Source organism: Mauremys reevesii, linkage group 1, assembly GCF_016161935.1.
Source record: "Mauremys reevesii isolate NIE-2019 linkage group 1, ASM1616193v1, whole genome shotgun sequence".
Taxonomy (NCBI): domain Eukaryota; kingdom Metazoa; phylum Chordata; order Testudines; family Geoemydidae; genus Mauremys; species Mauremys reevesii.
The window spans coordinates 308,413,704-308,485,792 of NC_052623.1; the positions used below are offsets into that span (position 1 = coordinate 308,413,704).

At 40.7% G+C, this 72,089-nt stretch overlaps 1 long non-coding RNA gene across 1 annotated transcript; it reads left to right on the plus strand.

The window, feature by feature from the left end:
• The first annotated feature begins 7,870 nt into the window (after positions 1 to 7,870).
• On the plus strand, positions 7,871 to 54,642 carry LOC120398183. The gene is made up of 3 exons (XR_005594231.1): positions 7,871 to 7,956; positions 53,105 to 53,155; positions 54,263 to 54,642. It is a non-coding gene; the product is annotated as an uncharacterized LOC120398183 (long non-coding RNA).
• Positions 54,643 to 72,089: the final 17,447 nt, after the last annotated feature.

Consider the following 72,089-nt stretch of genomic DNA (forward strand, 5'->3'; position numbering starts at 1 on the left):
AGAGGTTATCTGAGTTATCAATCTGCTAGATAATCTCTTCAGAGTAATTTTCTTAGCAAAAAGAGCAAAGCAAATTGCTGCTAGAAAATATATAGTGTGCCATCAATTTTTAAGCAAAATTCTCTAAGGATTTTAATCGGGTTTATGGTGAGGATTTTTACAAGGAGAATCCATGCAATAAACAATTAAGAGTTCCTGGGGAAAAAACCCAGGAGGGCCCTATAATGACAAAGATGTCTTTTCTGCTTTGAAAAAAACATCATGGCATTCTATACACCTCCAGTTCCAATATAAAACATGTCCTTATAGTTTTATGGCCAGAAGATCATGAAAATTCATGTCGCCATTTTCATTATCTTCAGGGCTAATCTGTTTGTAATTTCAGATTAGTCCTGAATTTTTTTTATCAAATTTCATAATTTTCAGGAAAAGACACATCAGTTTTGTAGTTTCTTGAGGGAAAAAGCCAGGCTGAGGCTTTCTGGAAAAGAAATGTCCAAGTCAGACATTATCTAGCGTCAGGATAGAAGTAACAGATGAGCTGAATGTATCTTTATATATATATATATATATGGCTTATCTAAGAGGTATAATCCATGTATGCGTTGATCTTTCAGTAATGCTTTGTGAATGGTGTTATGAGGAAATTGAGCATCTCCCTCACAGTTAGTTTATAACAAAGATATACTCTTTCATGACCGTAGTTGATGGTTTTTGAGAGCCATGCTATGGTGACAATAAGTTTCAGTACCCAAGAAGATGGAGAACAAGGTTCTCTCTCCCACTCTGCTCCTTTTGCATTACTCTGGCAATTCAAAGGAAATGGAAACTGTGGAACTCCCCAGTGGCCATAGAGTAGGCAGATGTCACCCAGTCTCCTGTGCCATTCCCCATCCGGGCCCTGAGGTCAGGGACTTGTCACGAGTGGAGTGGGGTGGGGGGAGAAAAGGTGGGATCTTAGTGGCAATGTGCTGCACTCTGTCAATTCCTGGCTGGTGTACACCCTTGAAGAGCTTTGCCAACTAGTGTAGGTTAAAGCAGCTGTAGTAGGTGATTGTTCCTCTTGTGTTATCTCATAGCACAAGAACTAGAGGTCATCAAAGTATTTCTTCACACAACTCATAGTCAGCCTGTGGAACACTTTGGCAGAGGATGTTGTGAAGACCAAGACTATAACAGGGTTCCCAAAAAACTAGAGAAGTTCATGGAGGAAAGGTCCACCAGTGGCTATTAGCCAAGATGGGTAGGGATGATGTCCCTAGTCTCTGTTTGCCAGAAGCTGGGAATAGGGGATGGATCACTTGATTACCTGTTCTGTTCATTCCCTCTGGGGCAACTGTCATTGGCCACTGTCAGAAGACAGTATACTGGGCTAGATGGACCTTTGGTCTGATGCAGTATGGCCATTCTTATGTTCTATGACGGTTAAGGGAGTGCTATAGCCAGATCACAATGGAGGTGTGGTGCAAAGCAGCCACACTGCCTTAGCAGATCTTTCTCCAAAATCTATTATTCTTGTAATAAAGCTAGTTACTGGAAACAACACCACCTTGTTTGCTAGTGATCTGTTGTTTAACAAGTCCATCATGGCTTGATATATTTGAAGAGAAGGCTTGATAGGTAAAGTAGATCTTGAGGATGCTGTAGGATTTGTATCCTAAGCCTGGATATGAAAGTAAGATCTCTAAAACCTGAGAGAGACCTGTGCTAGCCATATTAGCAGAGGAAGGATGACAGAACATCTATAATTGTGTGTCTGGCAAATAATGGAAAATGCCTGTTTGTGTTTTTTTTTTGTTTTTGTTTTGGTGAGACAGTGGTGTCAGAAGTTAGTTGATTTAGAAAAGTACAAATATATTCTCCTCTTTATTTATGGAGAGTTAGGTCAAGGAAGATATTCATGTCTGGAGATATGTATGTATCAAAGTGAGAACAATGCTACATTTTAGATATAGAACTATTGGGCATATAAACCAGCTAATTAAGCGGTCCTCCACTCTCCCCACAAAAATCTTTGATGGTTTGAACAAAATGGAACCTGGATCTAAGATCAGGTTTTGCAGAACTAAAATCAGGCCATTTGATTGACCACAGAAGTGGGACAAATCCAAAAATCTTACTACTGAACTGACTCTGCCCCCAGTCCCCAAACTCAATACTCAAACCTGGTTCCAAACCATACCTTCTTTTGGATTTATAAAATCAAAACTTAGCTGGTAAGGTTTTGCAAAACTAAATTCCAACGTCAGTGGCCTGGTTCTAATCCTACTATTTAGGCAGACAAATTGCTAATAAAATACTGTAACATAAAATATGAATGGAAAAATCTATAAAATAGAAAATTAAAAAAGTATCAATACTTGTAAATTTCAGCTGTGCACAAAGATGCTTGATAAAGGGACATTTTCCAGACATGGTCTGGAAATTCTATCTCTGTGTGTCAAAAGACAAAACTTTTTTTTTCTTTTCTGCTGAAGGCCCATGGGCAGTCTAATGGGCCAAAGCAAACCAAAAAAGAACCACAAGTTATAGGTACCAGTCGTAAAACACCAAGTTTCCTACAACTCAGACACTTGCTGCCACCATCAAGCTTCTCCCTTGAAAATTCTACCTTGGGGCACCCTTTCCTTGTTACAGTGCTGTCCCTGGGAGTGAGGTATGGGAGATGTTTCTTAGCTATTGCTGCAGAAACCCTCATTTCATCCCTAGTTCAGGCTTTCTTTTCATAAGCCAGAGTCAGATGTTCTCCCAGTCTGGTCTCACTGTCATCCTCTCAGCAGACTGGACCTCTGTCATCCCTAATGGACCAGTCACTGGAGAGACCTTTATTGGCAACTTCAGCCAGCCCAGATCAAAGTACCTCACCACTGGCAAATCTCCACCTTCACTTTGCCAGTGGTCCTCCTCCCACTACTGACTTTCTAATAAACATTCCAGAGTGGTTTCTAGCAAGCGAGTGGGCCCTTAGGTTTCAAACCACTATCAGACTTCCACCCATATATTTTACCTCACATATACCTCAGACCTCAAATTATATCAACACAACACATACCCTAACATTCTTATTTTATAGGTGGTGGTGTAATCACAAAAGCAGGAACTCCGTTCTAGCATTCATTAAATCTATGCCAGATGTTTCCCAATGAAATAATCTTAAACTGTTTAATCAATCAGGTAAAAAAAACTTTTGTAGCAAATTTAAATTGTCCAGATCAGTAATATTCTAGCAGAGCAAAAGTTCTGCTTAGTTAAGGTTGATAGTTACTACAGTTTAAAAGACCATTATTCTAAATGTTCTAAAATTTACATGTTGACTGATTATCTTGAAACTTGCTTTGCCTCATGGGGGTGCAGGTTAAGGCTAGATGTCCAAATGTGGGGCCATTTGAGCATGGGGTTCCTGAGATACAGCCCTATAAAATCATGTTTTTAAAAAAATCACCTGGTTCTTTTAACTTCTTTTGCACACTCTTGGCTCTAATCTTCCTTAAATTAAATCCCCAGTGGCTGAAATCAGTTTATCTCAGCTAGTGTATAGAATCCACTGCTCCTTTGGGGAAGCTATATTGAAAAAGGTTTTTTAGGGTTAAGTTTAGAACTCAAGGTCAGCATGAACTAAACTAATGCTCCAAAGAAAGTGACATGCACATGTGCAGAAAGACTAGGGCTCTTTTGAAGGCAGAACTTTGAAGGCAGTCTACAAAGCTGGGTCATCCATGCACAGTGAGTCTGAGCCCTCCCCTTGACAGCTTTCAGAGAATGTTTGAAATGGAGAATGGAGTAGTGTTAGGGCTCTATTCTAGGACTTGGGAGATGTGGGTTGACGTCCCTGATCCACCACAGACTTCCTGAATAACCCTGGGCAAGTCACAGCCTCTATGCCTCAGTTTCCTATCTTTATGGTCATAATAGACTGCCCTACCTCAAAGGGTTGTTGGTAAGATAAATACATTAAAAAGTGTGTGAGGTGCTCAGATACTATGGTAATGGGGGCCATATGTGTACCTACAATAGATAAGTAGAAGTAGTGTGCATGTTCATTGCTCTTGGCCTGCATTTTGCAGGCATTCCTTTTGGAAGTTTTGTTTTGTCTTGCTTATGAGCAAGATCTTAAAGTGCTCTACAATTCACATGCAGATTCTGATTATACTTTAGAAATACTGTCAAGGAAATTTAGCACTAATTAAATACAGGGAAGATGAAAGACTCTAATCAGTTTAGGTAATGTAATGTTCCTCAATCATTTACTGAACAATGCGACTGAGTGGGCTCAAAGGAGAGCAAGGGGAAAGGAAGGGGACCATGTACATTGGGAAGGAACAGAACGGATTTCAAATTTTAAAGTACATAAAATTAGACGGGTATAAAATCTGTTCACATATAGGATGAGTGCAACTTGTTCAAGGATTATTAAGTAGTTAAATATAGCTTGCCAGCCATTGCTGAACTGTTCTGTGATGAGCACTCAAACCCAAGAAATATGCAAATGCATTGTTTAAGCATACTTTGTTCTTTGGGTGCAATAGAAATGTACCGCATTTTATTTTAGAATTATAAAATTAAATACAGTATATATTACAGCTGATCAGAAAAATGTTGACAGAACCATTTTCCACTGGAAAAAGCAGTTCTGTTAAAAGTGAAATGCTTTGTGAAATTGTGTTGATTTTGTCAAAATTTGGTTTGGTGAAAAAGGGAAGAAAAGTTCTGGCAATGTTGAAATGTCCCATTTCAACCTTTTCTAAATGAAATGCTGTTTTTTTGGCTTTAAAATTACTTTTCATTTCCAATTTTTGTTATTTTATAACATATTATAAATGTTTCATTCCATCTAAACCTAATTTCTTTCAAAATTTTCCTTCCCAGAGAATTTGACATGTTCAGATTCAGAACAAAGCCAGATTTTGAAAAAATTAAAATCCTTTGTGAAACAGAATTTCTATCATCTGCCTAGCTCTATTATACGTTTATACCTGTGATCTCTGTGTCTATAATTAATACTGCTACTTTCCACTTAATAGTGCCTTAAATGCAAAGATTTCAAATTTTTTACAGAATTTAATCTCACAATGTTAGTAGTAGGCTCAAAGTCAAGCACCTCTCTGATTTCTCTCATGCCTCCCCTTCTGCATGTAAAATCACTCTTAAATCTCTCCATTAAAACCTCCCTCAATTGTGATGCCTACAAATCACTCCAATCTGGCACTGGGGAGGCAAGTGCTGAGCTGTGCTGCTCTTCTTCTGCTAAACTCAATTTCTCCCCAGCTCCATTGTAGATGTTGTCACCTATTGTATCTTATCTGTCATGGAGATTGTGACTTCTCAGGGGCAGGGGTTGCCTTTTGTGTTACACATCTGCACAGTTATCAGCGCAGCTTGGCCGTGGTCAGTGAGTGGGGTTCCTTGGTGCTACCATAAAATAACTAATTATAATAACCAGAGTACTAAACTGTATTGTTCCAAAACATAGTTCTCTTTTGCTTTAGTTAAAGAAAAACCTCCTTTTAGCAGCTTAAAGCAGTAGCATCAAGAAAGCAATCCACATCATTATGTTACACCATCCCTGTGCAATTGTTATTAGTTTTATTAGACAGGTATGTAATCTGAGGCACACAGATTGGTGATTTAGCCAGAATCTCTGCTGTTCTAAAGTAGACTCAGAGTAGAACCCTGGCTCCCAGTCACCTGCACTAGCCACTGGACACACTGTTCCCTCATGCACACATCCTCCTGAGCATTCAAGCAACATGGAAAATGCCATTGTTTTAATTGGCCCAATGAGGGTGGGGTTTTCTAAAAGGGCTAAAGTAGTTAGGTTTCCAACCCTCACTGAAAGTAACTTAGGGCCCAATGCCCATCGATCTTGTGTGCTTTTATAATATCCCATCCAGCATCTTTTCTGAACAAATATATTACAACTCTTTATGAAGCTGAACTATTCATTTTCAAATTTTGGTGTGAACTTAATTCCGTAAAGTGGCTTATCAGTGAGACTCCAGGCTGAGCCAATTCAGTGTGGAAGGATTCATTTCAGTTTCAGCTACACAGAGGGTAGTTTAAAGTACCATGAGGCAGGTGCACTGTGTATGCACTTGCCATCAGTAGTCAGAGCTAGAGTTGTTGATTCAGCATCTTAAACAGAGAGAAAGACAGAAGTAACTGATCATTACTTGAAGAACTTGTCATTAGCAGCAACGCTCAGCAAGGCAGAGTATAAGTTCAATTTTGTAGAGAGAAAGAAATGTTTCACAGCAGGGAGTGGTTCCCATGCTTCTATCCATATGAGGAAATGTAGCTCTGCCAAGTCTAGTGCATAACACACCAACAAGCCCTAGATTGCTCCACAGATGCTTTGTTACCTTCTCCCAGCTTTAAAAATGTCTGATTACTATAGTGTATAAAGAATGATAATGTAATTTTTTTGGTCAGTCTAAATCTTGTCCTTTTCCTGTAGAAACTTCTGCTCCTGATTGGATATTATCATAGATACTGATGTGGTTGGCAGTTGGTATGTCTTGGCATATCCTTTTCTTTGTAGATGCAGTTTAGTGTCAGAAAATATTCCTGTCTCATTAGTGCAGTTCACAGAAGAATCATGAGGAAAGGATGAGTTTTTAGGTATCTCCTTCATCTGAAATAGTCCTGAAGGTTTCACTTGGGTCAATTGTACATTGTGCATATACCTGACATCCCTGTAGACTTGTAACAATTCTTGCTGACACCACCTTCCACTCTTGAAGTGATAAAGTCGCTGTTACTTTGAGAGGCTTTCTGGGAGAGACTGCTGTGTTATTTCAATGGAGGGTGTAATCACAGAGGACAGGCTTCTGCTGGAATGATGCCATTAGAACAAAAGAATAGCCATACTGGGTCAGACCAATGGTCCATATAGTCCAGTATGCTGTCTTTCAATAGTGGCCACTGCCAGATGCTTCAGAGGAAGTGAACAGAACAGGGCAACTGAGTGCTCCATTCTCTATGGTCCATTCCCCAGCTTCGAGCAGTCAGAGTTTTAGGCACACCTAGAGGATGGGGTTGCATCCCAGATGACCTATCCTCCATGAACTTATCTTATACTTTGTTGAACCTCATTATACTTTTGTCCTTCACATCATCCCCCGGCAACGAGTTCCACTGGATGACTGGGCATTGTGTGAAGAAGTACTCCCTTTTGTTTATTTTAAACCTGTGGCTTATTAATTTCATTGGGTGATCCCTGGTTCTTGTAATTATATGAAGGGGTAAATAACACATTCGCTTTCTCTGCACTTTTCATGATTTTATAGACCTCTATATCATATCCCCTTTCAGTCATCTCTTTTCTAAGCTGAACAGCCCCAGTCTTTTTAATCCCTCCTGAGATGGAAGCCGCTCTATATCCTTAATAATTTCTGTTGTCCTTCTCTGTACTTTTTCCAATTCTAATATATCTTTTTTGAGATAGGTGACCAGAACTGTATGCAGTATACAAGGTCTGAATGTACATGGATACATTGTGGCATTATGATATTTTCTATCTTATTATCTATCCCTTTCCTAAGTTTTCCGAACATTATGTTAGCTTTTTTGACTGCCGCTACACATTGAGCAGAGGTTTTCAGAGAACTATCCAGGATTTCAAGATCTCTTTGAATAGTAACAGCTAATTTAGAACTCATCATTTTGTATTTATAGTTGGGATTATGATTCCCAATATGCATTACTTTCCATTTATCAACACTGAATTTTATCTGCCATTTTCTTGCCTGGTCACCCTTAACTTCTTTTGCTTAGAAAAAATGTTGCTGATTCTTCACTGCCTTGCATCCCATACTGTCATTTACATTTTGATTTGGCAGCACTTCAAACCATCTTTGCATTTATTTCACACAGGTGTCAATGACTGCACAAGTAGGGCAATGGCAAATCAGACACAATCATGCTGGCACTTGGAAAGAGGCAGATAAGAGGAAAGAGGTTAGTGGCTCTCCCAATTTTATACTATTGAGTAGAGCTGTTGGAAAATGTCGCCCCCTCCCCAGAAATTTTTACTTTTTGGTGAAAAATTGCAGACTAAAAATTTTCAGCTGAAAACTGATTTGGAAATGCTGCTACAGTGCCTCACAAGGAGTTGTAGTTCAGATACCTTGTGCCCCCATTCTCCTTGCAATCTCTCTGCCACATCTCCCATGATGCACCTCAGTCTCCTGTCTTGCTGGGCTGCTGTACAACATCATGGGAGTTCTATAACCATGGTTCATCATGGGAGATGTATTCTAGCTGGGGACTGGGAAAAAAACAACCAAACAAAAAATAAACCTTTGTTTTTCAGGTATTTTTTCCCCCAGAAGTTGAGATTGTATGCAGAAGACAGACACTTTAGAAACAAGTTTCATTTAGTCAAAACCCGATTTTTCCATCAAAACCACTGTTGATAGAATTTTTTTGACCAGCCTTACTAATGCTGAATAACAACTTACTTTTCTCTTTACATTTTATCAATTATAACCAACTGATCTTTCTTGCTAGCTTGCTAAACAGCATTGAGTTTAACCATAGGACTATCCAGTGAATCGTAAAGTATATAACTGAAAAGATCAAAGCAGTGTAGCTTAGCTGTCATGATGGGGACATGGGCAGTGTTAGTGGTAAAAACAGGAGTCATGCTGGGTCAGATACCTGGAGGTCAGAGTCTCAGACAGGCCAGAGGGCAGGCTGAGAATCAGGCATCTGGAGGCAGGCAAGTTCAGGTTACCAGGAGTTCAGGGTTGGGCGCCAGGTTATAGATAGCAGTCAAATAGAAAAGTCAAGGATGAACCAGGGTCAGAAGGCAAAGTCTAGGGTCTATGGCAAGCAGGGTCTGGAGCAGAAGCTGGCAAGCAGTCTGTGTTGTTGCTCAGACAGCTCCTCATCGTGGCTTCCTGGTTTATAAACTGGTATTGGCCAATCAGTGGGCTGTGAGGGGCTGCCACTCAGATCCTGCGGGCAGTACTTCCTGCTGAACCTAGCTTCACAGGGTTCTCCTGTAGATGTCCAGTCTAAGCCTCTAGTGGCAATGTGGAGGTATCAGCAACCCAAATTCCACCATGGTACTAAGTTCTAGCTTTGCAAGTTCTTAAAATACCACTGTTAAATCATAGAAGAAGCATTTATGACTATTATCCTATGAAGGATTAATATGATGATCATCTGACATCTTATTTCTCCTAACAGTTTGATTTTAATCCATTTAATATGGGATAGATTGATTTTGTATAGTTCTTTTTTATCAGAATGTCTTGTGGGATTAAGTCAAATGCTTTACAGAAAACTATGTATATTTATCCACAGCTTTACCTTTATCAACCAAACTTGTGATTTCAAATAAATAAAAATATACATTGTTTAACAAGATCTATTTTCCATAAAATTATGTTGATCGATATTAATTATGATACCAATCTTTACTGATTGCATCCCATAACAACTTTTCCATGATTTTTGCCCTGGATCAATGTGATGCTAACTGACTTGAAGTTTCCTCAGTTGTTCCATTTATTCTTTTTAAAAATTAGCAGAAGATTAGCTTTTTTCAGTCCTCTGGAACTTCCTCTATGTTCAAAAATTGGTTAAAAATCAGTATTAATAGTTCAGAGAGCTATTTGGCCAATTCTCTTAATACTTTTGGGTTCAAGTTATCCATTCCTACAGATTTATAAAATGTTTTAGTTGCTGTTTAACATTCTGCCTAACTACTACTGAATAGAAAGTATTTCATTATCACTGCAACATAGGGATACATTATCCTGCTTTTTTTCTCAATACAGAATAGAAATATGTATTGAATACTTCTGCCTTTTCTACATCATGTGTCATAATTTCACCATCCTTATCTTATCTTGGACCTATACGATTGCTAAGATTTTGTTTAAAGAATTCCTCCTTATTGTGCTTCACACTATTGGCCACAGGCTGAACCTCACCCGCAGGTTAAATTAAGACAGTAACATCCCATGAGTTTCTTTTTGGATTTCTGGGCTGAAATAAACCTGAAACTCAATGCAAAACTCCAAGTGACGTTTAATCAAAACTTGCCAGTATCCTCATCCCTCTCAAAGTGATTTGTGATAGAGGGATGGACCATTAATGAAGGACAAGATAGGCCAGACCAGTTAGGAATGCCCTGACAATACTGAGGGTATGTCTTCACTACCAGCCAGATCGGCGGGCAGTGATCGATGCAGTGGGGATCGATTTATCGCGTCTAGTCTAGACGTGATAAATCGATCCCCGAGCACTCTCCCAATGACTCCTGTACTCCAGCTCGGTGAGAGGCGCAGGCAGAGTCGACAGGAGAGCGGCAGCAGTTGACTCACTGTAGTGAAGACACCGTGGTAAGTAGATCTAAGTACGTCGACTTCAGCTATGTTATTCATGTAGCTGAAGTTGCATAACTTAGATTGATCCCCTCCCCCCCCCCACACACACAGTGTAGACCAGGCCTGAGTGATTGCAAGCACTTTTTTGCCCCTGGAAAACAGTTATAACTAAACTCAGAGGGACGCCTTGGATTGGTTGGAGGAAGAAGGAACAATACCAGAAGGTGGGGAAACCTAGCCTGACTGGACCCAGACAAAACCAGGCAAAATTCTCTTGATTTCAAATCTATTGCAAACCTGAAATTAAATGAAAGGTTTATTGACTTACCAGTTTATTGCTGTTCCCAGCCCACCCACCTTCACATTCTAAAACTCTCCAACAGTCAAACTATTGGTATGGATTAAGCTTCTTTTGTATGAAATGATAGAAAAAAATACTTATCCTCTCTGTGAATGATGAGTACTGTAAAGTACCAGCAAGGAAAGTGTTTTGGAATGAAATTTCTCTGCCTAAGGTAACCAGTGTAGCCCATTTTATCAACGTAAGGAGTAGTTCAGTGATCTGTTGAATCAGGATACAGCACTGAAATGTGAAATAACGCGTAAAGGAGACAAAATACTGCATTACCAAAAACATCTTTCACAACTGGAACCACGAAGGTACATTATTAATTACATTAATGAAGCAATCCTGTTATGCAGTTCTAGTTAACTGTAGCTCTCCACTCCCATCCCCATAGTACTTTCTCTAAGTCACAAATACTTTGATTACAGAATGCTTCATTGTCTACATGCTATTCTCTGAACGAGTTTGGATCAAAACAAATAGCACTCAGTAAATGAGCTTTTTTTCTTTCTCACCTTTTTTTGGCATATGAAACCTGGCCATTAAAAGCTTGAAATTTGAATAAAAAGCATAACACTATTACCTTGAAATCCAATTTTTTTTTCTGTAAGTGACTTCTCTTTTTATAATCTGTGGGCATTCTATAGGATCAATAGTAATAATAAATGTCTTTATTTTTTTAAAAAAAACTGATTGGTTTCAGTTAGATGTTTACTAAATAGTCCAGAGAAAATCTGAGGTACCTGTAAACAATAGTGTTGAACAGTATGCCAATACATGCTTATAAACTTACTGGATGTTCTTGTACTATTAAGATAAATTAATGATATTCACACTCAAAGGATGAAATCCTGGCCTGATGTAAGAGGATACAGCACTATTACTACCAAATAATAATAAAAACATACCAGCCGTTCCTTGACTTCAGGGAGAATATGGAACACATGCTCAGCTGGTGTAAATTGCCATTGAAGTCAATGGAGCCTATGACAATTTACACCCCTCCATTTTTTACACAATGTATCAGTCCAAATGTGCTATTTGGAAAGTGTGAAGAAATGCTTGTCATTTTACACACGCTGGTGTTAGTATATATGGAACAGTCAGCTGACTTGTAAGTGTTTGCAGTTGGATCCTCACTACTCATTATACATTATAGAAGTGTGCAAATAATTAGTAGCACAAGTATTGACATTCCCATTCTTTCTATGCCAAATACTCTGCTTTAAATTATGTTAAATCTTTGTGTGTTTTATATTTGATTCTTAATTTTGTGTATCTCCTGTTCTTGTATTCTGGGAAAAGGTAAATGGTCTTTAAATCAATCCTTGTTACATATCCTTCCCATATGTCCTCTTCCTCTTTACATTTCTTGATTAAATAATACTAGTGTCCTTAAAAGAGAGCTTCTAAAATATCTAAGATTGCTAGGATAACAGAAAGAGACAGCTGGGGATACTCAGAAAAAATACAGATAAAAGAGAGACTAGAGAAAGCTTTTAAAAAATTAATAAAACATTATTTATAAAGAATAGTCATTAATCTGGGTAGATTTCTGGAATTCATATTAATCCAGCATGTTGCTATGCTAGTCATGAATGATAATTGTAATTAATTTACAAAAAGAATGTGTTAAATTCTGAGAGCTGTTGGAATAGCTGGCAAGACTTTCTAGACATGGGATAAGCTTCTAGAAACGTTTAGCTAACCTGAGTGTTAGCCCCAGTGTTTCCATTTAAAATAATGTCAGTATAGGAAGCAGGGGCGGCTCTACAAAGTAGGCTGCCCCAAGCAGCGCGGAGCGCTGCGCCGCCCTTCCCCAGTCCCGCGGCGGGTCCCCTCTTCCCGCGGCTCCGGCATCCTGGGGAGGGCGGCATTTGGCTCCGGTGGAGCTCCCGCCCGGCATGCCTGCGGCAGGTCCACGGAGCCGGGACGAGCGGACCTGCGCGGTCATGCCTGCGGGAGCTCAACCGAGCCGCGGGAAGACGGGACCCGCCGCAGGCATGACTGCGGCAGGTCCGCTCGTCCCGGGCTCCGGTGGACCTGCCGCAGGCATGCCGGCGGGAGCTCCACCGGGGCCAAATGCCGCCCTCCCCAGGATGCCGCCCCAAGCGGGCGCTTGGCCCGCTGGTACCTAGAGCCGCCCCTGATAGGAAGCCTGACTCACAAGTAGCAGCACTTCTTTTTGCAGGCTCACATTGGTTGATACAATCAATGCTGTAATATGCTGGGCTACATCCTTCTCCAGTTATTCACCAAGGTTTTGGAACACCCAAAGTGAGTATCCACCAGAGAACCATTCCAGGCCTTAGCCTAAGCCCAGTGCTTGATGGTCAGAACTTTGGAAGTTTTAGTTAGTGCTGTATGGATATCCATGCAGTGCACACATGCTCAGTAAAGCTCATAGTGTATGCACCCACTCTTTTGAATTACCTAATATTTGGAACAAATAACCAGAAATCCCTATTTGTGAATGTTTTAGAGCAGTATTTCTGGTAGGAATACCATTCAAAATGACAGTTCACTTCAGTGCAGAATATAATTCTCAAAACACCTGTTTATTCAGAGCTACCACGGGCTTTTCCTTTGTCAAATATATTATAATCTGGTGATTGCATTTTAAAATGTTTCTGGTCAAGAAAACCGGTTGGTTTGACACCACTGGAATCTAAAACCTTTTATTTATCCACAGAGTAGACTCTTTACAGACAGTGGCAGTACAAGCTTTCACACATTACCACAATAATGTGTTTTGATCCTGACTTGCAAGGATTGTATCCATACCCATCTGGACTCTGAATGTAGTTTGTTTTAATAGAGCTGGTTGAAAATCACAATTTCTGACCTGCAGAAAATTCCAGTGATTCAAAATTTGTTTTCATCTGGAATTGGGACAAAAAAAGTGAAATGCTGAAAAATTTTGATTCCAAACATTTTGCTTTGACATTTCTAATGAAATTGGTACTTTTCAATGTTGCTGAATTGAAATGTTTCATTTTGGTTTGTTGACCTGAATTTTGGCTTTATTCAAAATTAATCTGTGTCTTCCTCAGTACTTCATAGTTGTAGTTTGGGTCTCATGCCCCCTCTTCTGTAGGCTGGGCTCCCCAGGCAGATTACATCTTCCACTGTAGACATGTGACTCCCATGATGCACCACTTCTGATGATTCAGAAGGGGAGACCGTGACATATCATGGGCAATGTAGTCCAGCTCGGGAGCCTGGACCACAGAGAAGAAGAGAGGTGTGAGCCACTCAAAGTACAATTCCCATGAGGTACTACAGCAGCTCAGGTGGACACAGATAAATGTAGAACTGTCTAGGAACAAAATGTGTTGATTCAGTTTGACAAACTCAAAATTTTGAGTCTGTTCCAATGCAAAACAAAATATTTAATTTAGGTTTTCTCAATGGATAATTGAAATTTTTTAGAAAATTTGAAATTTTCCACAGGAAAATTTAAATGTTGTGGAAACTGTATTTTCTGTCAAAGTAATTTGGAGGGAAAATTCCCAACCAGCTCTAATTTTAAATTATTTTACTTATACTGCAAACAGTGATGCCAACTGTTGGTAATTCTGACAATTTACACATATGATAGAGGACAAGGGAGAAAACATACATCAGACAAATGAACCTCTAAACAGACATACCTAATCTACTAACATCACAATACTGTATGCTTATTTATACAATGTTTTAGTAGCTGAGGTATAGTATGAATTTAGAGAATTTATATCAGTATACAGAACTGCTTTAACTACCCTATAAGTGTGTTCTCCTTCCTTGATTATTTGATTGGGCTCATTAGCATTATATTATTGAGCTCTTGTAACTGCATACATGTAGAGTTAGAAAGCATGTTGTGTTTCGAACACCTGCTGTGTCAGGATCATCAATCAGTGCTGATGTACTCCTCCCCACCACCTCTTAATGCTATTGCATTCATAAAAATCAGTTCTATTTGTGACTATTGTTTTTCCTTTGTTTATGGATGAATGCTGTTTCAAGCTTATAAAACAAAGATGAATTTAACCTTCATGAAAGATACCAGATTAACAGCTCTGTAGGCTGCTCAACCCTGAAATAGGTACAAGTTAAGTAGTGGCAGTTCAAATTTTCTGGCACTGCCATGCTGACACCTCAACTACAACAGGGCTAATGCTGTAAAAAAAGAAAACAAAACTTAAACTTAGCATGAATAGTCTTTCATCTTTTTACATGAATTGGCTTTGATTGTATGTGAACCCCTATAGTGGTCACTCAGAATATTGCAGCAAACAAGTTTGCTGACAGGCATGTTCATGGAAATGGACAACTTTGAAGTGAATATTACAGAATATTAATAGAAAGTGAGTTTCAAATTCTCAGTCCTGAGTAGTCCCATTGGACATCTGATTTTGACCTCAATTCAACAAAGCTCTCAGGCACAGATTCACAAAGGTATTTAGGCCTCTAACTGCCTCTTTAGACCCTTAAGTCCAATATTTGGGCATTACTAAAAGTTTCAAAACCCCTGCTCATCTGCCACCTAACCCCACAGGCTTCTAAGTTTCCACCAGTCAGCATCTGCAAAACCACCCACAGCTAGTGATCTGCTTGGAGCCCTAGCTCAAGTCAAAGCCCTGGCAGCCCCAAAGCAGGATTCCCCACCAAAATGGGGAAATACCTATCTCACCAGTGGGCCCTGATTCTGGAGGTGGGCCCTGAGCACAACTGCATGATTGGGTCCTGCTGGCAAACACCGTTATGACCTGATACATATCAGACCGCACAATCAAAGGACCAGATGCAGGTCCCCAATAAGTGTGTGTGGAGAGAGTGGGGGCAGCACAGCATCTGCACAAAGAACAGTTGTGGGGTGATCAGGTTGGGAATTTTTCATCAAAGAATGGACATAGATGTTTCCTGGTATTTAGGGCACTCACCTGAGGTGTGGGAGACCTGGGATCAAGTCCCTGCTTTGGGTGTGCACCCTACCCCCTGGACTGTTGGCTATTCTGGGGTAGAGTCTCCCTCTCTTTCTCACACTCTCTCTGATTTTTCACAAGACAGGGCTGGCCTGACTTAGGTGCCTAACTCCAGGAGAGGGTTCACAGATGAAGATCCCAAGCAAAGGGAAGTGTCTATCTCTGGCCCAGATCAAAGGAAGTTAGGTACCTAAATACCTTTAAAGATCTGGGTCTTAAGCCCAGCCTTTTCCCTCTGCATTTCACTCCTGGCTAGCTTAGGTGGCTCCCTATGCAACTTGCTGGCTTCTGTGGATCCCTTTCTTAGGCATCTAACTCTCCCAAGCATTATATGGGGAGCATGGGCCCTTAGCTTGGGACTAAGGATTCTACTAGGCATCAGGGGATCTAGGAATTAGGCGTTGCAACACTGAGCTTGCTATTCCTAAATTCCTTTGTGAATCTGGGTCTTAAGCCACATGCAGGTGCTAAAGTCCCTTGAAGTCACTAGGATTTGGGCATATGCCTAAAGTTAAGCATGTGCTTAAGTACTTTGATTAATAGTGCTGCATTGGTGAACTGGGACCTGTATGAATGCTCATCCATGCAGCAACTAATGAAAAGAGCTGGATTTTTATTTTTTGTGTGTGAATCTTGAAATCTTGCACTGTGCTGCTCACGAACAGCATACAGACCAAAAATTGGATTAGAAATTATATGTGTAACTGTAGTTTATACATGCTTAAGTGAAAGTTAATATTTCTGGTGACTCAGGATGGAATTTTCAAAGAGAAGTCTATGAGAATTGTGCTCCTAAGTCACTTACACACTTTTGACTATTTCACTCTGGGTGTTTATCTAAAGAGGAAACTTCAGTAAAGTTAGCTTCAGAAAACTCTGTCCCAGTTTTCAATAGATCAGAAAAATAAGTTTAAAAAAAAGATTTGAGGTAATTGTTAAAAATAAAGTTGATTCAGAGCACCAGATTGTCTTTAGTTTGCTATCAACGTCTTGCAGTTGAAAATTTTCCATTACCTGTCATCAAGAGGAAAAGAAATAAGGATCCTGTAAATTCTGTTGCACTAGAAAAATGGCAACCACTGTTTATCAAACTTATTTTTATCTAAAGTGCAGTTCTCCTTGCTGTCATGCTACTCTAATAAGGTAGTAATGCTTGAAAGAGAAAGTTCTCATACTGTCTCTAATCTCTGCTTTTTAACTGACAAAATAACTTTTCCTTTTAAGTAAATCTAGTAAGACTATGTTAAACATTTCAGTGTTTAATACTTCCATAGCTGTGCTGGTGCCAAAATATCATGGTTAATCAGTTGAAAGAAAGGGCTTCATTTTATTAGTGATATGGGGACATATGTTTATAAAGAATAAGTCCTATGAACTTGAGATCAGTGGTTATTTTGTAATCATCTACCAGAATCTACCCTTAAATATCTACTTTTCACTGCAGAGTAGCGCCTTTCTTTGTAAGTACTATAACCAGAAGAAAGTACTTCTACCTAAATTTGGTAAAACCTGGTGCTGTTTTGTGGTTTGCAATACTTACAGTAAAGTAATCCTTGCCCTACTTCTAGTACTATCTGGGGAATGCTCGGCAAGACCTAGAATTTTGCCAGGGATTGCAATCCTGTCTCAAACAGATCCATTGAAGGAAAAGTCTGCAAGCAGATCCTGGTCAGGGTTTTCTGATCCCCTCCCTTGGTGTTCCTGGTATCTGTTAGTAAAACGAGGATGACGATGTCTACCTCAGAGGACTGTGGTGAGGTGTAATTCATTAATGTTTGAGATTCTTGGCTGTAAGGTGCTAGAGAAGTACAAATAATTCTATTGGGGTCAGCTACTAACACCCTTTTTGCTGCTTGGTTGTATCTTACTCTGACAGTTGTCTCATTGATTTTAATGGGATTCCTTGTAATGCAAGGTATTAGTCATTGTCAGGGGCGCCTCTAGCAATTGCGCCACCCCAAGCCGCCCCTGACAATGCGGAGCCCTCCCGGCGGCACGCTGCCCCAAGCGCGCTGGGGTCTAGAGCCGGCCCTGGTCATTGTAAGTAAGAGGGATGGAGTCAGGCTCTTTTTGTTTCATTATTTCACTGTCCTGCAGACAGTTTTTGGTAACATGAATTCATTTAGTCTCCACTTGCAGTTTGAGCCCAAATTTCCTCAGCACATTTCAAAAGGAGGCAAAAATATATGTGCTTTAGGACATACAGTATATTATAAAAAGAACAGGAGTACTTGTGGCACCTTAGAGACTAACAAATTTAATTCAGCATGAGCTTTCATGAGCTACAGCTCACTTCTTCGGATGCATAGAATGGAACACACAGACAGGAGATATTTATACATACAGAGAACATGAAAAGGTGGAAGTATGCATACCAACAGGCAGAGTCTAATCAATTGAGATGAGCTATCATCAGCAGGAGAAAAAAAACTTTTGAAGTGATAATTAAGATGGCCCATAGAAGGTGTGAGGAGAACTTAACATAGGGAAATAGATTCAATTAGTGTAATGACCCAACCATTCCCAGTCTCTGTTTAAGCCTGAGTTAATTGTATCTAATTTGCATATTAATTCAAGTTCAGCAGTCTCTCTGTGGAGTCTGTTTTTGAAATTTTTTTGTTGCAGAATTGCCACCTTCAAGTCTGTCACTGAGTGGTTAGAGAGGTTGAAGTGTTCTCCCACTGGTTTTTGAATGTTATGATTCTTGATGTCAGATTTGTGTCCATTTATTCTTTTGCGTAGAGACTGTCCGGTATGGCCAATGTACATTGCAGAGGGGCATTGCTGGCACATGATGGCATATATCACGTTGGTAGATGTGCAGGTGAATTAGCCCCTGATGGCGTGGCTGATGTGATTCGGTCCTATGATGGTGTCACTTGAATAGATATGTGGACAGAGCTGGCACTGGGCTTTGTTGCAAAGATAGGTTCCTGGGTTAGTGTTTATGTTGTATGGTGTTGTGCGGTTGCTGGTGAGTATTTGCTTCAGGTTGGGAGGCTGTCTATAAGCGAGGACTGGCCTGTCTCCCAAGATCTGTGAGAGTGAGGGATCATCTTTAAGGATAGGTTGTAGATCTTTGATGATGCGCTGGAGAGGTTTTAGTTGGGGGCTGAAGGTGATAGCTAGTGGCATTCTGTTACTTTCTTTGTTGGGCCTGTCTTGTAGTAGGTGACTTCTGGGTACCCTTCTGGCTCTGTCAATCTCTTTCTTCACTTCCCCAGGTGGGTATTGTAGTTTTAAGAATGCTTGATAAAAATCCTGTAGGTGTTTCTCTGTGTGAGGGATTGGAGCAAATGCAGTTGGATTGTGTGATGTTGTCTGGATGAAAGCTGGAGGTATGTAGGTAAGTATAGCGGTCAGTAGGTTTCAGGGATAGGGTGGTGTTTATGTGACCATCGCTTATTAGCACTGTAGTGTCTAGGAAGTTGACCTCTTGTGTGGACTGGTCCAGGCAGAGGTTGATAGTGGGGTGGATATTGTTGAAATCCTGGTGGAATTCCTCAAGGGCCTCCTTCTCATGGGTCCAGATGATGAAGATGTCATCAATGTAGTGCAAGTAGAGTAGGGGCGTTATGAGAGGAGAACTGAGGAAGCGTTGTTCTAAGTCAGCCCTAAAATTTTCCCTCATACTAATTTCCCCCTACTGTTACTCACACCTTCTTGTCAACTGTTTGAAATGGGCCACCCTCATTACCACTACAAAAGTGATTTTTCCTCCCTTGGTATCCTGCTGTTAATTGAATTGTCTGATTAGACTGACCTCCCACTTGGTATGGCAACTCCCATCTTTTCATGTGCTGTGTATTTATACCTGCTACCATATTTTCCACTCCATGCATCTGATGAAGTGGGTTCTAGCCTATGAAAGCTTATGCCCAAATAAAATTGTTAGTCTCTAAGATGCCACAAGGACTCCTCGTTGTTTTTACTGAGACAGACTAACACGGCTACCACTCTGAAACCTATAACTGAGAACAAGGTGTTATGCAGAGTAGCAGTTCTTAGGAAACATATCAAGAGGTTACACAGGACAGCAGATCTAGTTAATCAGCATAACTGGAGAATCCATATACATTCTTTATGTTCATCCACAAAATATTAAGAGTTTGTGTATTCTAAACATGGCCTAAAATGTATGATAATTCCACAAGCATTCCACTGTAAATGAGCAAACTTTTCATCCCAACCATGAATTGGATTATTCTGGTTGTCACTGGCCCTTTAATGCAGGGCTGAAACGTTTTGCTATTAGCTGTACTCTTTCCCTGGGGGATGGATCAGGCACGACAATGCTATTCATCTTTCATTCTTTCAATAACATAGAATGTGTGTCACTGTCCCAGCCAATTAATTAACAATTCATTTGAATCCTACACATGCTTAGTAATATCACATTTAGACCAATGTAATTTAAAAGGTATCTTCCCAAGGACTGAGCAGAAAAAGAAATGGATCCCAAGAGAGACCTCTGAATGTCTTGAATTTGATTCAGCTCTTTTCCCCGATGGTGAGACTCCATGGCATTTTAATTTCCTAATAAAAATCAGACTTTACAAAAAACAGCTTTTCTTCCTCACTATGGATAGGACCATGGCCAGCCCCTATGTGGCCATGTACTGGAGGAAGGGACTAAGGAGCTTCTCTCTCTCCTTGAAAGGCCTTGGAGTCAGCCAGCATTGCAGACCCTGTGCTTAGAGGAATTCCAGGGGCTGCTGCTGCGTTGCTCCTCACAAGGAACAACCTGTCCATATGGGGATGGGAAGGGGCAAGTGTTAGGATATAGATATTCAGGCCTGTCTGCAAAGGCCTATACTTTAAGAATTTAGGTGTATTCTTTATCACTTATCAGAGGGGTAGCCGTGTTAGTCTGGATCTGTAAAAGCAACAAAGAATCCTGTGGCACCTTATAGACTAACAGACGTTCTGCAGCATGAGCTTTCGTGGGTGAATACCCACTTCTTCAGATGCAAGTGGTGGAAATTTCCAGGGGCAGGTTTATATATGCAAGCAAGAAGCAAGCTAGAGATAACGAGGTTAGTTCAATCAGGGAGGATGAGGCCCTGTTCTAGCAGTTGAGGTGTGAAAACCAAGGGAGGAGAAACTGGTTCTGTAATTGGCAAGCCATTCACAGTCTTTGTTTAATCCTGAGCTGATGGTGTCAAATTTGCAGATGAACTGGAGCTCAGCAGTTTCTCTTTGAAGTCTGGTCCTGAAGTTTTTTTGCTGCAGGATGGCCACCTTAAGATCTGCTATTGTGTGGCCAGGAAGGTTGAAGTGTTCTCCTACAGGTTTTTGTATATTGCCATTCCTAATATCTGATTTGTGTCCATTTATCCTTTTCCTTAGAGACTGTCCAGTTTGGCCGATGTACATAGCAGAGGGGCATTGCTGGCATATGATGGCATATATTACATTGGTGGACGTGCAGGTGAATGAACCGGTGATGGTGTGGCTGATCTGGTTAGGTCCTGTGATGGTGTTACTGGTGTAGATATGTGGGCAGAGTTGGCATCGAGGTTTGTTGCATGGGTTGGTTCCTGAGCCATCCTGCAGCAAAAAAACTTCAGGACCAGACTTCAAAGAGAAACTGCTGAGCTCCAAGTATCAGAGGGGTAGCCGTGTTAGTCTGGATCTGTAAAAGCAACAAAGAATCCTGTGGCACCTTAGAGACTAACAGACGTTTTGCAGCATGAGCTTTCGTGGGTGAATACCCACTTCTTCAGATGCAAGCTGGGAAGTGTATGGTCACATCCTCACATTCCAAGCCAGTCACATTGAAATAAGGTGCTATTGGGCTGTTAGGAATACAATCCTGTCCTGATATTCCTATCACCTCCAGAGAATGGGAAGAGCCTAGAAGATGTAAAAGGAAACTTAGTTTGATAGCATCCTGTCTGGCAAGAACCCACTTATCAATAGCTGGAATGTGAAATCCTCATTGCTGTATTGTTCTATCCCTGTAGTCTCCACTTCCCTATTGTTTGTCTGTATAAACTTTATCTGGTTCTGTGATTGTTTCTGTCTGCTGTATAATTAATTTTGTTGGGTGTAAACCAATTAAGGTGGTGGGATATAATTGGTTAAATAGCATGTTACAATATGTTAGGATTGGTTAGTTAAATTTCAGTAAAATGATTGGTTAAGGTATAGCTAAGCAGAACTCAAGTTTTACTATATAGTCTGCAGTCAATCAGGAAGTAAAGGGGGAAGGGGAACACGGAATGGGGGTGGGGGAATTGGAATCATGTTTTGCTAAGGTGGGGAATGGGAACAGGAACAGGGACACAGACAAGGCTCTGTGGTGTCAGAGCTGGGAAGGGGGACACTGAGGAAGGAAACTGGAAACATGCTTGCTGGAAGTTCACCCCAAAAAACATTGAATTGTTTGCACCTTTGGACTTCAGGTATTGTGGCTCTCTGTTCATGCGAGAAGGACCAGGGAAGTGAGAGGGTGAAAGAATAAGCCCTCCCCCATGTGCCTTCAAGTAGAGGTGGCCAGCCATGCAAGGCACATATACTGCATCTCATCTTGAGGTGTTACAGATTACTCTACCCCAGACTAGTTTTGAGATTACTCATTTAATCTAATGTATGCAAATCTTGGTATTTCACCATTCAAGAAATGGCACCTTTTATTTAGCTTCTCCTTGGATCTAATCATCATCGGTGACCTCTCGATTTGAGGATCATCTCTACCACAGATTTACATATGGGTCCTCAGATGACTCAGGAGTCTGATCCTGGAACCACAGATTCCAGCTACAGTAGGTAAAAACATTTCCTGGAGGGTCATCTGCCTGCTGGGAGAAAGTTCTTTCTTTTTCCTTCCTTCTCTCTCTCTTTTCAGCTTTGAGGGCAAGGCACTTCTCCTCGAAGTGAGCCACAACCATTGAGGTTCGTTGGTGGCTGGCTCTTCCCAGCTTGTGATGTCCACATCAGTTTTCTTGAGATACACTTTCAGTCTTTGTAGTATGTCCTCTAACCACCATGGAATCTCTGAGCATGGGTGAGCTTGAGAGTAGACTTGTTTTGGGAGGTGAGAGTCTAGCATCCACACACAATGTCCAGCCCAGCGAAGTTGGTGCATGAGGATCATTGCTTCAATACTGGTGATGTTGGCTTCAATGAGGATGCTGATGTTAGTGCAGCGATCTTCCCACTTGATTCGAAGTATCTCCAAAGGCATCGTTGGTGGTACTTCTCAAGACTCTTGAGGTGCTGTCTACAGGTCACCCAGGTTTCGCATCCATAAAGGAGTGTAGGAATAACAATTGTCTTATAGACCTGGATCATGGTGTCCCGCCGTAAGTCACAGTTCATGAAAATGAGTCGAGCAATTTCCCAAAGGAAGCACTTGCACACTGGATCCTGAGCTGGATCTCACTATCGATTTTTGTGATTTAAGAAAGTTGGCTACCAAGGTAGCAGAAGTCCTTGACTATCTCCAAAGTCTGTCCCTTCACGGTGATTTGTGATAGGTCATGTGTAAGGTCTGAGGAGCATTTTAGTCTTCTCAGTATTGAGTGAGCCTGATCCAAGAACTTTGCAATTGTTGTATGTATTTGATTACTTTAACCAATTTTAACTCACACCTTTCTTTCTTTTTATAAATAAACTTTTAGATATTAGATACTAAAGGATTGGCAATAGCATAATTATTAGGCAAGCTCTGAGTTCTATATTGACCTTGGTATGTGGCTGGTCCTTTGGGATCAGAAGAACCCTTTGGTTGATGAAATTGGTCTTAAATAACCATCATTAAATTTAGTGTTTTTGGTGGTGATACAAGGACTGGAATACTTAAGGAGGCTGCATTTCTGACTTCTTGTTAGCCAGTGTGGTCAGACAGAAGTTTACTTTTGTATCTGGTTTGGTCTATCTTATGGGAGACTATCCACCAGTTTTTGGGGTGTATCTGCCCTATTTCTCAGTGGTTTGTCCTGAATTGGTATTCTCAGTTGTGACCCACCGAGGCATCATAACAGATGTATTCTTGTTATTGTTGGCTACCTCACTGAAGCTGTTTTCATTTATTTTTTCCTGTTTCTTGTAAGCTTAAATTATTCTAATATGCCACCTCCTCTTATCGAGCTGCTTGTAGTTGATGAGCAGGATATTTCTTACTTAGCCAAATTATCTTTGAAGACTTAATGGACCAGATTCTGCTCTGAAGTCACTAGATTATATTACTCATTAATTAGACTAGCTACATTTGGCCCATGGCAATTGCGTGTTGATTTATTACATTTTTTGTATCTGTACATTTTCAAAGCTAGTCACAACTTTGTTGACATTGTCTAGATATGCCTAGATATACCCTGATATATAGATGTCTAGATATACTCTGTAACAAACCCCGTTGCCTACTCTGTCAGGCTCATTCACCTGCACATCTACTAATGTGATATATGCCAGCAATGCCTCTCTGCCATATACATTGGCCAAACCAAACAGTCTCTACGTAAAAGAATAAATAGACACAACTCAGACATCAGGAATGGTAGCATACAAAAGCCAGTAGGAGAGTACTTCAATCTCCCTGGACATTCAATAACAGATTTAAAAGTAGTCATTCTTCAACAAAAACAAAAACATACTTCAAAGAGAAACTGCAGAGCTACAATTCATTTACAAATTTAACACCATTAATTTGGGCTTGAATAGGGACTGGGAGTGGCTGTCTCACTACAAAAGTAAGTTTTCCTCTCTTGGTGTTGACACCTCCTCATCAATTATTGAGAGTGGACCACATCCACCCTGATTGAATTGGCCTTTCAACACTGGTTCTCCTCTTGTAAGGTAACTCCCTTCTCTTCATGTGTCAGTATATTTATGCCTGCATCTGTAATTTTCACTCCATGCAGCTGAAGAAGTGGGGTCTTTTACCTGCAAAAGCTTATGCCTAAATAAATCTGTTAGTCTATAAGGTTCCACTAGACTCCTCGTTGTTTTTGTGGATGCAGGCTAACATGGCTACCCCTCTGATACTTAGATATGCCTAAAACTTTTGAAGCAGTTCTTTATGGTAGGCTTGAATTTCAGACTGTGCATTTAATCAAGCAGTTTAGTTGGCTGTGTGTGTTTTCTTGTTCTCTGAGTTTACTGCATGCATTCAAGAGTCAGCATAAGCCGCCTAGACTTATTTTCTCAAAGTAAGTCGCTCAGTTTTGTGTCTTCTTCCTGAGACAGTCAGGACAAAAAACGTAGTATATTATTTTTCCAGGGTCAGGATCCTGTGGTTTCCTTAGTAAATTTTGCAAAGGCTATTGGGGCATGTTTGTGGTACAGTGAAACAAATGACTGTCAATGTGTTTTGGTCAAATTCAGTGATGTATTGGTTACACAATAACAATGAGGAAGGATCCTGTTTTAACCTTTAAGGGGATTATGAGAGAATTGAACAGTGATGGGGAAGGGCCTGTAATAGCAGGATCAAACAATATATTTTAATTCTGTCTCTTCGACCTCTTCTTCTTGCCTATAACTACCAAAAAGAAAATTGCAAAGATGCACGCTCTACTGCTTCTACTTCAAAATTTCATGACAAAGAGAATTTGGGTGAAAGGGTTCATTTTTTCTTCATGGTTTAAAGTGAGAAAAGTAGTAATTGCCCCAAAAATTCACAGCAGAGCAAATCTTCTTGATCATGAAATTGCCATAGTGTGGTTGAAATTTTCATGAACAAATGCTTCTGCACATCTCCAGGAGAGTTACTGATAAACTTTTGGGCATGGTATTGATGTAGTTCTACTAGAAAACTTTAATTCCTCTGAATCTATTTACATACATTCTTCTATGTTTATAGATGCTTGTTTTCTTCCTTCTTTTCTCTCTCATGAGATTTGAATAATAATCCTTAAAATAATTATTATTCATTAATATTATGGCAGAGCCTTGGAGCATTATAGAGTGCCTCTGGTGGAGGATCTAAGAGAGCTTTACAAACATGAATTAATTAAGCATCACAGTGCCCCCTGTGTGGGAGACATCATTATTATCTTTGCTATACAGATAATAAAGAGGTTTTGATTTGCTGATAGTCACACAGCAATTTAGTGCTAGAGTTGGGATTAGAAATGAATGCCAGAGTGCTAGTCCTGTGCTCTAACCAATCTATGGCTCTGCCTCTTTTTTTAAAAAATAGGTGTGATGCCTACAATATTTAACAAATTAAGCAAACCATGGGAAGTAAATCTCAAGAAACAATCAGGTTGCTAGTAGCTGTCCTTGACTACTTTGTAATGGGTTAATTCATGTGTGATGTTTTGGGGTAATAGCTACATAAAAAGGGATATATTCTCTTCTCAGTATGTGTGTGTGAGTCTCATTAATAATAATGGGAGTTATGTGCCTGCAAGAGAAAGAGAGGAGAATATATCTATCATGTCAATGATCCATTAAGGAAGAAGAAATTATATAATGTACTATAAATGCTTTGGAGGAGTCATTACAGTCTATTAGGTAAATAATGTGTTTTTTAAAAGTCCCTACATAAAATAAATATAAATATGTATGTGTATATGTGTATGTGTGTGTGTGTGTGTGTATGTATGTATATATATATATATATATGCAGTCATTGTGTTATCATTGAATTAATGCCTTTTTAAGACATTGGCCTGCATATAGATATCCAGACAAAAATGTCAGGAAAAGGTATGGAGAGAAGAATTGATTATACTCTTCCGGAGACAGTCAGATAGGACCCAGGAGATGGTTGAGACTTGCACATAGTCGATAGCAATACTGTTATGACCTGAGAGGCAGTGGCTGATGGTAGTTGACACACACCCTAAAGACCCCCAAAACAGTCTGAATGTGGACTTGTAGGTTTCTTGAAAGGAACAAGAATTAGACTATACCAAATCCCTGGTACAGAGAGTCAACTCATTATGTGGAGTGGGCCAAAATTCCATTTTTAGTTATAGTCTGTGGGCTAAAATATACATTTAAGGCCATGGACTATCTTCAATCCACAGTGGGATTTCCACTAACCATAGAAGATTTGCACAAACATCAAAGATGGAGTAGGCCTTTATGTAGTAACTAAGGCCATGATCCTCTCATTGATTTCAATGGGAGTTAGGTGCCAAAATATCTTTGAGGATTTGGGCCTAAACTCTAAGTTCAGGTCATATATATAGTTCATATCCTTATTGTCTCATTCAGCATCACTCAGCGGAAAAATATACTCTATTTTATGCTCACTGCTATTTTTGGCTTCCGTTTCTCTTGTCTTATCTTCCTTTCCCTATTTTTTTCTCCATCCCTTTCTTTGGAAGTCTCCTTTCTTCCCTCTTCATTTTCTCACATACAGGAACTCTTAATTCCCACTGCCTTCCCCCATTTTGTCTGCTGAAATTACAGAATGGGATTTCCACTCAGCCAGGGAAAAAGCGAAAATCATAGGCATCACATCAAGACTTTTCACTCCTCAACATAAGCCAAGTTTGTACACCCAGGCAAGGCAGTCTTTGTCAAGCAATGGCTCACATCAACAGCAGCCTGCTCCTTTGCCTACCTGCACCCTGCCCTTTGTATTGGATCCAAAATGGCAAAGAAAACAGGAAAAAGTCTAGAATGCACCCAAATCCTTCTCCTCTAGGAAAAGCCTGTGGAACACAGGAAAGGGAGCTATCTTAAAAAAGAGGAGTCAGAAAAACAGGATACATTTTTGCCCCAGATATGTTTGAAGTTATGACCAGAGAGCTAGCTAGAAAAATAAGAGGAACGATCCAAGAGCAAAGGAAAATGTCTCTTCCTTTAGGTAACATCAAACTTGGCCTTACTACAGCACAAGACCTTTGATAAAGTAATTTTTGGATGAGTAAGAGGCCCCATCCAAAGGCAAACATTAATCACTTTGCTCACCAATAAAACCAAGGAAAGTTAATTCTGGTCAGGTTAACAATTTATTTGGCTTCTAGAAGTTTAATGATGTCTTTAAAATTATGATTAAATGTCATTTTATATGAATGTTAAATAAAGATTTTAGTTAAATAAAGGTGAGAAATCAAAGCAGGTGTTATGGACGTGATATAATTTACCCATTATTTCAGGATGTGATAAGTAGTCTTCATGAGGATTAATAATTGCAGGTGTGAATGCTGTGAATGTCTGAGCATGGTAAAGGGACACAGATTCACAATTTAAAAAATTCTAAATAAGGCTATTAGTACAGATATGGACTATGATTAAATTATGTCTCTTCTTGCAGAGACAAGAGGGAGCTGTTCTTGCTTGCTGCATAATAGTACATCTCCACAGAAACAAATGAGAATTGTTCCAACTCAAGAACTAAAGGGGTTTGTTATCCATAATATCCCTGGGCAAATCATTTTGTCTGGCTGTAGCATCACTGGATGTGCAACTTGGAAAACAGCAGTGATGTGCCTGGCATGTGACAGGTTCTTGCACGCCTGTTATATGCCCTGGTCTTTTACAATTGGGAATTCTGTGAGATGTAGTCTGGAGGGCAGATGGGAGCTATAGCCATGAGGGATATGACTAGGAGCAAGCAAGTGATTTACAGAAAACATTATATAAAATTTCCTGTCTCTCAGGCAGGGACCAGCAGGCTGAGAAGGGTCTACAGGGAGCAGGAGATGCTGGAGAAGGGACTCCATGGCCCCACTCCTGTCCCTGCCTTCTTGAGTTGTCCCTAGTAATTAGTTGACCCCCATTCCTTTATTTGGCCCCCATTCCTGCCTCTTTCTTTTTGTTTGTGAAGGGAGGCTTCTTTGGTAGAGGCCTGCTTGGGCTTAATAAAGCCTGACCCAAACCCGATTAGACCACAGCCAACTTGAGCCCAAGAGTGTTAGGTCATTTTCATAGCTGACTTGACCTGAATGCAACACTTGTAGTTGAGTCTTGACAGGTTTGGGTTGACTGCAAAGTCAGGCATGCATGGGGAAGAGCCAGAGCTAGCAGAGCAGCATGGCCGGGGAGCTGCAAACAGATTCACATGCTTTTGCCATTCACAAACCTGCCTTAATCTCCTTCCCCACAGCCATTCCAAGAAGCCTGGGGCTGCCATGTGTGTGTATCTCAAGGGAGGAAAAAGCTGGTGTGAGTGCAGTGCTCCCTCCCCCCACTGCTCCTTTTCTGCCAGCCACTGGCTCATGTAAACAAAGAACTACTTGCCATGTCCTGGTCCTGCCACAATACCCCCAGGGCCACCAGGGACTGCCCTGGGTCCACTCAGAGACTCAGCCTAATTTTAAAGCCTAACCCAAGCATGTCAAGTTATTTTCATACCTGACCCAAATCTGACATTTGTAGTCGGGCCTGGTTGCAAGGCAACACTCTTTTGGGACCCTCCCAGCCATTTGTTGAGTCAGAAAGAGAAGGGAAATAGATAGGAGGGTAAGGCAAATTTGGTGTTGAATAAGTATGAAATCAAAGAATTAGAGCCAGCTTAAGGTTGCTTAAGGAAATATGTGTTCTAAAAAAAGGCTGTGACTAGCAGGTAGAAGGAAGGCATTGAAAATAAGAAGTTGTAAGGCCAGAGGGAATGGAGTAGGGGGGATGTCTTATTCAAAGAATAATTAATGAGATAAGGGAAAGTTTCTAAAAAAAGGTATCTGACTGATACGGGTAACTGCAGATTGTTTTGGATAATCCATTTTACAAGGCTCCAGTATGGACCTTCCCATCCCCCATACTAGCGTTATCTTAAAATAAAGCCTTTGTGAACCCAGGTGCAATGGAAAAACTGTTGCTCAGCAAGAAGGAGGGGAAGAGATAGGGAGGAAAAGCCTTGCGGAGAAACGAGGTTGTAAATCTTATTTGAATTAAGACTGGAAATAAGGATGAACTATCTCAAATTGGTTTTTAGCTGAAGTTGGTAATTGGCAATGACATTGCTTGTTATAGGGTATAAAAAGTAAACTCTGAAAGGGTGCATTGCTAATACCTGCCTGACCATGCTGGAGCTGACCCCTGGGTTTAGCCTGTTTGTAAGTATCTTTATGAATGCGTATAAATGTTTTGTTACTGTGTGGCTGTAGTAAATTGCTTATTAGTATGGCTTTTTAGGCATGTTTAGAGCAATTGTATAAATACCATTTGGCCTTTAGATTTAATAAAGGAATTTATGGCTAAATTAGTGTTGTGGTAATAATTCCAACACTTGGGATATGGCGTAAAGTGAAAATTGCACTAACTGCCACTGCAGATTTTGGCAACCAGTTCTCCTGGCAACTCGGAATCTTTTGTGCACCTCATTTTCTAAGGAACTTTCAAAAAATCTAAAGGCTGTTTTTAGTTACACTTCCCCCAGGCCTGATTTCTCAAAAGTGATTAGTGATTAGTGGATTTTGAATGCATTAGTTTTTTGGTGCCCATGTTGACACACTTTAGAGGAGCCTGATTTTCAGAAGATACGCTCAAAAATTTGAAAATCAGGGAAATATCTCAAGCTGGGAACAAAAAAGTTGAAGTAAAATCACTTGAAAATCTAGACATTAGCTTTTAAGTACATGAACCTCAGATGAAAGTAACAGCAAAGCCTTGCCATCCCTTTCACTGTGTATTTACACTGTCTTCTCAGTATACTAAAGTACCCTGCCAAGCTGGTGAGATCCAATTCCCTTTGAAGTCACTGGAAGTCTTCCCATTGACCAGCCACTAAGCTGCCTGGTTCGCATGTGGACACATAGAAGGGAGATGAAGGTGCAAGGATTTTTCTTCTTCCCCGCCCATACCTTTGCCCCTCTGTACAGCCCCCACAAATATGGAAAAGAAAAGAGCAGCATGAAGTGACTTATTCAAGGTCACATAGCAGAAGAATAGAAGAACTAAGGATAGAACCTGTCTCCTGACTCCCAGGCTGATGTGATGCCCAACCCACTACACCACAGTGTCACTGCAGTGCCTGAAGATCTAACTTCATGAAAATAATCCCCAGCAAGAAAGTTTTCTTGTGACTTTTCTTTTGGCCTCAGGTGCCCTGAAGAGGGAAAAGTGTAGTGCTCCTAGAAACATTTTTGGGAAGTATTTTATCTGGACATATGCCAATCACTGTGAAATCTAGCTGCTGATATCGTCCTTTAGATGCTTAATTGAGATTGAGAATAATTGTATCCAGGACGTCCCTTAGCTCTATAGCAGAAGCTATATAGCTATTTATAGCAAGTCTTTTTGCAGCACAAAAATATAAAATAGTGGAAATGGTTTGTTTCTCATCCGTTACCACGGTAGTCACGAATAATAGGAGAAGGGGCAGTTTTCCAGGTATTGCCTATATCTCCGGATGAAAGCAAAGAGTGGTACTTGGCTATTTCCTGTTTACTTGGAATAAACTTAAGTGTTTGAAATGTATAAAAATGTCTGCAAACAGCCAATTTTAACATCTGGAAATCTATGACATTTATAATACAGCTATTTATTTCTAACAGGGTTGGCATTCAGCAGGCTTCAGTCTGTTGCTTGAGTTTAGGTAAACATCACTGCAATAATGTTTGGAACTTATGGAAAATAATACTTCGGCCCCATTTTCAACAAATTGGGATGCAGGCCACTTATTATCCACACATTTCTGACTTAGTTAGCATGATGTTTGATTTGATTGTGATGTAATTAGGCTTCTTGCAGAGAGTTTCTTAATAAAAGAAATGTGTAGGATTAAATTTGATCAGCACATCTGTGCCAGTATTCTAAATGTCGGTCTATCACTGCAGTACAATGAAACAATTAACAATGGTAATGCAATAAATTTACTTAAGCTGTAAGCAAACATTTACTGCTGCATTTTTCAACAGATTCATCTGCTCTGGCAAAATAGCTAATTAGTTCAATACATTAAAGGGAGTAGAAAAATAAAAATAAAAGCTGTTGCTGGCCAATTAACACATCCATGTTCTTCAAAATTTAAAGCCCAGTCCTGTGCCTGTTGAAGTTTTGCCAATAACTTCAGCAGTCTAGGAGAAAACCTTTAAAAGGTGGATTTCTATTTTTTGTGCTCTTGGGATATATTCTGTTAATGTAGCACACCATATTTTATAACCATTGCGTCTCATTTTAGACTAGAATTAACCCTGTTTGCCATGTGAGAATCATCACAACAATAATGGAATATATGGAGGGCTGGTAATGACTTCCTACAGCGGGTGTTATGCCCTCATCATTCTGCATTAATAGATCTCCTATAAGAAAGTTGCTTCAGAAGCACATAAAATATTTATGTACCATTCAGGAGGTTTTTGAAAATTAAAATTGACATGATGACAGCAGGTGAGAAAGACCAGAAGTGTGTCAGCATGTGTTGGGGGACAGGGAACAAGAGGAAAGCGTGGGGAATCTGAGATATAAAAGAATTAAGTTAAACCACTCAGGGGGAAAACTTAACTTGGATAAAGAGAATGGATCCTCAATGTACAGGTTTTCAGGCTATAATTTCATTTGCTGACTTTGTTTCCAACAACAAAGTACTCACCCTTCTGCCCTGGATGTTTTGATATCAGCAGAATCTTTTGGAATTACAGCAGAAGAGAGCAGCAGCAGGCAGGAGAAGTCTCAACTGAAAGCAGCTTCTACATAGAATTAACAGACCTGCCATATGCAAAAATAGCATCAGAAGTCTTTCACCTAAGAAACAACAGCTGACTGGTTTTTAAAATAAGTTTGTTTTTTAAATTAATACTAATTTATAAAATAGCATCTAAAACATTAGATCAAATTTTTTAATGGAGGGATTTTAATGGGCAGATTTGACTATGAAAATGCACATTCCTGACCCTGGGGCTAGCAACTCTCCCTGTGTATTCCAACTTGCAGCTGTGTATGCCGATGGGGATCTGTGCATGCAAACAATAGTCAGGTGCACTTTGCATATGCAAATACAGTTTTTTTGTGGGCATTCGTGCCCTCTCTTAGTAATCTTGCACTGATTAGTTTGTGGAATGGGAGAGTGATCTAGCTGGTGAAGAGGATTTACAGTCCCACTCATACAAACGTATTGGAAGTTAGATAGTTTTGGAGCAGTCATCAGCCAGTTAGGTGTTAGCTTTCATCCAAGCTGTTTGATAAGATGTTTCACAGATAAATGCACAACATTAATATTAAAGTTTGTTAATGTTTAGATAAACTGCATAATAAATGAATGCCTGACAGCCAAACAATCTTTTCAAAGGCTGGTTATTGTGTCTTAGTAAGTTTTTTAAACTACAAATTAACCAGTCATAAAATTTCTTATATAAAAAGCAGAGATTAAAAAACTAACAAAATCTTCCAGCCAAAGGCTATATAGATATTAACTCAAGCACGGAAAAATAGTATATTTATGAATTTGCATTTTTCTGATTAGTTCTCAGGAGCATTGCAGAGTTAAGATACCCTGTGTCATGTCTTCCAGAATCCAAGGTACACATTTAATAATTGCTGTACTGGATCAAACCAGCAAAACCATTTACGTAGGTTTTGGTAATATATGCAAGTTTATCCCTAATCAGACCATGCATTAATCAGCATGAATGGAAAACCATGATCTTCATCCATTGACATCCTAGCTTTCAGAGGGATAATTTAAGATTAAGCCAACAGAATTCTGATTAACCATCTCAGTTTTGGTGTATGCATTACACCAAATATTTTCCTGCATTTCTGTCTCTGCCACAGCCACAACCACAACAAATGAACCAGACATTTTGTAACCAACCTCCTCCATCTTCCCAACATACTGCAACATTGCTCCCTTCTCTTGACTAAGGGGTCATTGAAGGGAGACAGTTTTGAAAGACAATCTCCAGGGCAATCCACGAAATCCATCTTACCAATATAGATGCTCTCCCAAATCCCAATCTTTCCTATTCATACAGGGAAGAAAGTATGTCAAATGAATGTAATGGTAAGCAAAATTAAAAATACAGGCACTTTGTGAAGTGCCAAATCCAATGGTTGTTTAGTTGCCTAAGTGTGTGTGACACCTGACCTCACTTGACCTACTTGATATGATGACAAGAACTGTAGCTAGTAAAATGTGCTGTAGACTCAGCTTATCTACTTTTTTCCTGGCACCTGTCTGGGACTAATGCACTATAATGCTCAGGCTGATGGCACAAGTGCTCAGATATCCATGAAACAAATTCATTACCGCTTGTAAAACAGATATTTTTATATATTTGACCTGACATAAGTAACAGTAAATCAGTCCCCAAATGAATTACGAAAGATAATAAATGTACTAGGCCACTGCCTGACAGAACTGCAAGATGCAGGAGATCAGAGTTGGAGAAAAAAACATTCACAGTAGATTTTCCCTCCCAAATCAGAATTAGATTCCAGAGAAAGTGCTTATTTTCCCATCTGGATCAGAGGCAGCAACCAAAATGCAGCCTGTGCTATCTCTCAGACAACTAGTTGAAAATGGCTTATACTGACATGGGATGACTTTTCTGATAACATGGGATAAGCTCAGCCAACTAGAGATATAACAGAAATACCATGTGATTTGTCCCATATGACCTATCCTATTGAAGCCAGTGTGAACTCTAAATATTGGCCTAAATTTTCAAAAGTGACTAGTGTTTTTGGTTGCCACAAAATTCCTTGGTCATTCCTACTGCACTACTGTAAAAAAGCATGATAGCATATGTAGATCCCATATGAAAATTGTAACAACTATCTTTTGACCTCACACCACTGTAGGTAAATCACTACTTTGTTATAAGGGATCAGGGCATAGGCAGTCTGGCCTAGCAGTTCTGTAAGCCACCAGGCAGAGGTTGGAGGAATCACAAGGTTAGGTCACATAAATAAGAGGCAGGATCAGAATCAGGCCAGGGACAAAGACCAGAGGCAGTACTGGGCTAGAATCATGGTCAAAGTCAGGCTGGAGTCAGAGACAAGGCAAAATCTGGCATTGCAGCAGGCCAAGGTCTGTCTGGCTAAGGCCGTGAGTCCGTCACCGGAGGTCACAGAAGTCACGGATTCCGTGACTTTCTGGCTCCAGGACTTATGCAGCAGCCAGTGTGGCTGGCCCAGGGACCGCCTGAGCAGCTTGGGCAGCACCTGGGCCAGCTGCACCAGCCATTGTGGGGCAGTCTTGGGCCACTGCACCCATTGTCCCCCCATTCCCCTCAGAAGCAGCAGAAGTTTGGGTGTGGGAGGGGGCTCAGGGCTGGGGTAGAGGGTTGGGGTGTAGGAGGGGGTGAGAGCTCCAGGCAGCGCTTATCTCGGAGGGGGCTCCCCAAAAGTGGCAACATGTCCCTCAGCTCATAGGCGGACATGAGGCCAGGGGGCTCTGCATGCTGTCCCTGCGCCAAGTGCCGGCTACGCAGTGCCCATTGGCTGGGAACCACAGCCCAATGAGAGCTGCAGGGGCGGCACCTGCAGGTGGCGGCAGTGCACAGAGCTGCCTGGTCACACCTCCGCCTAGGAGCCAAGGACATGTCGCTGCTTCTGGGGAGCCAGGTAGAGAGCTTGCCTGCACCGCCTCCCCCTCCGCCCCCCCGCAGCCACTGGCTGCCCCCAGACCACCTCCCCCAGAGCACTCATGGCGCCCCCAGTCCACCCCCACTGAGCACCCATGGTGCTCTGGGCCGCCCCCTGCCCCAGAACACCCGTGGCGCCCCTGGGCCGCCCCACAGCACCCAAGGTTTATTCAGGGGTATATAGTACAAGTCATGGCCAGGTAACAAACCATGAATTTTTGTTTACAGCCTGTGACCTGTCCATGACTTTTACTAAAAATACCCATGACTAAAATGTATGGACTTATGTATGGACTTAAGTAGATGCACTTGGTCAATCAGAGGGCCACAGGGGATTGTCACATGATGGGAAGTACTTCCTGCAGTGTTTACTCTCCATAATGCTCCCTTGCTGTATCTTTATGTGGCCTTCTGATGGTACTGTGAGAATAGCAGCAACTTCAGGCTTTACAGGCCTAGGTTCTAAGCCTCATGTCCTTTATAATTTTTTTTGAAAAAATACAACATAATTCAGCAAACTATTCTGAGTTACCCTTCGTGTGTAGGGACGTATAGGCACCAAAGTTGCATCCATAAAATAAATGTGAGGAAATGAACAATTACAAACACAAATAGGGACTTGCTCATACAGGTAGTGGTTTTGCACATACAAATGCAATTTTTGCATGTTCAGTTACCTGGTTTTGCCTCCAATTAAACATTTTGTTAGCACAACTTAGACCTCTATATTTGAAAAACATCCCTTAATGTAATCTTATCTTCCCAAGATCTCTGCTAACTTTAACAGACTTCAAGAATTCCACTGATGAGGCTAAAGTTAATCATGTGGGCATACGTTTGTGGGATCAAGCCTAATTGATTTAATTTAGTACTATTTTTGTCAAATCTGATGATAGAATCCTTAATCAATGCCCCCCATAGAATACAAACTAATAATTAATTTAGTCAGCCACTAGGTGTCATTCGTTTTTCATACAACGTATAGCAGAATGCAAATTTCTTATCTGTTAAAAGGTGATGGTTTTAAAATACAAGAATCCTTTTGCTTCTTCTTCTTTGTATGGCTGATGTAAATGTAGAGCAACAATTATAATTTTACATTTAGATGGTTTAGCTAGATAATTGCATCTGGAATAGCAGCATGTATTACTGTGATGCCTCCTTCATATTGTGAATCTGGGATTGAGTTATGATATGTTCCATGGTCTGTTCTGAGTGACCACAGTAGCACACTGAGAGCCTTTAATTTTCCATTTGTGCAACAACTATCTGCATCTGCCGTGGTTTGTACAGATATGGTTTAGGGTTGCCCATGAAACTTCCTGGGAGATTGAAGCCAGAGATCTTCTGCATCGGGTCTTTCACGAGGTGTTTAGTTGTGACTTCTTGTGAACTCCATTCACCTTTCCCAGCTTCATCAGGGTTGAAGTTGCATTGTTGAAGTTTAAATGCAAGGGTCCAAAAGGGCTTACATGACTTCAAGTGGTGGTGAGGGATATTGTTAAGGTCCTGGTGGAATGGAAGAAGTTAATTTTCCATGATCCTCTGGAATTCCCGAAGGGTTGTAGCATTGTGGTAAATGGATGGGGGAGCAATGTGCCTCAGCACTGGCAGCCAACATGTTGGGGTCGACTTGAGGGTTCCATTGCAGTGTTTAGTTGGACATCAACAAGTTGAATATGGCTACTTCTGGTTCATACTGGTGCACAGTACTCAGTTACAGAGTACACAAAGGGCCATTGCTGATGTATCACTGATGATGATGCTCCCCAGCTTGTGTTTGCCAGTTTCTGGATCAGGTTGACCCTTGTCTTTGTCTGGGCAGCTACCTTCTTCAGATGGTTGTGGAAGGTTAGTGTGTGATCCAGCTTCCCTCCAGGATAGGTCAGAGTGGGGTCGTGTTGCAGTGTTGCCACAGAAGGTCACTTTCAGGGTGTGCTTAGTGTTCCTATTATCATGATGGAATGCAGTGACTGTTGTTTTGTGAGGATATGGCTTAAGCCTCCATTTCTGGAAATATTCCTCCATGGTGTTTAGGTCCCCGTTCAAGATAGATTCGATGTCGCTGAAAGTGACTGCTTGTGTTACTAGGACAGGGTCATCTGTAAATGCAAATTTGCACTACTTTGTTGGAGGCATGTTACTTGTCTAAACATAGAAAAGTGTTGGGGCAGGTACTGAGCCTTGTGGCAGTCCATTGTCGAGGAACCGGGGCAAACTGACTTCGTTTCCCAAGTGGACACGTAGCCACCTACTGCTCAGCATTGTCCATAGCAGGCATAGTGTTTTATGGAAGGGGGTGATCCTTGCGAGCTTTAGCATCAGGCCTTTAATCCAGACTGTATTGTAGGACGATGACAGGTCTACAAAGGCTGCGCAGGTCTTAAATTTCCACTGGAATCTGGCCTCAACATGCATTACAGGGGCCATAACTTGGTCTCAACAACTGTGTTTAGGCCAGAATCCTGAATGTTCTTTGGGGATCACTGACTCAATGAGAGGACTGATTCTCCAGAGAATGATATATTCCAGGAGTTTGTAGGCAGTGCACAGGAGTGATAGGTTTTTGGGATGCATACCGATTCCATGGTTTTGGTGTACAGTTTCACCAGCCATTGGAGTTTCCTATGGCCTAGTTGATGAAAAAATTCCAGGGGGATACTATCTCTGCTGGCCGCTTTCCCTTTCTTCAATGCAGCTATTATACTTCTTTTTGCATATTATACATGATTATAAAAATAAACCGTGTCATCTCTGTAAACTTATCCCATTAAGGTTTTTGGATTTTTTTTCACTTTCCCTCATTTCCACATAATGAGCTGAATCTTACAATCGTTGACCAAGGACTTTCAAAAGATCTTGTCATATTTCAAGATGATCAAATTATTCAACAACACAAATATTAGCTCTTTTACAGCATCTCTGTTGCAGAATATATATATACATATGAGTGAATTTGGGTTAGAAAGTATACATTTTTTAAATTTATTTTGGGAAATGTCATGGCCCATTTGAGTCCATGGGTGTCTCACAAAGTGAGCTTTACTAATTTTTAGTGGTTTCATTAATATCTAACTCACGATGGCTGGCCTGGATCTTGAAATCCACAAAATAAATCAAATCTCTCACTGGCCTAAACAAACAGTGCAGTCAGAATCAGGCTGTGACCAAGCCTGGCTGCTTAGACTAAAACAGAGGGAGACTCCTTCCTTCCCTTTCCTGGCTTCAGCCAGAACACCCACCTGATAGAAGCAGTCAGCCATTTTTATCTGGCCTTCTGAGTCCTGACTGGCCTCCGGAAGCTCCCGACCCTTCTAGCCACTGGAGGACTAAGTCTTGCTGGTTCCATGAGCAGCTGACCCTGGGAGGCCTTTCTAGGCAGCCCTTGGAGGTCCAAACTTTCTGCCATTCTTTTCTTAAAGAGCTGCTTCCCAGAGCCAGTGCACCAAGGCAGCAGGGTCTTTGGCACAGGGTATCAGATGCCTGGCATACCCAGTCATAAGAACAAATATTTATTTTAGGTTTTAAACATTATTTATGTTTTGTGCTCTTCAGAGCTGTGGCATAAGAACTTGATCAATTACATTAAAAATACACAAGTAAAGTACTATATAATAATAATACAAAAATCTCCATGCAATCTCTGGGCCAGTAACTGGACAGACTGTAGTTGTAACCCTTCATTAAGGGTCTAGGCCAAGAAGCAGTACCAATTTTTCAAGCTTTTCTCTACAACCATTTAACTAACATTAAATGCAATAAAACTATAATCAGTGAAGTGTAACATTTCATATACTGTATATTCTGTAATCTCTGATCACAGCAGGGATGATAATTATCTAGTTGCCTATTAAAATAATATGCTTTTTAAATTAGAAAGACAGGTTTTATGATAATGTGAGCAGATATTTTCCCAGATGTCATACCTTTTAAGCTATAAACAACTGACTGTGCTAACATTCTGCTAAAGATTAACATACTAAACTGCTAATATATTATTTTCTCGGTTGATCATATCTTGCTTTTGTTTGGAATCAAATATTAATAAGCCTACTTTGACCCCCAAAATCACCTTCACGCTAATCTTTGTCAAACTGCTATGCTGTCCTCATAAATGTGTACTGAGAAGTGTAAATCTCTGCAATACTTGTAAATTGTAACTAACAATTGCTTCTTTTCTTTCCTTGATCAGATCCTTTAGTACAAAATCCAGAACAAGTGCTATATTTATACATGTGCAAAGCAGATAGGCTTGATTGCCAGAGGATGTTGTGAAGGCCAACACTATAACGGGATTCAAAAAAGAACTAGATAAATTCATGGAGGATAGGTCCATCAATGGCTATTAGCCAGGATGGGCAGGGATGGTTTCCTGAGCATTGGTTTGTCAGAACCTGGGAATGGATGACAGGGGATGGATCACTTGATGATTACTTGTTTTGTTCATTCCCTCTGAAGCACCTGGCACTGGCCACTGTGGGAAGACAGGATACTGGGCAACATGGACCTTTGGTCTGACCCAGTATGGCCGTTCTTATGTTCTTATGATACAGAAAGTATTTTTTCAAGTAGACCCATCACGTTACACAAGGATTAAAACCTAAATAACAGAAAGCCTGAATCTCTTTTCTCATGGAAAAATTCTGTGAGAAGCACGATGAAGCTCACATGACTGAGCTTCCTGTATTCTTGCCACAAGGAGGAATAATTTGTACTCTAATGGCGAGGGGTAGCTATGGGTTGGAGAAACTACAGATACTAGATAGTGTCAGAAAAAGAGCAAGAATCCTGAAAATCCCAGTGTTGCAGTGTCAAAAGATGGTCCCTTCCTGGGTTTTCCCAAACTGATTTAGGCATGTTGCTATTGAACCCATCCCTTTTTGCCTGCATCTTCTTCTCTTGCCTTGTAGGGGGGATAGAGGGCATGAAGTAGGAGATAATGCTGCTCAGAGCAACTTTAATTCCTTGCAGATAACTGGTCAGAAATTTGGTAGTCTCTCAAAAGGGCAAGTCACAAACAGTGTCTACTCCCCTGGTTCAATTCCCTAGTCACAATGCCCAAAACATGCAATAGTCTAACACAAAGGCTTCTGCAGGGTCAGGTAGAATAGGTTACCCAGATCTGCTGATTTATGAATGTTTCGGCATTAGTAGATGCTGTTTAATATCCTCCCCAGTTGCTGTTGGAATAGAAAGTATTTGACACTTTTAGATTACATGAACTCCTCATCTAGTTTCCTCCCTGTTGTCCATAACCCTACTGGTGATAGAGTTTTCACTGATATCTTTAACTTCCCTTATCAATTGCCTACATCTCTTAATTTCCAATCTATTTTCATTACCATCAACTTCCTCTTTTTTCCCATTTGTTTTATATTGATTTTTATTGCTGCTTTCACATACCCTCTCAACCAGAATATTATTGTTTTTATTAAACTGAAGTAGCGTTTTAAAAAAAACAACTGAGTAATTGTTGCTTTTTAGGCATAGAGTTAAGCATTCCTAACAACTCTTGATTTTTGTTCACCCATCTCTGTTTACATTTTTTATCTCAATCAGCTTTGCTTATAATAATGTTTAGCTTTGGAAATCAACCCTTATAAATCATGTGTGTGTGTGTGTGTGTGTGTGTGTGTACTGTATTCTGAGGGTGTCGTGATCATTTGAACTAATTTTTAATTCAGCGATCAATTAATCATTTTCTATCAGAATGAGGTCTAATATTCAATTAATCCATATTGAATGAGATACTTTAGTGTTAGAAAATTATTATCTATAATTTATAGAAATTCCAAGGACATTTTACTATTGTAAGCATGAAACCTCCAGCATATGCCACCCTGCACCCAGTTTGAAATCCCTCATGATAATGCAGTTTTTCTTTCTTCACATTATAGTCTGATTTGGTGGTCAGTTACAGATTGCTCCGAGAACCGCATCTTATGCTGTAGCAGTATGATCAGTATTATGTAAGCATTCACAATCACTTGCTATACATTGCCAATAACTTGGAAACAGGAATTGAATCTTTGTTGAATGCCAACCCTTCCTTATTTACCCACTTCATCCTCCCTAATTAGGTTATAGCCAGTGATGTTAAGACTTCAGTGATTTGACTTCTCTCATCAGGTTTCAGCAGTACCAACTATGTCCATTGTTTTCTCATATGTGAGCATTGCCAATTCATCCTCTTTATTACCCAGGCTCCTAACATTGGTATATATGAAATTAAAGAATTTATTCTCTTTCCCTCTCTTAACACTAATTCATTATGTTCATGCTGCTTTGAGTCGGAGTTGCACATTTGAGTATCTATACTGTGTGGCCCCTTAACACTTTTCCTGTTTTGTAATTAGTTTAATGCTGTCCTAAGTAGTCTACCTAGGGTGTCACACAGAGGCACTTAGCAGCACATGGAATCAGGCCCCAGGTGCCCAACCCTGCTGTCATTTAGTTTTAGGAATTTAGGAATTTTGCCATTGGTTTGAACGGGAGCAGGAATAGGCCTGAAATGTTTCACTTCTTACAGCTTTAGTTAAAACAATGCATTTTTCATTGGCCTTACAAAATGGAGAAAATATTTCCCAGCGCACCTTATGAGGAAGAGGGGGTTGGCTAATTCTCCAAAGGACTGGTCAAGATCCCATGGTTCCCCAGCTACAGATTTTTTTGTTCTGTTTTTATTAAAGTCAGCTCATTTTGGAACAGTCTAAATCCTGTATCTGCCAAGAAATATAGAAAACGACATTTAATTTTGTCATTATGGAAATACAAATAGGTTCATGTTGAGAAAACAGATTCAGACAGGTAAGAAGACTATGAGATTCCAGCCTTGAACTTTCTCACTTCATGTAGTTTCTTTTCCAACACTTCCCCATTTCTTCTTTTAACCAGGATATGTCAGGATAAGCCAATCACCCTGAAAAAATAAGTATGATAAATTCTACCATCTCATATGTCTTTATTTCTTATGTTCTCCCTTAACCTTATACCAGTTAACTGTAATGGCATCTAAATACCTTTGACAATCTGGCCCGAAGTGACTTCGATGTTTAAATTCCATTTTCAAAAATAACTTAGGCACTTTGGAGTTTGTCTCATTGAAAGTTAATGAGACTCAGGCTCCTAAGTGCCTAAACCACTTTTGAAAATTTTACCTCTGATCACCATACATGCTAATTTACATTATTGTTTACCATGATCCTTTTTTTCAGCCTATTTTTTTAAAACAATCCTTAGAAAAATAAATTACTGAATCTGCTGTAGCTAAATCTAGATCCTGAATAATAAGCAGAGTTTGCAAAGTGGTACTGTAATTAGCTGTATTGGATTATATTAGTTGATTTAAATTCTTAGAAATATTGAGCATAAAATTCATAATAACTATAACACTATTGGCTTCAACCAAGTACTGTCGTCATGAAAAATATGGTTTTGAGATTTAAGAAAATTCATTCCTCTGCAGTTTTGAAATGGAACAGTGATTTTCTTTCCATCAATAAATACAGATATCACACATTATTATCATCCCCAGACAGCACATTTTTACTTCATTTTAACTGAATGTCTTATGTAATCTTGTTTTATTTAATAAAACAGGATGAGATTATTTTTACTATCTTGGCAAACTCAACTATTATGAAATTAATCTCTTGAGTTGGCAGGGAGACAGTAAATTATGAAGATATGTGCATATGAAAGAAATACTGTAGTTAATTTTAACAATTTTTAAGGCAAGTCAAGTTTTTGATAACGACAAAGAGAGAAACATTTTTACGCCGAGTGCTAGGTCAGCACATTTTTATCTTCGGAGTATAGGCTAAGCATTGACTAAAATGTCATCAATCTCATAGAGTAGTTATAGTCAATATGTTGAAGGAATTAAAAACAGTCAATTTTAGAGACGTTATATGTGTAGATTACACTGGTCTACAATTTTAGAGAAGTCGTCTGCTTCAGAGATAAAATGTGCTATTTATTATGTATTTTGATGTGCTGAATTCAAATATGATAATTAAAACAACTGATTGGCTACTGTTTCTAAGTTATGTAAGTTTTTACATTTTATGTCTATGTATATTGTGTAGATAGTAGAGTTTTAATCATAAATTGTAAACCTAGGTCTTTTCATGTGTTTATGGTTGCTTTACATGATAATATTTCACCTGTCCTGTTTATGTAACACTTTAAAAATCAGCAAAAGGGTTATATAAATAAAATTTATTATGAAACAAAAGGCAAAAAACTATTATGTACATAGTTTCATCCTATTCAGTGTCTACTCGGCGCTTCTTGGCTTGTCTCTTGTATTTATTAAATGGAGCATCTCTTGTCACTGTCCAGCAATAGTCTGCAAGCATTGATGGGCTCCATTTGCCCTGATAGCGTTTCTCCATTGTTGCAATGTCCTGGTGAAATCGCTCGCCGTGCTCGTCGCTCACTGCTCCGCAGTTCGGTGGAAAAAAATCTAGATGACAGTGCAAAAAATGTATCTTTAGTGACATGTTGCAACCAAGGCTTTTGTATGCCTTGAGGAGGTTTTCCACCAACAACCTGTAGTTGTCTGCCTTGTTGTTTCCGAGAAAATTTATTGCCACTAACTGGAAGGCTTTCCATGTCGTCTTTTCCTTGCCACGCAGTGCATGGTCAAATGCATCATCTCGAAGAAGTTCACGAATCTGAGGACCAACAAAGACACCTTCCTTTATCTTAGCTTCACTTAACCTTGGAAATTTTCCACGGAGGTACTTGAAAGCAGCTTGTGTTTTGTCAATGGCTTTGACAAAGTTCTTCATCAGACCCAGCTTGATGTGTAAGGGTGGTAACAAAATCTTCCTTGATTCAACAAGTGGTGGATGCTGAATACTTTTCCTCCCAGGCTCCAATGACTGTCGGAATGGCCAATCTTTCTTGATGTAGTGGGAATCTCTTGCACGACTATCCCATTTGCAGAGAAAACAGCAGTACTTTGTGTATCCAGTCTGCAGACCAAGCAAGAGAGCAACAACCTTCAAATCGCCACAAAGCTGCCACTGATGTTGGTCATAGTTTATGCACCTCAAAAGTTGTTTCATGTTGTCATAGGTTTCCTTCATATGGACTGCATGACCAACTGGAATTGATGGCAAAACATTGCCATTATGCAGTAAAACCGCTTTAAGACTCGTCTTCGATGAATCAATGAACAGTCTCCACTCATCTGGATCGTGAACGATGTTGAGGGCTGCCATCACACCATCGATGTTGTTGCAGGCTACAAGATCACCTTCCATGAAGAAGAATGGGACAAGATCCTTTTGACGGTCACGGAACATGGAAACCCTAACATCACCTGCCAGGAGATTCCACTGCTGTAGTCTGGAGCCCAACAGCTCTGCCTTACTCTTGGGTAGTTCCAAATCCCTGACAAGGTCATTCAGTTCACCTTGTGTTATGAGGTGTGGTTCAGAGGAGGAGGATGGGAGAAAATGTGGGTCCTGTGACATTGATGGTTCAGGACCAGAAGTTTCATCCTCTTCCTCTTCCTCGTCTGACTCAAGTGAGAATGATTCTGGTGCATCAGGAACCGGCAGTCCTTCTCCGTGGGGTACTGGGCGTATAGATGATGGAATGTTTGGATAATGCACAGTCCACTTTTTCTTCTTTGACACACCTTTCCCAACTGGAGGCACCGTGCAGAAGTAACAATTGCTGGTATGATCTGTTGGCTCTCTCCAAATCATTGGCACTGCAAAGGGCATAGATTTCCTTTTCCTGTTCAACCACTGGCGAAGATTTGTTGCACAAGTGTTGCAGCATGTGTGTGGGGCCCACCTCTTGTCCTGATCTCCAATTTTGCAGCCAAAATATTGGCGATAGGCTTTCTTAACCATAGTGGTTATACTGCACTTTTGTGATGCAAAAGTCACTTCACCACAAACATAGCAGAAGTTATCTGCACTGTTCACACAAGTACGAGGCATCTCTGCTCACTTTGGCTAAACAGAAATGTGTCCCTTTGCAAAATCAAACACGGGCAAATAAGAGAGCACGACACTGTATGATTTCTAGAGCTGATATAGGGCAATTTGTTCAGCAGAGTGATGTAAGCTTCGTTATGATTGCATCATCCATGACTTCTAGGAATAACATGATGCAATTCATATCATGTATGACGCAATACCAGCTTCAGATTGAATCATTCATTGTTTTGCCTAAAAAGCAAGTACTGTCCAAACCCAGTCATAGATTTATTCATAGATCCAGTCAAAGATGTATTTTAGTCATTTCTGGTTTAAATTGAGATCCCTTCCCTTTATAACTCACTTATCCTCCGCTATTCCCAAGTCAAGGGTCGTATATACTGACCCAATAGCATAACTTGAAAACTAGAGCCAATCAACAATTTTAAGTATCATTTTCGTTCTCAGTGACCCAGAATTAGTAAAGTTTGACTACATTTATTTCAGAAGCATTTTGGCTGTAGAGCAGTGTTACCTAAATACAGGAGTTGTGATTTATGTGAGTGTCTTTTACAGATTTATTTATTTCTTCCAGGATACCAAATACTGCTTCCAAGGCTCCTGGCTGTCATGAGCACAAATATACTAGAGATGGTAAAATATTAGTTATTATATTGTAACTTGCAACAAATCAACAGACTTTACGCATATTTTATGTTATGTGTCTATTGTCAGTACTGTGCTTTTCTTTTCTTTTCTTTTCTATAAATCTTTAGTTTTAGATACTAAAGTATTAGCTGGCTGTGTAGTATTTTGGGTAAGATCCAAACTAGTATTGATCTGGTAACGTGGATGGTCATCTGGGAATCAGAACAACATTTAGTATAGTGAATAGAGTTTTAAGTAATTTCTCACTTTACTGGATCCATTTGCAGATTGGGAGCCAGAGACTGAATGCAATAAAGGAGGTTGTGTGATTTATTCCCCGCCCCTAGCTTCTTGATAACCAATGTGGGGGATGAGCAGCACAGTTGTGTGACTGGTTGGTGAATCTAACCATCAGTTTGGGGAGAATCGGCTCTCCTATTTTCAGCCTGCCCTGCCCTTGGCATTTTCAGTGTGGGCTGCCAGAGATGCCTTGGGTCATAGGATGAATCTGGCTTCCACAGAACCGTGTGAAAGAACTACCACAGACTTCAGTGACAGCAGGATTTGGCTTTGTCTGTTAATAGGAAAATGAGGCAATTGATGACTTATTGGTTTTTTCCCTTTCACTTCTGTTAAAAATAAAAGTCTTTGATAAATCCATATATTTGATGTACAGTTAATTTTTAATCAGACCCCATAATTATTTTTCTAAGTAGTTAGCAATAGCCTCCACTATATTTTTCTGCATAATGAACATTTATTGTGCAGTTACAGTGTGTGGGCTGTTTCTTTGAGAAAACGGCTTTTAAAGTTACAAAATGTCAAAATTTACTAAATGCAGTTCTTCATCTTGTAGTTTGGCTCATAATAAAGTACTTGCTCTCTCCCTTACGCAGACCATATTTGGCAGAAAACATTGTCTGCCTTAAGTGCAGCAGTTTTTCATTGTTTTTTATTTCCACTCATCTCTTTAGTTAGCAGAAATATTGGTAGTGTGCAGTGTAAAGAGGACCCAAACCACAAAGCTTTTTGTAGATGTCAACTAAAATTAATGTTGCAGTGAGAATTTATCATCTGACTGATTAGAATCCCAGGCTGTCAGAAATGCTTGAGTAAAAAGTCAGTGTCATTCATCCCCCAAAACATGAATCCTGGAGAATTAATAGATTTTTTATGAGATAGCATCAATGCTAAGTTTAATCATAATGAGTTCATAGATCAGTAATTCCAATGGAAAGGTTTCGATTTCACCTTTTTCTCAGTGAGAGATTAGAAAAGTATATTTAAATCTGATTATATATGCAAACATTTCTGGCAGAGCACCCCGTCTCATATCTCAGTCACACCATTCTCCTTGTACAGAACATGGAATTCTAAAGACAGAGCAAAGAGCAACACAATGTAAGAATTTAGGAATTTATGGAGAATTAAAATTTCCTCAGAGGTCGATTAATCTACAAATGGTAACGTAAGGGCCAAAAGAGCCAATAAAAAGTGATAGAAATGTGCTGAGTTAGCTTAGTGCATGTTAATATACCCTAGTGGAAATATATTAAATGATTTGTAACTTTTTCAGTCTTTTATTATAAGTCTATGTAGTGAGTCAGAAGAATAATATGAAGGACTAAATTTTGTTCCTTTATGACTCCTATTACAGATTTATCACTGATGGTTAATCAGTGTTAGTGATGACTTGGTAATATGGGAACTTAGCAAATAACAAAGTATAGGAATGAAGGCTGAATGTAAACTCCTACCGAACCAGAACAATATTACAAAAGGAGCTACACAATGAGGGTAACTAGGATCAGCCATTAACCTTATGGATAACATTCTATCATGGACTTCTGATTATTCACAGGGGAGTCTTGCAAGTGCTTTCACTGACCCAGCAGGGTTAAATAAGACCACAAGGAAGTGACGGTATATTTCTTACATGGCCGTAGCATTAATCTTCTACCCACTCATAGGACCAGGCAGACTCTTACCTGCATGGTTTTAGACTAATATATTTTTGGAGTGTTTTTAAGGCTGTATCTGATAATCTCAAAATATAGATTCCATAGATTCCAAAAGGACTACTAGAATGATCCGAGGAATGAAAAACCTGTCTTATGAAAGGAGACTCAAAGAGCGTGGCTTGTTTAGCCTAACCAAAAGAAAGTTGAGGGGAGATATGATTGCTCTCTATAAATATATCAGAGGGATAAATACTAGGGAGGGAGAGGAAATATTTAAGATCAGTACCAATGTGGACACAAGAACAAATGGATATAAACTGGCCATCAGGAAGTTTACACTTGAAATTAGATGAAGGTTTCTAACCATCAGAGGAGTGAAGTTCTGAAACAGCCTTCCAAGGGGATCAGTGCGGGCAAAAGACATATCTGGCTTCAATACTAAGCTTGATAAGTTTATGGAGGGGATGGTATGATGGGATAGCCTAATTCTGGCAATCAATTGATCTTTGACTATTAGTGGTAAATATGCCCAGTGGTCTGTGATGGGATGTTAGATGGGGTGGGATCTGAGTTACTACAGAGAATTATTTCCTGGGTGTCTGGCTGGTGAGTCTTGCCCACATGCTCAGGGTTTTGCTGATTGCCATATTTGGGGTTGGGAAGGAATTTTCCTCCTGGGCAGATTGGCAGAGACCCTGGGGGTTTTTCACCTTCCTCTGCAGTGTGGGGCCTGGATCACTTGCTCAGGGGCGGCTCCAGACCCCAGCATGCCAAGCATGTGCTTGGGGCGGCATGCCATGGGGGGCACTCTGCTGGTTGCCGGAAGGGCGGCAGGCGGCTCCGGTGGACCTCCCGCAGGCGTGCCTGCGGAGGGTCTGCTGGTCCCACGTGGCTTTGGTGGAGCCGCGGGACCAGCGGACCCTCCGCAGGAACACCTGCGGGAGGTCCACCGGAGCCGCGGGACAGGCGACCAGCAGAGCGCCTCCTGCGGCATGCCGCCCTGCTTGGGGCGGCGAAATGTCTAGAGCCGCCCCTGCACTTGCTGGAGGATTCTCTGCACTTTGAAGTCTTTAAACCATGATCTGAGGACTTCAATGGCTCAGGCATAGGTTAGGGGTTTGTTGCAGGAGTGGGTGTGTGAGATTCTGCGGCCTGCATTTTGCAGGAGGTCAGACTAGATGATCATAATGGTCCCTGTGGACCCTAAAGTCTATGACAACAGGTCCACCTGAGCAAAGTGGTCTATGAGCTGGTAAAACTCAAAAGTCGCTGATCCAGATGACAGAATCACCTCAGCTATGACCAGACAAAGCCAGCATGTGGCATATAGATGTAGCTAATTATCCTTCCAGAAGGTGAGACCCCCCACTGACCTCATACTGCAGGGGTGGGCAAACTATGGCCTTCAGGCCAGATCTGGGCCCTCAGGGCTTTGGATCCGGCCCGCAGGATTGCCCCCCATGGCACTGTGGGCCCCGCGCCACTCTCAGAAGTGGACCTCAGGTGGAGGGGCAGAGGGCTCCATGTGTATTGCCCTTGCCTCCAGGTACCACCCCCCACAGGTCCCATTGGCTGGGGATGGGGAACCGTGGCCAATAGGAACTTTGGGGGAGGTACCTGGAGGTGCGGCCAGGGCAGCGCACACGGAGCCCTCTGCCCCCCATCCCAGGGGCCGCAGCGCTTCCTGGAGCGGTGCAGGGCGGGGCCAGGGCATCCACTGCTGCCACCCCGGAGCTGCTTTAGGTAAGTGGCACCGGGCTGGAGCTCGAACCCCTCCTGCACCCCGCCCCCCAACTCCCTGCCCTAAGCCCTCTGCCTGCACCTCGATCCCCAACTCCCTGCCCTGAGCCCCCTCGTACACCCTGCACCGCTCCTGCACCCCAACCACCTGCCCTGAGCTCCCCTCTGCACCCTGAACCCCTGTGCACCCCACCCCCTGCCCTGAGCCTCCTACCACACCCCACACCCCTCTTGTACCCCAACCCCCTTCCCTGAGCCCCCTCATACGCCCCACACCTCTCCTCTGCCACAATCCCTTGCCCTGAGTCCCTTCCTGCACACCGCACCCCCTCCCACACCCTGCACTCCCTCCTCAACCCCAACTCCCTGCTCTGGCCCTGCATACAATTTCCCCACCCAGATGTGGCTCTCGGCCCAAAACGTTTGCCCACCCTTGTCATACCGTCTTCTCAACCATCTATAATGATAATGATAGAAAAGAAGTGATACTTAACTGTAACTGGCTGTTTTAGAAAATCAGCAAGATTTCTTCACAAGAACAGGAAATACTTCCCTACTGTATAACATGGAAGTATTTCCAAGCCTACCAATGCTCAGAGTAAAAATTGGAATGCAGCTGCTAAATTAGGGCTAGACTGAGCCCACATTAAGTCCAGGAAATGTGATTTAGTTCACTGGAGAGGGAGTAATTTACATCACCTCATTTGGAAATACAGTTTACTGCACCCTTGCATTCGGTCAGCTTTGCTGGTCAACACATAGGAAAGAAAGCCAGTGCTCTGGCACCACCCATTCCTCATCCTTCCCCACACACTCACAGGGAGAAATATCAGGTCTGCAGTAGAGCTGGTTGAAACTTTTTCATTCAAAACTATTCATAGAAATAAAATTGGATTTTCAAACAGGTCCAGCGTGAAGCCACTGCTCTTCTTGTACTACACATGGTCTAGGTAGACCTAACATTGCTGTGCATGGGATGGGGAAGGGAGGCTTTACTCACCCCTACTTCCCTGCCTAGCCACAGTAGGGCTAGTGAAAATCTAGCCCTAAATAAGATAATCAAAGGGAAATACTATAGAATGTCAGTTTCTACATTTTCTGAGATGAAAAGGCTCTTGAAGCAGTAAATTTTTTAATTAAAGTATTATGGAACAGTTTACTTATCAAGTCCCTTTCCTGTTATTGAGGTTCAAGCGGGAACAGATGGTTTTATACAGTAGCATTAGAGAGTCCTTCCTTTAAAAGAGTTCCTAATCTGTGTCTTCATGCGCCAAGCAGTCTGTCTGAAAAACAGAATTTTAATTCCAGTAGCAATGTATCAAGAGGCTAGGGGTAAAATTTTCAAAAGTGCCTATGTGATTTAGGAGCCTACATTCCATTTTCAAAAGTGACCTGGGAATTTAATGAGATTTTTTTTAAATGGGTCAAGCTCCTAAGTCACTTAGGCATTTTGAACACTTTAACCCAGATGTTCACCACATCACAATCTATCAAATTTGCTTCATTTAATTGATCATGAGTCTCCACTTGTCCGCAAGAAAAATTGCAGATCCCAATTGTTGCACACACACTTTGCACTCTGTCTTGGGTTTCTCCCATATTTGCCAAGCCCCCCACCCCATGCTCTGATTGCAGGATTGGGGTATGCATGAGTAGCCTGTAGGGCTAGCGTGCTGACTTGCCTATATATCTTTTCTTATGGGTTTGATAATTTGTTTTATTATAGTAGGTTTATCAATTTGTATTAGAGTATTTTGGCTGTAACGCAACATACTGGCCACATCCTCTCTGTTGAGCTGAGGCAAGTTAGCATACATATGTTCGAGACCTTTAGCCTATATCGGTGATGATGAGCTAAAGAACAGAGTATATATATGTTTGTGACTTTTAACATAGATAAGTGAGCAATTTAAAGCAAGTTGGTTTAGGTAGGGCCACCCAAGTTCATGCCCCTTTTCAGACTTAAGAGGTACACGACAAAGAACATGGAAATAACTGGTTAGGCCAGAAATAACAGAGGTGAGAATGAGCTAATGGTCACAATGAATATGTCATTAATACGCATGAACATGCCAGCCTATAGAGTAAGTGTACTATGATATTTTTGTAGGTGAGGAAGCTAAGTCTGGACATGCAAGGAGGGCATATAATGCTCAGGGTCTATAAGAAGGGCAATCCACCACATTATATAAGTTTGTTCATTGTTCAGTTAGTTCATTATTTAGTTTTTCATAGTTAATTCTTAAGTAAATTCTAGGTTAGCTTCTATAGTCTTTCTATAGCTTTAGCTCTAGCTTCTACTAAGTTCTTCACCTCCCACTCAAGATTTGAGAAACCTGAACCATTGGACTCTCTTGGCATGCCAGAGGCGAGGCTGGTCCTTTGTCTCTTACCACCAGGTTATCTGGAAAGGGTGTGAGTATGTTAATCAAGAACCCTTTATAGTATATAATACCACATGTACTGCTACAATGATAATATTGTTTTTGTAATGGATTGATTATTTGATTACTATTTGATTACTAGTCCATTACTATTCCATTTATCTGAATAAAAAGACTTTAAGGCTGCATTTTGTTCTCTGTGTGTGTATCCTTGTCATACATCCGGAGGGTCCTTGCAAATTCTGTGTAGCCTGATTCTTGGACAAGAATCTTACTATCTTCTGATCAGATTAACTGGTGAGTCTATAACCCATATGATCTAAACAATATTATTAATCCTAAAATCAGGCAACAGCATGTGTACTTTAGAAATTTTAATATCTAAGTGGGCAAGTATTTGATACCCCCAAAATATAAAGGCCCCAATGTGTTTTAGGGGTACTAATTTTAAATACTTGAGCATAAACAGACATTAGATTATTTAACAGACACATACAGATGTTTGCACATGCATGTGTTTGATTGATGGGGTTTGAAAATTTCCCCCAAATATTTTTAGGACTATTCTATTTCTGTGTGTATTCCTCAGTGCTTTGCAGCTGATTGGTGTAAATCAGTCTGAAAGATGTGGTTTGACGTAAATTGGTTGTTTGGTGGTGGTGTGTGGCTAGGTGCAGATAATACTTGCTGGATTGTGAAGTACTTTGAGTCAGAAAAGCCCTCTGACAGCTGCTGAGCAATCTGAGATAACTTTAAAAGAAAATGATTATCGCAAATACATTTCTGATGTTTATGCTTAGATACAGAGCTCAAAGGCATTGCGGTGCTTAAAATCTGCCTCTGTTATACAAAGCTAGGAGAGAAGTTTATCTTTATCTTAGCACCTGGGAACCTCCGGGCTAAACAATTCAAAGGAGAATCACAGTATTCCATGATTTGTATCAAACCGTATGTAGGGCTGAACTGTGGCTTTGCCACAAGCCCAGAGTAAGGAGCTTCACATTGTTGCATTGCTCTTTGAGCAGCCTGGAGAGAGATTGTGTTTCATGGCATCACACTCTCTTTCTTGGTTCCCCCAATGTTTCAAAAAGGGTGTAAACTGTGACAGGTCCCCAATACACTGGTGCAGCTATGATGCATTGGAGCGGATGGTGCCAAGGCCCCTCCCAGTCCCTGCCCCATTCCATTCCCATCCATCTGCTCCAGAGAGGATGTAACTTCCCTGGCCATCCTTCATACCATCCCGCACTGCTACCCATGATGCAGGCAGCCAGCACAGGAACATGTGGAGATGCCTTGTGCCTGCTGCTTCACTGCTTTTTTATTGATTTCATCCTCTTTCAGTTTGTTTTTCTAGGCACAGAGACATGAATCTGAAAGAAGTGCCCTGTAAAGGTAGGTTGGGGAAAAAGGTATTATTTCCTAGGGGTCCCTGATGTACAATAGCTTATTACTAATTATTCAGGAACCTGTGCCCCATTCAGTGCACACAGTAATTCCCATTAACTTTTGTGCTCTGAAGAAACAACATTACAGACATTAAGATTTAAATATTTATTCCCTTTCCCCCTCTTGCTTTTTCATGGGGTTATAAATATAATAGGGACTATTGAATTACAAGTGATCCTACATTTGTTGTGCATTTTCTCTCCTTTGAACTGGAGCTGTTTGAAAATTTTCACATGGCAATTTTTTTATTGAGCAATGGCCTTTTTCAGAATCCGAACTTTTTGTGAATTTTGTTGTTTGTTTTTACAATGTTCTGTTTTCTTGTCAACACTGGAAAAGAAAAACTGATTTTTTTCAACTGTTAATTTTTCAGTTTATATTTTCACACCCCTTTTCCTCCCTTTTCTCCTTTCCCCCTTTTTCAGTAGTGAAAAGGAAAAAGAGGGGAAACAGAATGCAAAAAGTAGACAAAAGCTGAGGAAAAATACCCCAAACAACAAAAAATTAGCTCTTTTGAAAATCTGGCCCAATTGTGGGTGCTGAGGTCTTTTGAAAAACTGCCCCTTTGTGATTTTTTTTCAGCTGAAGAAATGCCATCGCAAGTTGGTGCAAATTAGAGGCTTGATCCTGCTCCATTGAAGTCAGTGGCAGTTTTGTCATTGACTTCAATGGGAGCCAAAAGAAGAGTGGTGTGTGTGGAAGGATGAGGACTGATGGATGAATCAATAGTCCCTCTTCTTCCATTCTCCCCTTTAAAATCTCAGCAGTAGCAGACTGCTCTATGCCTAGCCCATTTCATTCTGTTGACATCTCTTGGGAGACAGCTTTTTACAATTAAAATAGCTAAATTAGCTATTAATAACAAAAATTATTAATAAAGGAATAAGGCATAAAACATAAATGAGTCTCCTTCTAGCACCACAGAGCAATCTTTAAAGATTACTTTACTATTCACCGTAAATATTTATACAGTAATATAGGTGGCCCCAATTACTGGGGACAAAAATAATAAGATATAACATATATTTTTCTCCTCAAACGTCTAAAACGTAGGGATCCAGTAACGGAGGAAGGTTAGATCCTGCTCATCCATTCACCTTAGGAGTGTCTGGCTCTGGTGGTCACTAAGAACCTAAACCAAAGTCCACTGAAGACAATGAGGATCAGGACTCAGCAGAACTGCTTTTTTGGAGTCCAAGGTGTTCATTCTAAAACCCAGCAGGGCAAAATTTTCACACGGCAAAACTCTGATGCACAATCAGCTGTTTCCCAAATAGATAAAATGGACTCAAATGTAACATCTCAACCATGCTCTCTGTAGAATCAACTCATTTCTCTCCTGTGGCTTATTTTGCCTGTAAAATTGACAAATAATAGAAAATGCACCTCAAGGGGATTTCAGCCCAATGAAAGGGTAAAAACTACTTGAGGCAAGGGAGCTAGTTGTCTTTTAAAAAAAATCAAAACCACAATGTGCTTTTATTTTCAAAGAGATTTAATTTGTTCATGCATTATGCAACAGATATAACGTTCCTTTTGTGTCCTGTTGACATTTCTATAAGCTCATTTCTATATTTTGTTTGTAAATAAAGCATTTTTAACAAAGAAACATGATGTTTATCTTCTTCCCTTTGAATGGCTCATCACTTCGTTGTATCTAGACCAATATTTTGGGCCTGAAATCAATGGAAATTTTGCCATTGACTTCAGTGAGAGCAGGATTAGGCCCTCGTAGAGGACTATTGATTGACTCAGTTAATATGTGTGATACTTTTTGATTTTGTTCAGCTCCCTCAAACTTGCTTTTGAGGCTGACTTTACAAATGGAACAAAGACCTGCATATCTCTGCATACAACACAACAAATGGTAATTCCATCAAATTTTCCCTTTTAACTTCCAGCTCAAGACAGAGCCCTTTTGATATCAGGTTACTGAGCCTGATGTTATCGCATCATTTATAAACACAACCGAAACATACTGGATGTATCTTTAAAAAAGAAAACACTACACACGGAATTGAACAATGACCATCTTTCTGTTTTATCTGTCTGCCAGAAAGTACGTTACTAACTTACATTCACTAGAGGGAATCTGAAATTTGAAACTAAATATTTTTGTATTGCACTTCATAGGCAAAATGCCTGAGGGGATTTGCTTTTAATAGAGATAATAGGAGTGTTCCAATTTTTCTCCATGAAAAAGAATCTATATCTTCTGGGCTTATGACTAATTTTGGACTTCACTATTAAACAAATATTTCCTGTTTTGTGGCCTGGCAAATCCTTTAAATACTCATGATACCTCCATATTACTCTATATACTCCTCCCACATTCCCCAATCAATTATTAAGGATTTTGCTTCCTTTTGTGATAATTGAACAAGGTTCATTGTGATTATATCAGCATAGACAGAAGCATATAGTTTTATCTAGAGTAAATAAAAACATCATTGATTTGATTGGAAGGGCACGATTTTAAACTGGTACAAATGTCTTGTGAATGACCCCATAGTCTTTTCTTGTCTGATTACTACACAAAAAAAAATCATGGGTGTTGCCCTGTGAGGCACCTGAGGCTTAGGCCAGGTCTACACTACACACCTATGTCAGTATAACTACGTCACTCAGGGGTGTGAAAAACGCATACCTCTGAGTGACATAGTTATACCAACCTTAACCCCCCCATGGAGACAGTGTTATGTTAATGGGAGAGGGTCTCCTGTCAACATAGCTACTGCCTCTTGGGGATTAACTAAGCCAATGGGAGAGCTCTCTCATTGGCATTGGAGCATCTTCACTTCACTCAGCGGTGCAGAGTTGTGCCGACGCAGCATTTTAAATGTAGACCTGCCCTGCGTCTACACTACTAATTTATGTCAATGTTGTGGTACTGAGCTAGCCACTGTTGTAGACAGTGCTATTTAATGGGAGGGCTTCTCCCATTGACATAGCTGCCACCTCTCAGGGTGGTGGAGTACCTACACCAATGGCAGAAGCTGTCCTGTCAACATAAGTAGCGTCTTCACTAAGTGCTACAGTGGCACAGCTGCACCAGTGCAGCTGCATTGCTGCAGCACTGTAAGTATAGGCGAGCCCTAAGTCTAACATTTAGGTCCCACTGGCATTCACAAAACTCAACTCAGCTCCTGCCTACTCCTGGAGGTGCCTGAGTTCCATAGGCACAGAAGTTTTCACCACGAAAGTCCCCAAGGCATCTACATTTCTGCTTGTGGTGATAAGCACAGCTGCCTCAGGCCTGACGTTGTCAAGCTGCTCGCCCCCTAACTCACACCAGGATTCCCAAACTAAGCATTGTCCCGCCTTTATCTCCCACAGCACCCAATTCAGTAGCTGTGCTCAGAAAAGGCCTAACCTCACACAAAAAGTGGTGCCAGCCCACCGATACCTAATAGTCTAGTGGTCAGAGCACTCACTTGGGAGGTGTCAGATCCCTGTTCAAATCCCTTCTATTCCTCTGGTGGATGGGGGACTTGAGCTGGGGGGTCTCCCAGATCCTAGTTGAGTATCCTAGCCATTGGACTGAAAGGCATGAGGGTAGTTGTCCCTTGACTACATTTACTGGATTGGGCCCCACAGGATAATTTAAATGGAGGAACGCCTATCTTTTCTCGGTTCATACATTGCTTGTACTTAGGTGTCCAACATCTGGCATGGGGCTGCAGTGCAGATGCCCAGAAGCAGAAATGTAGGCACCTCCAGAAAATTTTTACCACAAAAAATTTAGGTGCCTACAAGATTTGTCAGCAGCTGAGCGGGGGTTTTATGAATCTCAGTATGGACTGATTCTGGGATTTAGGCACCTAAATTAACAATTTGGAACCTAATTCCTTTTGTGAATCTAGCCCCTAACTCTTCCCATTCACTGTACAGGGAGCCAGTGTGCTTAATTTGAGGTTGTGAATTTCACTAGCCAAGAGGGCACATAAAAGTTGTGTATTGCAACATTCACATTGCAGTGCCTAAGTTTCTCCTTGTGAGTCTAGCCCTAAGTGAATAGCCTTGTAACTACAGTTCACTCAGATAATATATAGTATAGGTATTAATTCAGGAGGAGGCAGGGTTCTCAGTCTGCTCCAAATATACTTGAATATACTTGGGCAGACTGTGATACCTTTACTCACTCTGAATAATACATAATGTTGCAGATATTCACCACTCAGTGGAACTTCTTGTAGAGTAATTTTTAGTTACTTTAAGTGTATCACAGTGTCCCTGTCTGAGGTCACATCTCTTCCTGGGATTTGGCCTTACTGGTAGCTCAGTTACTAACACTGCATACATTTCAGCTTCAGGTCACCAAGCCTGACTCTTGCCTGTGTAAGGTTTCCTGCTGGACCCTCTTATCTTTTTCTCTCCCTCGCTTGTATCCTGCCTCAATGAGACAGCAGAATTTACACAACAGCTTTACGCAGGGTTTTAACTCTAGCTAATAAGTTGGTCAACAAAATAACTCTGCACTCCCTATGAAAGTCATAGATCTTGCCACCCTTTAACAGGCCAACTACTTAACTCTGTCGAATATTTATAACATTCAGTGTATTGCTTTCTTTTCTTTTTCTCTTGGATGTTTTGACTTATTTCCTTGAACCCTTTTCTGTCAGCTGGCATTTCATTTCCAATGTTACTTTTCTGTCCTTTGCAGTTTTTGAGTCTTAGATCCTGTGTCTTCTTTTGATGTAAGGAATAATAATAGGTTGTTAGTAGAATATTGTTTCAGGTTTATTAATATGTATGATGCTTTTTGTTACTTCTTTTTTCAGTTCCTTGAAATTTACTTTTGTAGCTATGTTTTGGCAGGCAATAGATGGGGACTGTCTAGTTACCTAGTCTTTAAACTAGGAACAAAGAAGGAATGAGAAACTGAATGCTGAAAATTTAAGTGTGGAATCACAAAATGTGAAAGAGAGAGACAGGGGAAAAAAAGCTATTACTGTAAATGTCTGGGGATCATGTCTAGGGATATGGGAATAAAATGTTTAAACTATAAGAAGGTTTGAGACACTAAGGCGTGAAAGATGGTAGTAGTTAGATATTAGAGGAAGATTGTTCATAATCACAATGATCGAGAAGGCTTCAGAATCTGGCATTAGGAGATGGAGAAGAGAGTACCAGAGGCAGAGGTTTTATCCTCTGAGAAAATAGAGATTAAGGGACTGATATTGGCAGGATCAGGAAAGTGTGTTGAATCTCTTTCATCAATAGAAGGATTATGAGGCTAACAGGTAGACTTCATATCCCGTGACAGGAGATAGAACTCAAAAATGAAATAACATATGCTGTGATGAGGAAGATGTATGTTCAAGACAATAAGATTTAGATCATGATCTTAACCTCACCTGTAGTGAGTAGGTAAACCTAGAAATTATTTTATGATATAAACAAATGGTAGATGTATTGCATGTAATTGCTTCTGAAAACAATATGCCAAGAATACTTAAACTGAAATAGAAAATAGAAAGATCCCTTTGATAAGCTGAGCAAAATAGCATAAATCCTATAGAACTAGTTAAACCATAGTATGATTAATTACAGGCTGTGCCAAAGTAGACTTACAATGTTTAGATGTAAAAGAAACTTCAAAAAGGATTAAGAATCAAAGACTAAATGACATTATAGTCACATTCCTAGAGTTAAAGATGAAAAAGAACAAAGAACTGGTTATAGAAAATATGTGATACTCAAAATAGTTAATAGGCTCAAGTCTTCTCTCAGTTGCTCTGATGTAAATTATCAATAACTTAGTTAATGCAGTTGTGCTAATGTCACTCATATAACACTTACAAGCCCTATATTTCTAACTGTTATGAAGAACTGTCCTGTTTTTAGTGCAGAGAAATTAATAAATTCTGACCTGCATTATAGTTAAAATATCTATTGATGTAAATAGGAGGAAGAGCTAAATAATAGCAAACATTGCTAAAATGATTGATGGCTGTTTATGGCCAATGCACTCTAATATTGAACAATACATCATTAGCAGGAAAATAATAAACCAAATTACAACAGAACATTTCTTGAAAAGGGGAGGAAGAGTTTGCAAGAGAGCTTGCAGTCAGTTCCATATTCTTTAAAAAATGTGTATGCTACAAAAGATATATTGGAGATGTTTGGCTAGTAAAGGCCAATGTAAGTCTAAGCAATATATAATATTTTCTTGTAAGAAGCGAGTTGGAATATTGAGTTTTGTTATGGCCTTCTTGCTACAGAAGTTATGGGCTTGGAAAAGTTTAAGGGTAATGATATTTCTCTCTATTAAAAACTAGGGACAAAAGCTAAAGTCTATAATCAGTTCAGAAAACGAGGTCAGAAAAGATGTAATTAAAATGTTTAATTGTAATTGACAGCTTTAGGAGGAATAGGATACTAACAAAGCTATAAATTTGAATACCCAAATGTCCTTAGCATTATACTCAGATTTCACTCCTTATTACTCAACTGCTTCCTTCCAAGGGAGATTTCTCTGGCAGCCTCACCTTAGGAACTAAGTTGCAATAGATAATGTCTGCATGCAATCAGGACAATATTTTAAGTTCATTTTAAGTAGTTTCATTTTTGTAGCTGTTCAAACCTGACATAGTAACAGGGATGATTTATGATGGGATGATTTTCAATATCTATTAAGTACATTAATTTGTAAAACAAATGATACATCTCTTACAGTTTTATATCGTTTCATTAGCTGGGTGATAAAAGTTGTACCATGTTAAACTGGCAGATCTAACTGTACCATGTTAAACTGGCAGATCTAAACTTTACCTACATTAATATAAATTAGATGACTTTTGTCCTTGCCTGGAGTGACAATGTCATCGCCTGGAGCTTACATCTATCATTACTATCAGTTAATTAGAACACAGGAAAGCTTTAAATGCCCTCACTCTAATCTATCATTCTGGACTTCTTCCAATGTTAACACATCTGTCAATCATTTAATGCCCTCAAGCAATGTTTATGAAAAACCTGTGATAAGTATATTTTCCATAGGGGTAAACTACTGGAGGTAGAAAACCCCTTTTGTGTGTCAAAATTTGGGCTTTATCTCAAAATCACACTTTCTCAAACTCCTCCTAATCCCATCATCACTGCTCAAATGATATAATCTTCCTGACAGAGAGGCAGATTGAAAGGCACTGCGCTGGTACTTGAGTTACAAGCAATTGCTTTGGATTTCGATAAAAATGTAGTAAATGCACAATTCCTTAGCTGGCAGTCTGCTTGGGTAATTTTTAAAGTACGCATAGATGAATTAATAGAGCAATGTTATTCTATAACGTGTAAAAGGAAATAACATTTTGAGTTTTTGGTCCCAGCCCAAAATAAGGCTTGTTAAAGCCAGCCTTGACCATAAAAAGGTTCTGGTCAGTAATGTTTAAAAAGCAAAGGTGTGAGCTTCCCGCAATTTGGACAGAGACAAGAGGAAACAGCACATCTTTCAGCAGCATTTTTTTTTCACTGTTGACTTGCTGTGGTTTATATCCCTTCCTCTAGGGAAGCCAGGTGCTTTTGGCTCACTAGTATGATAAAACAGCAGGATTTTCTCAGGTGTGCTGGAACAATTTTTACAGTGGTGAGAGCCATTGAACCAAACTGTAAACCCTGTATATTATGGAATCCACTTAAAGACAGGGGGTCCGACAGCACCTTCCAGCACCCCTAGTTCCAGCACCTATGGATTTTCATGGTGAAATATGGAGGACTGAGCTGGCACCAACATAGGGTTGGTAGCTGCCTGGGAAAAGGCAGTTACCATGCAAGTTTCATGGCATAAAACTCAATTTGTTTTTGGCAATTATATGTTTTAAATTGTATGCACACACACATAAACAAACTACTGACTTGGAAATAGTAAGGTTGCACCATGCTTCTGTGTCATTTGTGGTAGTATGTACTCAGGGCCGGCGCCTAGGGCGCTAACATTTGGGAGGCGGCGACTGCGGCAGCTGGATCTTTGACCACCCCAGTTTGGGGACGGGACCATCTGCCGCCTCTGTCGGGGGCGGCATTTCGGGGGCGGGACCTTCCGCCACCTAGGGCGCCAAAAAAACTGGCAGTGCTCCTGTATGTACTGCCTCTTCTGTGACACTAAGCACTATCAACCAGCCGAACATTGCTACTACTTTTCAGTATGCTTCAACCCCTCTTTTGTGGTACTTCAGAAAATGATGTTGTCCAAGATGGAGAAGTGGGGCATGTCAGTTTACCTGCAGGCCACCAATATTATATGGCTTTCTATCCTCTGTTTCTATATACCTTAGATATATTTAAACAATGTGGGTCAATAGGATAGGCTCAGCTTTAATATTACTTCTCTACATTACTTTGATATTTTTCATCAGTATAGAAATCCTCTCTCATAAAGCCCAATGTAACTTGTACAAATGATTCTGGATCAGATTCTGCCATTCTTACTCACGAATGCCTAACTCCTTGAGCACTTCTCAAGGTGAATAAGGGGCAGCAGACTGCATATTTTGCTTGAGGACAAATGCTCTATATTCAGCATGAAATTACCTTATCAAAATCATTTAATCCACTGTTTGCTTTATAACACTACAGGATGACTTCAGCTGTTGAGTCAATAGAAAAAGCAAAAGAGAGGCTAGTTTATGATTGCTGCCATTAGACTCCAAATATTTTTAAAAATGGTGTTGCTCTTCCCCAGGAATGCCACGGCCAGCGTCTTTTGCAAAAGATCAATTAGAATTGGACACTTAATAAGTCTACTATTTATACATAGAAAAAAAAGTGGTTTTCAGCACTGTTGTGGAAAATTGACCACACGGTTGATTTTAGTTCAGACAGCCTGAGGCTCCTTTATTTCATACAGGCATATATGCAGGGAGAGACAGCATGGCCCCACGCAAGAGGCAGGCTGCTCTGCCCTTCACAAATGTTACCAAGCTTATAAAGGCTAAAACCGCAAAACATAGCACGCTCATTACACACTATTATTGCCTTATTTGGGATACATTGTTAATCACAGGCAAGCAGATTAATTTCTTTTCCATTTAGGGTTTTTCCTGTTATTGTTGAGTTTTGTGGTTTGACCGTTCCAACACCCTTTCCCTTGCGGTCTGGCTATGTAAGGACAGCTGTCCCAATTTGGCATGACTGGGCCTTTTGTTCCATTCCCTGGTTCCCCTTTTCCCTACTTTAGTTCCTTCTTTTGGGGCCCTAGGCATATCTTTTCTGCCCCCGCATGCCCTTTGTGCAGACAAGCAAGCTTTAGCTATAGCGATAAGATATCGCAGCTTTGCCTAAGGCCAAGGCCTAGGCCTGGGGGGGGGGTGTCTCTTTTCCCTGACAGCACATAATCTTTCTGATTGCTGTGCTAAGCCAAATAAGTGCTGTTTCCTGTTCAGTGACATGTTTCATACTGACTATTGAGCAGCCATATAAACTCTTGAGAGGAATTAATATAAAAGGGTGTGAAGAATTGTTTAAAGGGAGTATAACAAGAAACTATGGTCTGAAATAACGGAGAGAAAACTTAAACTAGTCATATATTTCTGAATAATACCTATTATCATACAATAGTGACCTAATAATTAAATCAATAAGGCAATTGAATAGCTTGCCAAGGAAGGGCATTAGGGCACCAAAAAGAAGTACTCAAAAGTAGATAAACCATTTGGGGGGGTTAGTAGACTGGACAGTTTTGCTCAGCTGCACACCACATAACCCAGGAGGTCCTTTAAAAAAACCATCATCTGTGTTTCTATCAATAAATAAGGATAAAGTATCATTCTGTTCCAGAGCAGTTCTGTATATCCATGTGTGGTTAAATCTTCTCTAGAACATCTGACTGGCTTTGAACTAGCCACAGGGAAAGCTCTGGAGTCAGTTTTCTGAAGCTGACTGAGCTGTCTTGGGGTATGTCTACACTATGAAATTAGGTTGAATTTATAGAAGTCGGTTTTTTAGAAATCGTTTTTATACAGTCGATTGTGTGTGTCCCCACACAAAATGCTCTAAGTGCATTAAGTCAGCGGACTGCATCCACAGTACCGAGGCTAGTGTTGACTTCCAGAGCATTGCACTGTGGGTAGCTGTGAGTAGCCATCCCACAGTTCCTGCAGTCTCCTCTGCCCATTGGAATTCTGGATTGAGATCCAATGCCTGATGGGGCAAAAACAGTGTTGCGGGTGGTTCTGAGTACATGTCGTCAGGCCTCCCTCTCCCTCCCTCCATGAAAGCAATCGAAGACAATCATTTCGCTCCTTTTTTTCCTGGGTTATCTGAGCAGACGCCATACAATGGCAAGCATGGAGCCTGCTCAGCTCACAGTCACCGTACATCTCCTGAGTGCTGGCAGACGCGGGACTGCATTGCTACATAGCAGCAGCTCATTGCCTTTTGGCAGCAGATGGTGCATTATGATTGGTAGCCATCGTCGTCGTACTCCTGGGTGTTCTTTTAGCCGACCTCAGTGAGATCGGTCGGGGCGCCTGGGCAGACATGGAAGTGACTCAGCCAGGTCATTCCCATCTTCTGCTGAGCACCCAGGACATGACGATGGCTAGCAATCGTACTGCACCATCTTCTGGCAAGCAGCCAGGAGATGATGATGGTTAGCAATCATAATGCAGCATCTTCTGCCAAGCACCCAGGAGATGACGATGGCTTGCAGTCGTACTGCACCGTCTGCTGCCAGCCTAAGATGTAAAAGATAGATGGATCAAAACAAGAAATTGACCCGATTTGTTTTGTGAAATCAATAGCCTGCTAAACCCAGGGTTTTGAATTCATTCTTTGAGGGGGCCATTCTGTGTGACAGTTGTTTGTGTTTCTCCTTGATGCAAAGCCACCCCTTTTGTTGATTTTAATTCCCTGTAAGCCATGTCATCAGTCGCCCCTCCCTCCGTCAGAGCAACAGCAGACAATTGTTTCGCGCAAAACCAGGCGAGGAGGCGACAGCAGCGCGGTGATGAGAGGGACATGGTCATAGACTTCTCACAAAGTATAGGCTGGGCAACATGCCCTGGCAATGTGCACATCATGCTGATGAGCTCTGCAAATACACTGGGCAAACAGGAAATGAAATTCAAAAGTTCATGGGTCTTTTCCTGTCTACCTGGCCAGTGCATCTGAGTTGAGAGCGCTGTCCAGAGCGGTCGCAATGCAGCACTCTGGAATAGCTCCCAGAGGCCAATACCGTTGAATTGTATCCACACTATCCCAAATTCGACCTAGCAAGGCTGATTTCAGCGCTAATCCCCTCGTCGGAGGTGGAGTAAAGAAATCGATTTAAAGAGCCCTTTAAGTTGAAAAAAAGGGCTCCGTCGTGTGGATGGGGTCCAGGCTTAAATCGAGGTAATGCTGCTAAATTCGACCTAAAGTCGTAGTGTAGACCAGGCCTTGGTGTATAGGATCCCATGTGCATGTATTTTAGCACAGTTAAATTCTTGAAAACTTGTTCCTGTACTAGGTTTTCAAGATGTACAATATATGCATCATTCTTTTTTGATAACTGTGGAAGGTCTGAGGACTTGATTCTGATGTCTTTACCTACACTGATGCTATTTGCGCCACAAATAGTCTCGTTGGAATGAATGGAAGTACTCTTGGAGTTCTTATTCAATGTGAGTAAGGGAAGAGCAATCTGGCCCTTACTGTCTATATCCATTTTTACAGCTTCAAAGAGAATAAAGCACACATGCACACAGTGCCAAACAATCAGCCATATCTCCAAAATCAGGCTGTTGATGCAGTACTTTGGTTTCCATAACAGATCCAAAGCAAACATTATAAACTCTTCATCTTCTGTGAAAATAATTTGTGTATTTCAGTGGCTTTTCTGGTTAAAACTGTAATTCAGATGAAGGTCATTAAATGTCAGCTTCCAAATGTTGCCACTAAAAATCACTTTTGAAAATTAAATTGCATAGTGTAAAACAAAATAAATCATAGACTCGTAGAAATGTAGGGCTGGAAGGGACTTTGAGAGGTCAGCTAGTCCAGCCCCTTGTTCTGAAGCAGGACCAAGAATACCTAGACCATCCCTGACAGGTATTTGTCCAACCAGTTCTTAAAAACTTCCAATTATGGGGATTCCATTACCTCTCCTGAAAGCCTATTTGAGTGCTAAATTATCTTGTGGCTACAAAGTTTTTCCTAATATTTAACCTAAAACAACCTTGCTGCTGATTAAGCCCATTGCTCTTTGTCCTACGTTCGGTGGGCACGGAGAACAATTGATCACTGTCCTCTTTAACGTATTTGAAGACTGTTGTTGTCAGCTCCCCTCCTCAGTCATCTTTTCTCAAGACGAAACATGTGCAGGTTTTATAGAATTTATCATTTTTTTTTGCTCTCCCCTGTTGCTCTCCAGTTTATCCACATCTTTCCTAGAGTGTGGCACCCAGAACTGGACCCAGTACGCTAGCTGAGGCCTCACAGGTGCTGACTAGATTGGGACAGTTATCTCCTGTGTCTCACATACTACACACTTGTTAATAAACTACAGAAATACATTAGCCTTTTTCGCAACTGCATCACATTGCTGACTAATATTCAATTTGTGATCCGCTGTAACGTCCAGATCCTTTTTAGCAGATAGTACACTTAGTCATTTCACTGCCATTTTGAAGTTTTGCATTGGATTTTTCCCTCATAAGTGCATACTTTGCACTTGTCTTTACTGAATTTCATCATTCAGCCCAATTCTTCAATTTGTCGAGGTCATTTTGAATTCTAATATAGTCTTCCAAAGTACTAGCAACAGCTTCTGGCTTGGTGTCATCTGCACATTTTATAAGTATACTCTCCATTTCGTTATCCAATCACTGATAAAAAAGTTAAATAGTACCAGATCCGGGACAGATCCTTGCAGGAACCCACTAGATATGTCGTGCCAGTTTGACAGTGCACCAATGATAACTATTCTTTGAGTGTGGTCTTTCAACTAGTTTTGCACCACCTTATAGTAATTTCATCTTCTAGACACATTTTTCTAATTTGCTTATGAAAATGTCATGTGGGATTGTGTCAAAAGACATACTAAAATAAGGATATATCACAGCTATAGCTTCCCTTCATCCACTAGGCCTGTAACCTGTCAAAGAAGGAAATTAGGTTAGTTTGGCATGATTTGTTCTTGACAAATCCATGTTGGCTATTACTTATCACTCTAGTATCCTCTAGGTACTTACAATTTATCATTTAGTCATTTGTTTCAGTATCTTTCCAGGTACTGAAGTGAGGCTGACTTGTCTATAATTCACTGGGTCCTCTTTGTTCCCCTTTTTAAAGATAAGTACTAGCTTTGCTCTTCTTGAATCTTCTGGGAACTCACCCCACCTCCATGAGTTCTCAAAGGTAACCATTAAGGGTTCCAAGATGGCTTCAGCTAGTTTCTTAAGTACCCTCAGGTGAATTTCATCAGGCCTTGCTGACTTGAATACCTCTAACTTATCTAAATACTCTTTATCCTGTTCTTTCCTGTTTTGGCTTACATTCCTTCTCCCTTGTTGTTAAAATTGATTGTGTTAGGTATCACATCACAGCCAACATTTTTAGCGAAGACTGAGGCAAAATAAACATTAACCACCTTCTTGATGTCATGACTTATTAGCTCACCTCCCCCACTAAGCAGAGGACCTACAATCCCTTCTTCTTTCTCTTCATCCTAATGTATTTATAGAACTTTTTGTTATTGCCTTTTATAACCCTTGGTATGTATCACTCATTTTGTGCCTTAGCCTTTCTGATTTTGTCCCTACATGCTTGTGCTATTTTTTTTAAAAAAATTTTTTTGGTACTCATCCTTAGCACTTTGTCCATGTTTTCATTTTCTGTAGGGTTGTTTTTTGATTTTCAGGTCATTAAAGAGTGCCTGATGGAGACATATTGGCCTCTTACTATTCCTATCTTTTCTTCTCATTGGCTCTTGTGCCTTTAATATTGTCTCCTTGAGAAATTGCCAGCTCCTCTGAACTCCTTTTTCCCTTTGATTTAGATTCTCCTAGAATCCCGTTGGATTCACCTTCTCTGAGTTTGTTAAATACCACTTTTTTGAAGTCCCTTGTCCTTAATCTCCTGCTTTCACTCCTTCCTTTTCTTAGAATCATGAAAGCTGTCATTTCATGATCACTTTCACCCACATTGCCTCCAACCTTCAGCTTCACAACCAATTCCTCCCTGTTAGTTGGAATCAAGTTTAAAATGGTTGTCACCCTGATTACTTCCTTCACCTTCTGAAACAAACATTTGTGGCCAATACATTCTAAGAAATTATTGCACATTTTGTGTTTTGCCATATTATTATTTTAGCAGATATTGGATTGTTAAAATCCCCCATTACTATCCAGTCTTATGTTTTGGATACTTCTGAAATTTGTTCTAGAAATGCCTCATCTACCTCCTCCTCTTGATTTGATGGTCTAGTTGAGAGGTCTGCCTCTAAACTTCTTCTGGACCTCAGAACAAGAGTATGTATTCTTAATGTACAATGCATCATCTCCTCCCTTTTTTCTCTGCTTGTCTTTCCTGAACAAGCTATACCCCTCTCTTCCAATATTCTACTCATGAGATTTATCTCATCAAGTCTCAAAGATGCCAATTAAGTCATAATTTATCTTACGAACTAATAATTTCACTTCTTCCTGTTTATTCCCTGTATCCCTTGCATTTGTGTATAGACATCTCTTCCCAACAGTCCTCCTTCCTAGAACAGCGTCCCATGGTTGAGGAAGTCAAATTCCTCCCATCAACACCATCCGTGCAGCTACTCATTAATCTCCAGGGTGCGTGTGTCCCTGCCTGAGCACTTACTGTCAACCGGGAGGATGGATAAGAACACCACCTGTGTCCAACTCCTTCATTCTCACTCTCAGAGTCCTGTAGTTAGTGTTGATTGACTCAGTGTCATAGCTGGCAGAATCATTAATGCCCATGTAGATGAGCAGCATGGGGTAGTGGTCAGAGAGATGGGTGAGCCTTGGTAGCCTTTATGTAACATCTCACATGAGAATGTATTTTTGTATAAAGGTAATTTTATTACATTTTAAATGTCATCAATGCATACAAGAAACCTACCATAGCAATTTCATTGTGTAAGTTAACTAACCCCTGCTCTGTTTCAGAGTAGCAACTGTGTTAGTCTGTATCTGTACCCTGCTCTGTTTTTTATATCTTCATTGCCAAATACAAATTTTCACACACTCAATAAGCATTAGGTTAGCAAATTTCTGACCATCATAAACATATTCATGTAGTCATATTCATGTAGACATAAAGGGGATGGAAGTGCTTCTTATCCATAAAATGTAGATTTAATGTGCAGGAAAACAAACAAAAAATTAAGACCTTTTGAATTGTATTTTAAATCCAAGCAAGGCTGCAATACATAATAAATGGTTAGCTGTGCTATTAGATCATGCCAACTGCAACAGTGTTAATGACCACCCTGATATGATTGTAATTAGTGTAATTTAAACACATCAGCTAAAAACTGTAATAAATATTTTTAAAAGTTATGGCTGTACTTAATATTTTTCACTTAACTAATATAAATAAGTGCACCTTCTTTGTAGGAGTGCTGGTAAGAGACTGGTCTTTGTTTCCTGGCTCAGACATCGAAGATGGCTTAGGGTTACTAAGGTTAATGTCACATAACAGGGATCAAAATTCAGTCAGTTCTGTTACTTTTATAACCTTTTCTGAGTTCTCTGCGATATGAGTATTATGATTTACTTAAGCTCAAAGGTGAGCTCTAGCAAATCCCAGAGCCTATTTGCTCTGTGGGCAATGAAGCAAAATAAACTGACTTTGGCATAAGGTATAAAGAAGGCTTTTCTATATTTACAACAGACCCTAGGGCCCTAAATGACAACAGCTGTATGACCCAAACCATAGCAAATTTTACTGGTCTCTTATAGTCCAGATTGATCACAATGTAGTATCCTTAATAATCTACATTACACAAGAGTTTAGCTTCACTTCACATGTGGTTTGTGCAGTGTTCTATGTACGTAAGTGTAAGTGTAGTTATGTATTCTGAACTGCTCTGTATGCTTGTACTTAAGTACTTTAATATTCTGTACTTGTACCTAGGTGCGTTTTAAAGGTACTCAAAGGATAAGTAATTTTTTACCAAAACAAGTTTTTGAAACTATCACATCCCTACCAGCAGATATCAGTCAGCTCTGTATTCTTGGGGAACCAGGGCACAGTATCCAACCTGTCTGATCCCCCTCGCCCAGGCTCTGCTGGAACCAAAACTGATCAGAGAAAAGACTTGCAGAGAGCAGTGAAGGGCAGTGGGAGACACACCTATACCCCTCATGACAAGGGTGACAAGAGTAAGGCAACTCCCCTAGCCTCATCTGCATCAAAGATGGGACAGAATGGAAAACAGAGATTCCAAGGCAAGAACCGCACTGAACTCTGGGACCCAAAAAGCAGGGAAGCACTGCATCCTGGGGGAGCTCTGCTCTAGATGTTAATGAACATACACCTGCACACACCCAGCTCAGCAGTTATCAGATTCTATTCTAGTAATGAATTCTTGATTGATATCCAAAATAATGAAGCAGCCTAATTGCATTGTGAGCTCCCTGAAGGAACATCACCCACAGCTAGGAGTGATCAGCTCCTATTGTCTAGCCTATTGTCTAGCCTTGAGTCATCAGTTTACCCATAAACAAATCTAGTGTTCTCCCTTGAACCATTGTATTTTCCCTACAAAAACCCTTACTCAAGTAAGTTTCTTTCTTGGGTTTGTCTTGCAGTAGGAGGTTTCTGGGTACACATCTGGCTCTGTTGATCTGTTTCCTTATTTCCTCATGTGGGTACTGTAGTCTTGAGAATGCTTGGTGGAGATTTTCTAGGTGTTGGTCTCTGTCTGCAGGGTTAGAGCAGATACGGTTGTACCTCAGTGCTTGGCTGTAGACAATGGATCTTGTGGTGTGCCTGGGATAGAAGCTGGAGGCATGAAGGTAGGCATAGCGGTCGGTAGGTTTTCGGTATAGGGTGGTGTTAATGTGACCACCACTTATTTGCACCGTGGTGTCTAGGAAGTGGACCTCCCGTGTAGATAGGTCCAGGCTGAGGTTGATGGAGGGGTGGAAGCTGTTGAAATCATGGTGGAATTTTTCCAGAGTCTCCTTCCCATGGGTCCAGATGATGAAGATGTCATCAATGTAGCGTAGGTAGAGAAGGGGTGTGAGTGGATGGGAGCTGAGGAAGCGTTGTTCCAGGTCGGTCATAAAAATATTGGCATATTGTGGGGCCATGCGGGTGCCCATAGTGGTGCCACTGATCTGGAGATATATATTGTCATTAAATTTGAAATAGTTGTGTGTGAGGATAAAGGCACAGAGCTCAGCAACCAGTTGTGCTGTGGCATCATCAGGGATACTGTTCCTGACAGCTTGTATTCCATCAGTGTGTGGGATGTTTGTGTAGAGAGCCTCTACATCCATGGTGGCTAGGATGGTGTTTTCTGGAAGGTCACCAATGCATTGTAGTTTCCTCAGGAAATCAGTGGTGTCACGGAGATAGCTGGGAGTGCTGGTAACATAGGGTCTGAGTAGAGAGTCCACATATCCAGACAGTCCTTCAGTGAGAGTTCCAATGCCAGAGATGATGGGGCGTCCAGGATTTCCGGGTTTGTGGATCTTGGGTAGTAGATAGAATAACCCTGGTCGGGGTTCTAAGGGTATGTTGATTTGTTCCGGTGTTAGTGTAGGGAGTGTCCTGAGTAGATGGTGCAGTTTCTTAGTGTATTCCTCAGTGGGATCTGAGGGAAGTAGCCTGTAAAATTTGGTATTGGAGAGTTGTCTGGCGGCCTCCTTTTGGTAGTCAGACCAAAGTAAGTGTTCTGATGCATAGACCCAAGCTCTGCATCAGTTCCAGTGGGATTTCATCTTCTCCTGACTGATCATGCTGGGGGCTCTGCCTGTCTCCGGCACTCAGGACCCTAAGCTACCACCATCACCTGGGAACCCCGACCTCATGGAAGTGGTAAGATCCTCTCCCTCGCTCTCTCTCTGTTTTCTTTTCTACCTCAGGTATTAACCTTTAATAATGTAACTGTTATGTTGGTTTAGCTCTCCTTGTGTAGCTGTCACTATTATTCAATAAATAACTTTTACGGTTAAGCTGGTTGCTTCTCTCTCTCTCTCTGAACTTTACTCTTTTGTGTTTTTAGCTTCCCCATTTACTCTGCAGCAACACTTCTCTTACCTAAGCTAAAGATCCCCATAGTGCCCAAAAATACTGTGGGGTTTGCTCACCAGGTGGGTTACTACCAGAACAATTGTAATGTGAAAGTGGGGATAGGGACGTGCTGAACCTGTGACATTCGAGGGTGGCAGCTTGAAAGTGCTGCTTGACCCAGTCCGCTGAGTCCCAGGACATATAAGGGGTCAGCTTGGAAGTGCTGATTGACCCAGTCCACTTAGACTTGCTTTGTTTGTGTGTGTGTGTGTGTTCATCTGGTTCTGGGGCTGGAGGAACCCAGCCCTGGGGAATCTATGTCCTGCAGGATAGCTCCATTGGGAGGGGACTTGCAGAAGGGAGAAGTAGAGCTCCATATGAAAACACAAGTGACACAAGCAGTACATTGATAGAATTACAGAACAACCCCCACCCCAGAGGAGTAATCCTAATAAATGTGTGTACCCCAAAGTAACAGGCTAATCTTACAACATAGCTGTCCCCCAGAACCAAATGTCTTGGCTTGGGAGTTACAGGGCCTGAGCCTCAGCTTCTAGGGCTGTTTTCTGTTGGCCATGCTGTTGCACCAACCCTGCCCCCTTCATTTCTGTTGTTCTGGACAAATCCTTTTGCCAAGGAGGAACGGTTTTCAGGATATGTTTGAAATTATGCTGTTATTGAAGAAAAATGCCCATTTCAT